The 70,381-nt window shown below is 45.2% G+C and overlaps 2 protein-coding genes across 5 annotated transcripts; one reads left to right on the forward strand and one right to left on the reverse strand.

The window, feature by feature from the left end:
* Positions 1 to 27,556: 27,556 nt before the first annotated feature.
* Positions 27,557 to 44,867, reverse strand: LOC135555702 (histone-lysine N-methyltransferase EZH1-like). Of its 3 annotated transcripts, XM_064988380.1 has the most exons (20): positions 44,588 to 44,866; positions 43,286 to 43,460; positions 43,091 to 43,216; positions 41,678 to 41,800; positions 40,792 to 40,909; positions 40,318 to 40,530; positions 39,464 to 39,566; positions 38,644 to 38,807; positions 36,544 to 36,635; positions 36,230 to 36,392; positions 33,312 to 33,493; positions 32,158 to 32,249; positions 31,918 to 31,946; positions 31,668 to 31,793; positions 30,200 to 30,378; positions 29,904 to 29,999; positions 29,656 to 29,737; positions 29,461 to 29,541; positions 29,285 to 29,369; positions 27,557 to 29,129 (listed from the first exon to the last, which is right to left on the reverse strand). In XM_064988380.1, exons 2-20 carry the CDS (start codon positions 43,454 to 43,456, stop codon positions 29,069 to 29,071), a joined length of 2,286 nt encoding a protein of 761 aa, XP_064844452.1. In that variant the 5' UTR covers positions 43,457 to 43,460; positions 44,588 to 44,866; the 3' UTR covers positions 27,557 to 29,068. The 3 variants fall into 3 exon arrangements, with proteins under 3 accessions (XP_064844452.1, XP_064844450.1, XP_064844451.1); XM_064988378.1 differs by having other exon boundaries at positions 43,091 to 43,460; positions 44,588 to 44,867; XM_064988379.1 differs by having other exon boundaries at positions 29,238 to 29,369; positions 43,091 to 43,460; positions 44,588 to 44,867.
* A 4,673-nt stretch (positions 44,868 to 49,540) lies between these two features.
* Positions 49,541 to 55,982, forward strand: LOC135555703 (receptor activity-modifying protein 1-like). 2 transcript variants are annotated; one of them, XM_064988381.1, is made up of 6 exons: positions 49,541 to 49,891; positions 50,746 to 50,808; positions 51,170 to 51,220; positions 53,356 to 53,394; positions 53,644 to 53,815; positions 54,078 to 55,982. In XM_064988381.1, the coding sequence occupies exons 1-6, from the start codon at positions 49,822 to 49,824 to the stop codon at positions 54,325 to 54,327; spliced, it is 645 nt and encodes a 214-aa protein (XP_064844453.1). In that variant the 5' UTR covers positions 49,541 to 49,821; the 3' UTR covers positions 54,328 to 55,982. The 2 variants fall into 2 exon arrangements, with proteins under 2 accessions (XP_064844453.1, XP_064844454.1); XM_064988382.1 differs by lacking the exons at positions 49,541 to 49,891; positions 50,746 to 50,808; positions 51,170 to 51,220 and adding an exon at positions 51,243 to 53,033.
* The last annotated feature ends 14,399 nt before the right edge of the window (positions 55,983 to 70,381 follow it).

Raw genomic sequence — 70,381 nt, forward strand, 5'->3', positions numbered from 1 at the left:
CAAGAAGCTAGGGTTAGGGTTGAGGATTAGTGTTGAACCGGGATGTGGACAAGAAGCTAGGGTTAGGTTGAGGATTAGTGTTGAACCGGGATGTGGACAAGAAGCTAGGGTTAGGGTTGAGGATTAGTGTTGAACCGGATGTGGACAAGAAGCTAGGGTTAGGGTTGAGGATTAGTGTTGAACCGGAACAAGAAGCTAGGGTTAGGGTTGAGGATTAGTGTTGAACATGTGGACAAGAAGCTAGGGTTAGGGTTGAGGATTAGTGTTGAACCGGGATGTGGACAAGAAGCTAGGGTTAGGGTTGAGGATTAGTGTTGAACCGGGATGTGGACAAGAAGCTAGGGTTAGGGTTGAGGATTAGTGTTGAACCGGGATGTGGACAAGAAGCTAGGGTTAGGGTTGAGGATTAGTGTTGAACCGGGATGTGGACAAGAAGCTAGGGTTAGGGTTGAGGATTAGTGTTGAACCGGGATGTGGACAAGAAGCTAGGGTTAGGGTTGAGGATTAGTGTTGAACCGGGATGTGGACAAGAAGCTAGGGTTAGGGTTGAGGATTAGTGTTGAACCGGGATGTGGACAAGAAGCTAGGGTTAGGGTTGAGGATTAGTGTTGAACCGGGATGTGGACAAGAAGCTAGGGTTAGGGTTGAGGATTAGTGTTGAACCGGGATGTGGACAAGAAGCTAGGGTTAGGGTTGAGGATTAGTGTTGAACCGGGATGTAGACAAGAAGCTAGGGTTAGGGTTGAGGATTAGTGTTGAACCGGGATGTGGACAAGAAGCTAGGGTTAGGGTTGAGGATTAGTGTTGAACCGGGATGTAGACAAGAAGCTAGGGTTAGGGTTGAGGATTAGTGTTGAACCGGGATGTGGACAAGAAGCTAGGGTTAGGGTTGAGGATTAGTGTTGAACCGGGATGTGGACAAGAAGCTAGGGTTAGGGTTGAGGATTAGTGTTGAACCAAGGGATGTGGACAATGAAGCTAGGGTTAGGGTTGAGGATTAGTGTTGAACCGGGATGTGGACAAGAAGCTAGGGTTAGGGTTGAGGATTAGTGTTGAACCGGGATGTGGACAAGAAGCTAGGGTTAGGGTTGAGGATTAGTGTTGAACCGGGATGTAGACAAGAAGCTAGGGTTAGGGTTGAGGATTAGTGTTGAACCGGATGTGGACAAGAAGCTAGGGTTAGGGTTGAGGATTAGTGTTGAACCGGGATGTGGACAAGAAGCTAGGGTTAGGGTTGAGGATTAGTGTTGAACCGGGATGTGGACAAGAAGCTAGGGTTAGGTTGAGGATTAGTGTTGAACCGGAATGTGGACAAGAAGCTAGGGTTAGGGTTGAGGATTAGTGTTGAACCGGGATGTGGACAAGAAGCTAGGGTTAGGGTTGAGGATTAGTGTTGAACCGGGATGTGGACAAGAAGCTAGGGTTAGGAGGATTAGTGTTGAACCGGGATGTGGACAAGAAGCTAGGGTTAGGGTTGAGGATTAGTGTTGAACCGGGATGTGGACAAGAAGCTAGGGTTAGGGTTGAGGATTAGTGTTGAACCTGGATGTGGACAAGAAGCTAGGGTTAGGGTTGAGGATAAGTGTTGAACTGGGATAGGGACAAGAAGCTAGGGTTAGGGTTGAGGATTAGTGTTGAACCGGGATGTGGACAAGAAGCTAGGGTTAGGGTTGAGGATTAGTGTTGAACCGGGATGTGGACAAGAAGCTAGGGTTAGAGTTGAGGATTAGTGTTGAACCGGATGTGGACAAGAAGCTAGGGTTAGAGTTGAGGATTAGTGTTGAACCGGGATGTGGACAAGAAGCTAGGGTTAGGGTTGAGGATTAGTGTTGAACCGGGATGTGGACAAGAAGCTAGGGTTAGGGTTGAGGATTAGTGTTGAACCGGGATGTGGACAAGAAGCTAGGGTTAGGGTTGAGGATTAGTGTTGAACCGGGATGTGGACAAGAAGCTAGGGTTAGGGTTGAGGATTAGTGTTGAACCGGGATGTGGACAACAAGAAGCTAGGGTTAGGGTTGAGGATTAGTGTTGAACCGGGATGTGGACAGTAGACAGCTAGGGTTAGGGTTGAGGATTAGTGTTGAACTGGGATGTGGACAAGAAGCTAGGGTTAGGGTTGAGGATTAGTGTTGAACCGGGATGTAGACAAGAAGCTAGGGTTAGGGTTGAGGATTAGTGTTGAACCGGGATGTGGACAAGAAGCTAGGGTTAGGGTTGAGGATTAGTGTTGAACCGGGATGTGGACAAGAAGCTAGGGTTAGGGTTGAGGATTAGTGTTGAACCGGGATGTGGACAAGAAGCTAGGGTTAGGGTTGAGGATTAGTGTTGAACCGGGATGTGGACAAGAAGCTAGGGTTAAGCTAGGTTGAGGATTAGTGTTGAACCGGGATGTGGACAAGAAGCTAGGGTTAGGGTTGAGGATTAGTGTTGAACCAAGAAGGATGTTAGTGAACAAGAAGCTAGGGTTAGGGTTGAGGATTAGTGTTGAACCGGGATGTGGACAAGAAGCTAGGGTTAGGGTTGAGGATTAGTGTTGAACCGGGATGTGGACAAGAAGCTAGGGTTAGGGTTGAGGATTAGTGTTGAACCGGGATGTGGACAAGAAGCTAGGGTTAGGGTTGAGGATTAGTGTTGAACCGGGATGTGGACAAGAAGCTAGGGTTAGGGTTGAGGATTAGTGTTGAACCGGGATGTGGACAAGAAGCTAGGGTTAGGGTTGAGGATTAGTGTTGAACCGGGATGTAGACAAGAAGCTAGGGTTAGGGTTGAGGATTAGTGTTGAACCGGGATGTGGACAAGAAGCTAGGGTTAGGGTTGAGGATTAGTGTTGAACCGGGATGTGGACAAGAAGCTAGGGTTAGGGTTGAGGATTAGTGTTGAACCGGGAAGTGGACAAGAAGCTAGGGTTAGGGTTGAGGATTAGTGTTGAACCGGGATGTGGACAAGAAGCTAGGGTTAGGGTTGAGGATTAGTGTTGAACCGGGATGTGGACAAGAAGCTAGGGTTAGGGTTGAGGATTAGTGTTGAACCGGGATGTGGAGTAGACAAGAAGCTAGGGTTAGGGTTGAGGATTAGTGTTGAACCGGGAAGTAGACAAGAAGCTAGGGTTAGGGTTGAGGATTAGTGTTGAACCGGGAAGTAGACAAGAAGCTAGGGTTAGGGTTGAGGATTAGTGTTGAACTGGGATGTGGACAAGAAGCTAGGGTTAGGGTTGAGGATTAGTGTTGAACCGGGAAGTGGACAAGAAGCTAGGGTTAGGACAACCGGGAAGTAGACAAGAAGCTTTAGGGTTGAGGATTAGTGTTGAACCGGGATGTGGACAAGAAGCTAGGGTTAGGGTTGAGGATTAGTGTTGAACCGGGATGTGGACAAGAAGCTAGGGTTAGGGTTGAGGATTAGTGTTGAACCGGGATGTGGACGAGAAGCTAGGGTTAGGGTTGAGGATTAGTGTTGAACCGGATGTAGACAAGAAGCTAGGGTTAGGTTGAGGATTAGTGTTGAACCGGGATGTAGACAAGAAGCTAGGGTTAGGGTTGAGGATTAGTGTTGAACTGGGATGTGGACAAGAAGCTAGGGTTAGGGTTGAGGATTAGTGTTGAACCGGGAAGTAGACAAGAAGCTAGGGTTAGGGTTGAGGATTAGTTTTGAACCGGGATGTGGACAAGAAGCTAGGGTTACGGTTGAGGATTAGTGTTGAACCGGGAAGTAGACAAGAAGCTAGGGTTAGGGTTGAGGATTAGTGTTGAACTGGGATGTGGACAAGAAGCTAGGGTTAGGGTTGAGGATTAGTGTTGAACCGGGATGTAGACAAGAAGCTAGGGTTAGGGTTGAGGATTAGTGTTGAACCGGGATGTGGACAAGAAGCTAGGGTTAGGGTTGAGGATTAGTGTTGAACCGGGATGTGGACAAGAAGCTAGGGTTAGGTTGAGGATTAGTGTTGAACCGGGATGTAGACAAGAAGCTAGGGTTAGGGTTGAGGATTAGTGTTGAACTGGGATGTGGACAAGAAGCTAGGGTTAGGGTTGAGGATTAGTGTTGAACCGGGATGTGGACAAGAAGCTAGGGTTAGGGTTGAGGATTAGTGTTGAACCGGGATGTGGACAAGAAGCTAGGGTTAGGGTTGAGGATTAGTGTTGAACCGGGAAGTGGACAAGAAGCTAGGGTTAGGGTTGAGGATTAGTGTTGAACCGGGATGTGGACAAGAAGCTAGGGTTAGGGTTGAGGATTAGTGTTGAACCGGGATGTGGACAAGAAGCTAGGGTTAGGGTTGAGGATTAGTGTTGAACCGGGATGTGGACAAGAAGCTAGGGTTAGGGTTGAGGATTAGTGTTGAACCGGGATGTGGACAAGAAGCTAGGGTTAGGGTTGAGGATTAGTGTTGAACCGGGATGTGGACAAGAAGCTAGGGTTAGGGTTGAGGATTAGTGTTGAACCGGGATGTGGACAAGAAGCTAGGGTTAGGGTTGAGGATTAGTGTTGAACTGGGATGTGGACAAGAAGCTAGGGTTAGGGTTGAGGATTAGTGTTGAACCGGGATGTGGACAAGAAGCTAGGGTTAGGGTTGAGGATTAGTGTTGAACCGGGATGTGGAGGGTTAGGGTTGAAGAAGCTAGGGTTAGGGTTGAGGATTAGTGTTGAACCGGGATGTGGACAAGAAGCTAGGGTTAGGGTTGAGGATTAGTGTTGAACCGGGATGTGGACAAGAAGCTAGGGTTAGGGTTGAGGATTAGTGTTGAACCGGGATGTGGACAAGAAGCTAGGGTTAGGGTTGAGGATTAGTGTTGAACCGGGATGTAGACAAGAAGCTAGGGTTAGGGTTGAGGATTAGTGTTGAACCGGGATGTAGACAAGAAGCTAGGGTTAGGGTTGAGGATTAGTGTTGAACCGGGATGTGGACAAGAAGCTAGGGTTAGGGTTGAGGATTAGTGTTGAACCGGGATGTGGACAAGAAGCTAGGGTTAGGGTTGAGGATTAGTGTTGAACCGGGACAAGTAGGACAAGAAGTGTTGAACTAGGGTTAGGGTTGAGGATTAGTGTTGAACCGGGAAGTAGACAAGAAGCTAGGGTTAGGGTTGAGGATTAGTGTTGAACTGGGATGTGGACAAGAAGCTAGGGTTAGGGTTGAGGATTAGTGTTGAACCGGGATGTGGACAAGAAGCTAGGGTTAGGGTTGAGGATTAGTGTTGAACCGGGATGTGGACAAGAAGCTAGGGTTAGGGTTGAGGATTAGTGTTGAACCGGGAAGTAGACAAGAAGCTAGGGTTAGGGTTGAGGATTAGTGTTGAACCGGGATGTGGACAAGAAGCTAGGGTTAGGGTTGAGGATTAGTGTTGAACCGGGATGTAGACAAGAAGCTAGGGTTAGGGTTGAGGATTAGTGTTGAACCGGGATGTGGACAAGAAGCTAGGGTTAGTGGACAAGAAGCTTTAGAGGATTAGTGTTGAACCGGGATGTGGACAAGAAGCTAGGGTTAGGGTTGAGGATTAGTGTTGAACCGGGATGTGGACAAGAAGCTAGGGTTAGGGTTGAGGATTAGTGTTGAACCGGGATGTGGACAAGAAGCTAGGGTTAGGGTTGAGGATTAGTGTTGAACCGGGATGTGGACAAGAAGCTAGGGTTAGGGTTGAGGATTAGTGTTGAACCGGGATGTGGACAAGAAGCTAGGGTTAGGGTTGAGGATTAGTGTTGAACCGGGATGTGGACAAGAAGCTAGGGTTAGGGTTGAGGATTAGTGTTGAACCGGGATGTGGACAAGAAGCTAGGGTTAGGGTTGAGGATTAGTGTTGAACCGGGATGTGGACAAGAAGCTAGGGTTAGGGTTGAGGATTAGTGTTGAACCGGGAAGAGACAAGCTAGGGTTAGGGTTGAGGATTAGTGTTGAACCGGGATGTGGACAAGAAGCTAGGGTTAGGGTTGAGGATTAGTGTTGAACCGGGATGTGGACAAGAAGCTAGGGTTAGGGTTGAGGATTAGTGTTGAACCGGGATGTGGACAAGAAGCTAGGGTTAGGGTTGAGGATTAGTGTTGAACCGGGAAGTAGACAAGAAGCTAGGGTTAGGGTTGAGGATTAGTGTTGAACTGGGATGTGGACAAGAAGCTAGGGTTAGGGTTGAGGATTAGTGTTGAACCGGTATGTGGACAAGAAGCTAGGGTTAGGGTTGAGGATTAGTGTTGAACCGGGAAGTAGACAAGAAGCTAGGGTTAGGGTTGAGGATTAGTGTTGAACCGGGATGTGGACAAGAAGCTAGGGTTAGGGTTGAGGATTAGTGTTGAACCGGGATGTGGACAAGAAGCTAGGGTTAGAGTTGAGGATTAGCGTTGAAACGGAAGTAGACAATAAGCTAGGGTTAGAGTTGAGGATTAGTGTTGAACAAGTAGACAAGCTAGGGTTAGGGTTGAGGATTAGTGTTGAACCGGGATGTGACAAGAAGCTAGGGTTAGGGTTGAGGATTAGTGTTGAACTGATGTGGACAAGAAGCTAGGGATGTGTGAACAAGACAAGAAGCTAGGGTTAGGGTTGAGGATTAGTGTTGAACCGGGAAGTGGACAAGAAGCTAGGGTTAGGGTTGAGGATTAGTGTTGAACCGGGATGTGGACAAGAAGCTAGGGTTAGGTTGAGGATTAGTGTTGAACCGGGATGTGGACAAGAAGCTAGGGTTAGGGTTGAGGATTAGTGTTGAACCGGGATGTGGACAAGAAGCTAGGGTTAGGGTTGAGGATTAGTGTTGAACCGGGATGACAAGAAGCTAGGGTTAGGGTTGAGGATTAGTGTTGAACCGGGATGTGGACAAGAAGCTAGGGTTAGGGTTGAGGATTAGTGTTGAACCGGGATGTGGACAAGAAGCTAGGGTTAGGGTTGAGGATTAGTGTTGAACTGGGATGTGGACAAGAAGCTAGGGTTATGGTTGAGGATTAGTGTTGAACCGGGATGTGGACAAGAAGCTAGGGTTAGGGTTGAGGATTAGTGTTGAACCGGGATGTGGACAAGAAGCTAGGGTTAGGGTTGAGGATTAGTGTTGAACCGGGAAGTAGACAAGAAGCTAGGGTTAGGGTTGAGGATTAGTGTTGAACTGGGATGTGGACAAGAAGCTAGGGTTAGGGTTGAGGATTAGTGTTGAACCGGGATGTGGACAAGAAGCTAGGGTTAGGGTTGAGGATTAGTGTTGAACCGGGAAGTGGACAAGAAGCTAGGGTTAGGGTTGAGGATTAGTGTTGAACCGGGATGTGGACAAGAAGCTAGGGTTAGGGTTGAGGATTAGTGTTGAACCGGGATGTGGACAAGAAGCTAGGGTTAGGGTTGAGGATTAGTGTTGAACCGGGATGTGGACAAGAAGCTAGGGTTAGGGTTGAGGATTAGTGTTGAACCGGGAAGTAGACAAGAAGCTAGGGTTAGGGTTGAGGATTAGTGTTGAACCGGGATGTGGACAAGAAGCTAGGGTTAGGGTTGAGGATTAGTGTTGAACCGGGATGTGGACAAGAAGCTAGGGTTAGGTTGAGGATTAGTGTTGAACCGGATGTTAGGGTTAGGGTTGAGGATTAGTGTTGAACCGGGATGTGGACAAGAAGCTAGGGTTAGGGTTGAGGATTAGTGTTGAACCGGGAAGTAGACAAGAAGCTAGGGTTAGGGTTGAGGATTAGTTTTGAACCGGGATGTGGACAAGAAGCTAGGGTTAGGGTTGAGGATTAGTGTTGAACCGGGATGTAGACAAGAAGCTAGGGTTAGGGTTGAGGATTAGTGTTGAACTGGGATGTGGACAAGAAGCTAGGGTTAGGGTTGAGGATTAGTGTTGAACCGGGAAGTAGACAAGAAGCTAGGGTTAGGGTTGAGGATTAGTGTTGAACCGGGATGTGGACAAGAAGCTAGGGTTAGGGTTGAGGATTAGTGTTGAACCGGGATGTGGACAAGAAGCTAGGGTTAGGGTTGAGGATTAGTGTTGAACCGGGAAGTGGACAAGAAGCTAGGGTTAGGGTTGAGGATTAGTGTTGAACTGGGATGTGGACAAGAAGCTAGGGTTAGGGTTGAGGATTAGTGTTGAACCGGGATGTGGACAAGAAGCTAGGGTTAGGGTTGAGGATTAGTGTTGAACCGGGAAGTAGACAAGAAGCTAGGGTTAGGGTTGAGGATTAGTGTTGAACCGGGAAGTAGACAAGAAGCTAGGGTTAGGGTTGAGGATTAGTGTTGAACTGGGATGTGGACAAGAAGCTAGGGTTAGGGTTGAGGATTAGTGTTGAACCGGGATGTGGACAAGAAGCTAGGGTTAGGGTTGAGGATTAGTGTTGAACCGGGAAGTAGACAAGAAGCTAGGGTTAGGGTTGAGGATTAGTGTTGAACCGGGATGTGGACAAGAAGCTAGGGTTAGGGTTGAGGATTAGTGTTGAACCGGGATGTGGACAAGAAGCTAGGGTTAAGAAGGGTTGAGGATTAGTGTTGAACCGGGATGTAGACAAGAAGCTAGGGTTAGGGTTGAGGATTAGTGTTGAACCGGGAAGTAGACAAGAAGCTAGGGTTAGGGTTGAGGATTAGTGTTGAACCGGGATGTGGACAAGAAGCTAGGGTTAGGGTTGAGGATTAGTGTTGAACCGGGATGTGGACAAGAAGCTAGGGTTAGGGTTGAGGATTAGTGTTGAACCGGGAAGTGGACAAGCTAGGGTTAGGGTTGAGGATTAGTGTTGAACCGGGATGTGGACAAGAAGCTAGGGTTAGGGTTGAGGATTAGTGTTGAACTGGGATGTGGACAAGAAGCTAGGGTTAGGGTTGAGGATTAGTGTTGAACCGGGATGTGGACAAGGAAGCTAGGGTTAGGGTTGAGGATTAGTGTTGAACCGGGATGTGGACAAGAAGCTAGGGTTAGGGTTGAGGATTAGTGTTGAACCGGGATGTGGACAAGAAGCTAGGGTTAGGGTTGAGGATTAGTGTTGAACCGGGATGTGGACAAGAAGCTAGGGTTAGGGTTGAGGATTAGTGTTGAACCGGGATGTGGACAAGAAGCTAGGGTTAGGGTTGAGGGTTGGATTAGTGTTGAACCGGGATGTGGACAAGAAGCTAGGGTTAGGGTTGAGGATTAGTGTTGAACCGGGAAGTGGACAAGAAGCTAGGGTTAGGGTTGAGGATTAGTGTTGAACCGGGATGTGGACAAGAAGCTAGGGTTAGGGTTGAGGATTAGTGTTGAACCGGGATGTGGACAAGAAGCTAGGGTTAGGGTTGAGGATTAGTGTTGAACTGGGATGTGGACAAGAAGCTAGGGTTAGGGTTGAGGATTAGTGTTGAACCGGGAAGTAGACAAGAAGCTAGGGTTAGGGTTGAGGATTAGTGTTGAACATGTGGACAAGAAGCTAAGCTAGGGTTAGGGTTGAGGATTAGTGTTGAACCGGGATGTGGACAAGAAGCTAGGGTTAGGGTTGAGGATTAGTGTTGAACCGGGATGTGGACAAGAAGCTAGGGTTAGGGTTGAGGATTAGTGTTGAACCGGGATGTGGACAAGAAGCTAGGGTTAGAGTTGAGGATTAGTGTTGAACCGGGAAGTAGACAAGAAGCTAGGGTTAGGGTTGAGGATTAGTGTTGAACTGGGATGTGGACAAGAAGCTAGGGTTAGGGTTGAGGATTAGTGTTGAACCGGGATGTGGACAAGAAGCTAGGGTTAGGGTTGAGGATTAGTGTTGAACCGGGATGTGGACAAGAAGCTAGGGTTAGGGTTGAGGATTAGTGTTGAACCGGGATGTAGACAAGAAGCTAGGGTTAGGGTTGAGGATTAGTGTTGAACTGGGATGTGGACAAGAAGCTAGGGTTAGGGTTGAGGATTAGTGTTGAACCGGGATGTGGACAAGAAGCTAGGGTTAGGGTTGAGGATTAGTGTTGAACCGGGAAGTAGACAAGAAGCTAGGGTTAGGGTTGAGGATTAGTGTTGAACCGGGATGTGGACAAGAAGCTAGGGTTAGGGTTGAGGATTAGTGTTGAACCGGGATGTGGACAAGAAGCTAGGGTTAGAGTTGAGGATTAGCGTTGAAACGGAAGTAGACAATAAGCTAGGGTTAGAGTTGAGGATTAGTGTTGAACCGGGAAGTAGACAAGAAGCTAGGGTTAGGGTTGAGGATTAGTGTTGAACCGGGATGTGGACAAGAAGCTAGGGTTAGGGTTGAGGATTAGTGTTGAACTGGGATGTGGACAAGAAGCTAGGGTTAGGGTTGAGGATTAGTGTTGAACCGGGAAGTAGACAAGAAGCTAGGGTTAGGGTTGAGGATTAGTGTTGAACCGGGATGTGGACAAGAAGCTAGGGTTAGGGTTGAGGATTAGTGTTGAACCGGGATGTGGACAAGAAGCTAGGGTTAGGGTTGAGGATTAGTGTTGAACCGGGAAGTAGACAAGAAGCTAGGGTTAGGGTTGAGGATTAGTGTTGAACTGGGATGTGGACAAGAAGCTAGGGTTAGGGTTGAGGATTAGTGTTGAACCGGGATGTGGACAAGAAGCTAGGGTTAGGTTGAGGATTAGTGTTGAACCGGATGTGGACAAGAAGCTAGGGTTAGGGTTGAGGATTAGTGTTGAACCGGGAAGTAGACAAGAAGCTAGGGTTAGGGTTGAGGATTAGTGTTGAACTGGGATGTGGACAAGAAGCTAGGGTTAGGGTTGAGGATTAGTGTTGAACCGGGATGTGGACAAGAAGCTAGGGTTAGGGTTGAGGATTAGTGTTGAACCGGGAAGGACAAGAAGCTAGGGTTAGGGTTGAGAGTGTTGAACCGGGATGTGGACAAGAAGCTAGGGTTAGGGTTGAGGATTAGTGTTGAACCGGGATGTGGACAAGAAGCTAGGGTTAGGTTGAGGATTAGTGTTGAACCGGGATGTGACAAGAAGCTAGGGTTAGGGTTGAGGATTAGTGTTGAACCGGGATGTGGACAAGAAGCTAGGGTTAGGGTTGAGGATTAGTGTTGAACCGGGATGTAGACAAGAAGCTAGGGTTAGGGTTGAGGATTAGTGTTGAACTGGGATGTGGACAAGAAGCTAGGGTTAGGGGATTAGTGTTGAACCGGAATGTGGACAAGAAGCTAGGGTTAGGGTTGAGGATTAGTGTTGAACCGGGAAGTAGACAAGAAGCTAGGGTTAGGGTTGAGGATTAGTGTTGAACCGGGATGTAGACAAGAAGCTAGGGTTAGGGTTGAGGATTAGTGTTGAACCGGGATGTGGACAAGAAGCTAGGGTTAGGGTTGAGGATTAGTGTTGAACCGGGATGTGGACAAGAAGCTAGGGTTAGGGTTGAGGATTAGTGTTGAACCGGGATGTAGACAAGAAGCTAGGGTTAGGGTTGAGGATTAGTGTTGAACCGGGATGTGGACAAGAAGCTAGGGTTAGGGTTGAGGATTAGTGTTGAACCGGGAAGTAGACAAGAAGCTAGGGTTAGGGTTGAGGATTAGTGTTGAACCGGGATGTGGACAAGAAGCTAGGGTTAGGGTTGAGGATTAGTGTTGAACCGGGATGTGGACAAGAAGCTAGGGTTAGGGTTGAGGATTAGTTTGAACCGGGATGTGGACAAGAAGCTAGGGTTAGGGTTGAGGATTAGTGTTGAACCGGGATGTGGACAAGAAGCTAGGGTTAGGGTTGAGGATTAGTGTTGAACCGGGATGTGGACAAGAAGCTAGGGTTAGGGTTGAGGATTAGTGTTGAACCGGGATGTGGACAAGAAGCTAGGGTTAGGGTTGAGGATTAGTGTTGAACCGGGATGTGGACAAGAAGCTAGGGTTAGGGTTGAGGATTAGTGTTGAACCGGGATGTGGACAAGAAGCTAGGGTTAGGGTTGAGGATTAGTGTTGAACCGGGATGTGGACAAGAAGCTAGGGTTAGGGTTGAGGATTAGTGTTGAACCGGGATGTGGACAAGAAGCTAGGGTTAGGGTTGAGGATTAGTGTTGAACCGGGATGTGGACAAGAAGCTAGGGTTAGGGTTGAGGATTAGTGTTGAACCGGGATGTGGACAAGAAGCTAGGGTTAGGGTTGAGGATTAGTGTTGAACCGGGAAGTAGACAAGAAGCTAGGGTTAGGGTTGAGGATTAGTGTTGAACCGGGATGTGGACAAGAAGCTAGGGTTAGGGTTGAGGATTAGTGTTGAACCGGGATGTGGACAAGAAGCTAGGGTTAGGGTTGAGGATTAGTGTTGAACCGGGATGTGGACAAGAAGCTAGGGTTAGGGTTGAGGATTAGTGTTGAACCGGGATGTGGACAAGAAGCTAGGGTTAGGGTTGAGGATTAGTGTTGAACCGGGATGTGGACAAGAAGCTAGGGTTAGGGTTGAGGATTAGTGTTGAACCGGGATGTGGACAAGAAGCTAGGGTTAGGGTTGAGGATTAGTGTTGAACCGGGATGTGGACAAGAAGCTAGGGTTAGGGTTGAGGATTAGTGTTGAACCGGGATGTGGACAAGAAGCTAGGGTTAGGGTTGAGGATTAGTGTTGAACCGGGAAGTAGACAAGAAGCTAGGGTTAGGGTTGAGGATTAGTGTTGAACCGGGATGTGGACAAGAAGCTAGGGTTAGGGTTGAGGATTAGTGTTGAACTGGGATGTGGACAAGAAGCTAGGGTTAGGGTTGAGGATTAGTGTTGAACCGGGATGTGGACAAGAAGCTAGGGTTAGGGTTGAGGATTAGTGTTGAACCGGGAAGTGGACAAGAAGCTAGGGTTAGGGTTGAGGATTAGTGTTGAACCGGGATGTGGACAAGAAGCTAGGGTTAGGGTTGAGGATTAGTGTTGAACCGGGATGTGGACAAGAAGCTAGGGTTAGGGTTGAGGATTAGTGTTGAACCGGGAGTAGACAAGAAGCTAGGGTTAGGGTTGAGGATTAGTGTTGAACCGGGAAGTAGACAAGAAGCTAGGGTTAGGGTTGAGGATTAGTGTTGAACCGGGAAGTAGACAAGAAGCTAGGGTTAGGGTTGAGGATTAGTGTTGAACCGGGATGTGGACAAGAAGCTAGGGTTAGGGTTGAGGATTAGTGTTGAACCGGGAAGTAGACAAGAAGCTAGGGTTAGGGTTGAGGATTAGTGTTGAACTGGGATGTGGACAAGAAGCTAGGGTTAGGGTTGAGGATTAGTGTTGAACCGGGAAGTAGACAAGAAGCTAGGGTTAGGGTTGAGGATTAGTGTTGAACCGGGATGTGGACAAGAAGCTAGGGTTAGGGTTGAGGATTAGTGTTGAACCGGGATGTGGACAAGAAGCTAGGGTTAGGGTTGAGGATTAGTGTTGAACCGGGAAGTGGACAAGAAGCTAGGGTTAGGGTTGAGGATTAGTGTTGAACTGGGATGTGGACAAGAAGCTTGGGTTAGGGTTGAGGATTAGTGTTGAACCGGGATGTGGACAAGAAGCTAGGGTTAGGGTTGAGGATTAGTGTTGAACCGGGATGTAGACAAGAAGCTAGGGTTAGGGTTGAGGATTAGTGTTGAACCGGGAAGTAGACAAGAAGCTAGGGTTAGGGTTGAGGATTAGTGTTGAACTGGGATGTGGACAAGAAGCTAGGGTTAGGGTTGAGGATTAGTGTTGAACCGGGATGTGGACAAGAAGCTAGGGTTAGGGTTGAGGATTAGTGTTGAACCGGGAAGTAGACAAGAAGCTAGGGTTAGGGTTGAGGATTAGTGTTGAACCGGGATGTGGACAAGAAGCTAGGGTTAGGGTTGAGGATTAGTGTTGAACCGGGATGTGGACAAGAAGCTAGGGTTAGAGTTGAGGATTAGTGTTGAACCGGGAAGTAGACAAGAAGCTAGGGTTAGAGTTGAGGATTAGTGTTGAACCGGGAAGTAGACAAGAAGCTAGGGTTAGGGTTGAGGATTAGTGTTGAACCGGGAAGTAGACAAGAAGCTAGGGTTATGGTTGAGGATTAGTGTTGAACTGGGATGTGGACAAGAAGCTAGGGTTACGGTTGAGGATTAGTGTTGAACCGGAATGTGGACAAGAAGCTAGGGTTAGGGTTGAGGATTAGTGTTGAACCGGGAAGTAGACAAGAAGCTAGGGTTAGGGTTGAGGATTAGCATTGAAACGGAAGTAGACAATAAGCTAGGGTTAGAGTTGAGGATTAGTGTTGAACCGGGAAGTAGACAAGAAGCTAGGGTTAGGGTTGAGGATTAGTGTTGAACCGGGATGTGGACAAGAAGCTAGGGTTAGGGTTGAGGATTAGTGTTGAACCGGGATGTGGACAAGAAGCTAGGGTTAGGGTTGAGGATTAGTGTTGAACCGGGATGTGGACAAGAAGCTAGGGTTAGGGTTGAGGATTAGTGTTGAACCGGGAAGTAGACAAGAAGCTAGGGTTAGGGTTGAGGATTAGTGTTGAACTGGGATGTGGACAAGAAGCTAGGGTTAGGGTTGAGGATTAGTGTTGAACCGGGATGTGGACAAGAAGCTAGGGTTAGGGTTGAGGATTAGTGTTGAACCGGGAAGTAGACAAGAAGCTAGGGTTAGGGTTGAGGATTAGTGTTGAACTGGGATGTGGACAAGAAGCTAGGGTTAGGGTTGAGGATTAGTGTTGAACCGGGATGTGGACAAGAAGCTAGGGTTAGGGTTGAGGATTAGTGTTGAACTGGGATGTGGACAAGAAGCTAGGGTTAGGGTTGAGGATTAGTGTTGAACCGGGATGTGGACAAGAAGCTAGGGTTAGGGTTGAGGATTAGTGTTGAACTGGGATGTGGACAAGAAGCTAGGGTTAGGTTGAGGATTAGTGTTGAACCGGGATGTGGACAAGAAGCTAGGGTTAGGGTTGAGGATTAGTGTTGAACCGGGAAGTAGACAAGAAGCTAGGGGGTTAGGATTAGTTGAACTGGATTAGTGTTGAACCGGGAAGTAGACAAGAAGCTAGGGTTAGGGTTGAGGATTAGTGTTGAACCGGGATGTGGACAAGAAGCTAGGGTTAGGGTTGAGGATTAGTGTTGAACCGGGATGTAGACAAGAAGCTAGGGTTAGGGTTGAGGATTAGTGTTGAACTGGGATGTGGACAAGAAGCTAGGGTTAGGTTGAGGATTAGTGTTGAACCGGGATGTAGACAAGAAGCTAGGGTTAGGGTTGAGGATTAGTGTTGAACCGGGATGTGGACAAGAAGCTAGGGTTAGGGTTGAGGATTAGTGTTGAACCGGGATGTGGACAAGAAGCTAGGGTTAGGGTTGAGGATTAGTGTTGAACTGGGATGTGGACAAGAAGCTAGGGTTAGGGTTGAGGATTAGTGTTGAACCGGGATGTGGACAAGAAGCTAGGGTTAGGGTTGAGGATTAGTGTTGAACCGGGAAGTAGACAAGAAGCTAGGGTTAGGGTTGAGGATTAGTGTTGAACCGGGAAGTAGACAAGAAGCTAGGGTTAGGGTTGAGGATTAGTGTTGAACCGGGATGTGGACAAGAAGCTAGGGTTAGGGTTGAGGATTAGTGTTGAACCGGGATGTGGACAAGAAGCTAGGGTTAGGGTTGAGGATTAGTGTTGAACCGGGATGTGGACAAGAAGCTAGGGTTAGGGTTGAGGATTAGTGTTGAACCGGGATGTGGACAAGAAGCTAGGGTTAGGGTTGAGGATTAGTGTTGAACCGGGATGTGGACAAGAAGCTAGGGTTAGGGTTGAGGATTAGTGTTGAACCGGGAAGTAGACAAGAAGCTAGGGTTAGGGTTGAGGATTAGTGTTGAACCGGGATGTGGACAAGAAGCTAGGGTTAGGGTTGAGGATTAGTGTTGAACCGGGATGTGGACAAGAAGCTAGGGTTAGGGTTGAGGATTAGTGTTGAACCGGGATGTGGACAAGAAGCTAGGGTTAGGGTTGAGGATTAGTGTTGAACCGGGATGTGGACAAGAAGCTAGGGTTAGGGTTGAGGATTAGTGTTGAACCGGGATGTGGACAAGAAGCTAGGGTTAGGGTTGAGGATTAGTGTTGAACCGGGAAGTAGACAAGAAGCTAGGGTTAGGGTTGAGGATTAGTGTTGAACCGGGATGTGGACAAGAAGCTAGGGTTAGGATTGAGGATTAGTGTTGAACCGGGAAGTAGACAAGAAGCTAGGGTTAGGGTTGAGGATTAGTGTTGAACCGGGATGTGGACAAGAAGCTAGGGTTAGGGTTGAGGATTAATGTTGAACCGGGAAGTTAGTTAGTTGAACCGGGATGTGGACAAGAAGCTAGGGTTAGGGTTGAGGATTAGTGTTGAACCGGGATGTGGACAAGAAGCTAGGGTTAGGGTTGAGGATTAGTGTTGAACCGGGATGTGGACAAGAAGCTAGGGGTTAGGGTTGAGGATTAGTGTTGAACTGGGATGTGGACAAGAAGCTAGGTTAGGGTTGAGGATTAGTGTTGAACCGGGATGTGGACAAGAAGCTAGGGTTAGGTTGAGGATTAGTGTTGAACCGGGATGTAGACAAGAAGCTAGGGTTAGGGTTGAGGATTAGTGTTGAACTGGGATGTGGACAAGAAGCTAGGGTTAGGGTTGAGGATTAGTGTTGAACCGGGATGTGGACAAGAAGCTAGGGTTAGGGTTGAGGATTAGTGTTGAACCGGGATGTGGACAAGAAGCTAGGGTTAGGGTTGAGGATTAGTGTTGAACCGGGATGTGGACGAGAAGCTAGGGTTAGGGTTGAGGATTAGTGTTGAACCGGGATGTGGACAAGAAGCTAGGGTTAGGGTTGAGGATTAGTGTTGAACCGGGATGTGGACAAGAAGCTAGGGTTAGGGTTGAGGATTAGTGTTGAAGCGGGAAGTAGACAAGAAGCTAGGGTTAGGATTGAGGATTAGTGTTGAACAAGTGGACAAGAAGCTAGGGTTAGGGTTGAGGATTAGTGTTGAACCGGATGTGGACAAGAAGCTAGGGTTAGAGTTGAGGATTAGTGTTGAACCGGGATGTGGACAAGAAGCTAGGGTTAGGGTTGAGGATTAGTGTTGAACCGGGATGTGGACAAGAAGCTAGGGTTAGGGTTGAGGATTAGTGTTGAACCGGGATGTGGACAAGAAGCTAGGGTTAGGGTTGAGGATTAGTGTTGAACCGGGATGTGGACAAGAAGCTAGGGTTAGGGTTGAGGATTAGTGTTGAACCGGGAAGTGGACAAGAAGCTAGGGTTAGGGTTGAGGATTAGTGTTGAACCGGGATGTGGACAAGAAGCTAGGGTTAGGGTTGAGGATTAGTGTTGAACCGGGATGTGGACAAGAAGCTAGGGTTAGGGTTGAGGATTAGTGTTGAACCGGGATGTGGACAAGAAGCTAGGGTTAGGGTTGAGGATTAGTGTTGAACCGGGATGTAGACAAGAAGCTAGGGTTAGGGTTGAGGATTAGTGTTGAACCGGGATGTGGACAAGAAGCTAGGGTTAGGGTTGAGGATTAGTGTTGAACCGGGATGTGGACAAGAAGCTAGGGTTAGGGTTGAGGATTAGTGTTGAACCGGGAAGTAGACAAGAAGCTAGGGTTAGGGTTGAGGATTAGTGTTGAACCGGGATGTGGACAAGAAGCTAGGGTTAGGGTTGAGGATTAGTGTTGAACCGGGATGTGGACGAGAAGCTAGGGTTAGGGTTGAGGATTAGTGTTGAACCGGGATGTGGACAAGAAGCTAGGGTTAGGGTTGAGGATTAGTGTTGAACCGGGAAGTAGACAAGAAGCTAGGGTTAGGGTTGAGGATTAGTGTTGAACCGGGATGTGGACGAGAAGCTAGGGTTAGGGTTGAGGATTAGTGTTGAACCGGGATGTGGACGAGAATCTAGGGTTAGGGTTGAGGATTAGTGTTGAACAGGGATGTGGACGAGAAGCTAGGGTTAGGGTTGAGGATTAGTGTTGAACCGGGATGTGGACAAGAAGCTAGGGTTAGGGTTGAGGATTAGTGTTGAACCGGGAAGTAGACAAGAAGCTAGGGTTAGGGTTGAGGATTAGTGTTGAACCGGGATGTAGACAAGAAGCTAGGGTTAGGGTTGAGGATTAGTGTTGAACCGGGAAGTAGACAAGAAGCTAGGGTTAGGGTTGAGGATTAGTGTTGAACTGGGATGTGGACAAGAAGCTAGGGTTAGGGTTGAGGATTAGTGTTGAACCGGGAAGTAGACAAGAAGCTAGGGTTAGGGTTGAGGATTAGTGTTGAACTGGGATGTGGACAAGAAGCTAGGGTTAGGGTTGAGGATTAGTGTTGAACCGGGAAGTAGACAAGAAGCTAGGGTTAGGGTTGAGGATTAGTGTTGAACCGGGATGTGGACAAGAAGCTAGGGTTAGGTTGAGGATTAGTGTTGAACCGGGAAGTAGACAAGAAGCTAGGGTTAGGGTTGAGGATTAGTGTTGAACTGGGATGTGGACAAGAAGCTAGGGTTAGGGTTGAGGATTAGTGTTGAACCGGGATGTGGACAAGAAGCTAGGGTTAGGGTTGAGGATTAGTGTTGAACCGGGAAGTAGACAAGAAGCTAGGGTTAGGGTTGAGGATTAGTGTTGAACCGGGAAGTAGACAAGAAGCTAGGGTTAGGGTTGAGGATTAGTGTTGAACTGGGATGTGGACAAGAAGTTAGGGTTGAGGATTAGTGTTGAACCGGTATGTGGACAAGAAGCTAGGGTTAGGGTTGAGGATTAGTGTTGAACCGGGAAGTAGACAAGAAGCTAGGGTTAGGGTTGAGGATTAGTGTTGAACCGGGATGTGGACAAGAAGCTAGGGTTAGGGTTGAGGATTAGTGTTGAACCGGGATGTGGACAAGAAGCTAGGGTTAGAGTTGAGGATTGAGGATTAGTGTTGAACCGGGATGTGGACAAGAAGCTAGGGTTAGGGTTGAGGATTAGTGTTGAACCGGGATGTGGACAAGAAGCTAGGGTTAGGGTTGAGGATTAGTGTTGAACTGGGATGTGGACAAGAAGCTAGGGTTAGGGTTGAGGATTAGTGTTGAACCGGGAATGTGGACAAGAAGCTAGGGTTAGGGTTGAGGATTAGTGTTGAACCGGGATGTGGACAAGAAGCTAGGGTTAGGGTTGAGGATTAGTGTTGAACCGGGATGTGGACAAGAAGCTAGGGTTAGGGTTGAGGATTAGTGTTGAACCGGGAAGTAGACAAGAAGCTAGGGTTAGGGTTGAGGATTAGTGTTGAACTGGGATGTGGACAAGAAGCTAGGGTTAGGTGTTGAGGATTAGTGTTGAACCGGATGTGGACAAGAAGCTAGGGTTAGGGTTGAGGATTAGTGTTGAACCGGGATGTAGACAAGAAGCTAGGGTTAGGGTTGAGGATTAGTGTTGAACTGGGATGTGGACAAGAAGCTAGGGTTAGGGTTGAGGATTAGTGTTGAACCGGGAAGTAGACAAGAAGCTAGGGTTAGGGTTGAGGATTAGTGTTGAACCGGGATGTGGACAAGAAGCTAGGGTTAGGGTTGAGGATTAGTGTTGAACCGGGATGTGGACAAGAAGCTAGGGTTAGGGTTGAGGATTAGTGTTGAACCGGGATGTGGACAAGAAGCTAGGGTTAGGGTTGAGGATTAGTGTTGAACTGGGATGTGGACAAGAAGCTAGGGATAGGGTTGAGGATTAGTGTTGAACCGGGATGTGGACAAGAAGCTAGGGTTAGGGTTGAGGATTAGTGTTGAACCGGGATGACAAGAAGCTAGGGTTAGGGTTGAGGATTAGTGTTGAACCGGGAAGTAGACAAGAAGCTAGGGTTAGGGTTGAGGATTAGTGTTGAACTGGGATGTGGACAAGAAGCTAGGGTTAGGGTTGAGGATTAGTGTTGAACTAGGGTTATGAGGATTAGGACAAGAAGCTAGGGTTAGGGTTGAGGATTAGTGTTGAACCGGGATGTGGACAAGAAGCTAGGGTTAGGGTTGAGGATTAGTGTTGAACCGGGATGTGGACAAGAAGCTAGGGTTAGAGTTGAGGATTAGTGTTGAACCGGGAGTAGACAATAAGCTAGGGTTAGAGTTGAGGATTAGTGTTGAACCGGGAAGTAGACAAGAAGCTAGGGTTAGGTTGAGGATTAGTGTTGAACCGGGAAGTAGACAAGAAGCTAGGGTTATGGTTGAGGATTAGTGTTGAACTGGGATGTGGACAAGAAGCTAGGGTTAGGGTTGAGGATTAGTGTTGAACCGGGATGTGGACAAGAAGCTAGGGTTAGGGTTGAGGATTAGTGTTGAACCGGGATGTAGACAAGAAGCTAGGGTTAGGGTTGAGGATTAGTGTTGAACCGGATGTGGACAAGAAGCTAGGGTTAGGGTTGAGGATTAGTGTTGAACCGGGAAGTAGACAAGAAGCTAGGGTTAGGGTTGAGGATTAGTGTTGAACCGGGATGTGGACAAGAAGCTAGGGTTAGGGTTGAGGATTAGTGTTGAACCGGGAAGTAGACAAGAAGCTAGGGTTAGGGTTGAGGATTAGTGTTGAACTGGGATGTGGACAAGAAGCTAGGGTTAGGGTTGAGGATTAGTGTTGAACCGGGAAGTAGACAAGAAGCTAGGGTTAGGGTTGAGGATTAGTGTTGAACCGGGATGTGGACAAGAAGCTAGGGTTAGGGTTGAGGATTAGTGTTGAACTGGGATGTGGACAAGAAGCTAGGGTTAGGGTTGAGGATTAGTGTTGAACCGGGAAGTAGACAAGAAGCTAGGGTTAGGGTTGAGGATTAGTGTTGAACTGGGATGTGGACAAGAAGCTAGGGTTAGGGTTGAGGATTAGTGTTGAACCGGGAAGTAGACAAGAAGCTAGGGTTAGGTTGAGGATTAGTGTTGAACTGGGATGTGGACAAGAAGCTAGGGTTAGGGTTGAGGATTAGTGTTGAACCGGGATGTGGACAAGAAGCTAGGGTTAGGGTTGAGGATTAGTGTTGAACCGGGAAGTAGACAAGAAGCTAGGGTTAGGGTTGAGGATTAGTGTTGAACTGGGATGTGGACAAGAAGCTAGGGTTAGGGTTGAGGATTAGTGTTGAACCGGGAAGTAGACAAGAAGCTAGGGTTAGGGTTGAGGATTAGTTTTGAACCGGGATGTGGACAAGAAGCTAGGGTTACGGTTGAGGATTAGTGTTGAACCGGGAAGTAGACAAGAAGCTAGGGTTAGGGTTGAGGATTAGTGTTGAACCGGGATGTGGACAAGAAGCTAGGGTTAGGGTTGAGGATTAGTGTTGAACCGGGAAGTAGACAAGAAGCTAGGGTTAGGGTTGAGGATTAGTGTTGAACCGGGATGTGGACAAGAAGCTAGGGTTAGAGTTGAGGATTAGTGTTGAACCGGGATGTGGACAAGAAGCTAGGGTTAGGGTTGAGGATTAGTGTTGAACCGGGATGTGGACAAGAAGCTAGGGTTAGGGTTGAGGATTAGTGTTGAACCGGGATGTGGACAAGAAGCTAGGGTTAGGGTTGAGGATTAGTGTTGAACTGGGATGTGGACAAGAAGCTAGGGATAGGGTTGAGGATTAGTGTTGAACCGGATGTAGACAAGAAGCTAGGGTTAGGGTTGAGGATTAGTGTTGAACCGGGATGTGGACAAGAAGCTAGGGTTAGGGTTGAGGATTAGTGTTGAACCGGGAAGTAGACAAGAAGCTAGGGTTAGGGTTGAGGATTAGTGTTGAACCGGGATGTGGACAAGAAGCTAGGGTTAGGGTTGAGGATTAGTGTTGAACCGGGAAGTAGACAAGAAGCTAGGGTTAGGGTTGAGGATTAGTGTTGAACCGGGAGTGGACAAGAAGCTAGGGTTAGAGTTGAGGATTAGTGTTGAACCGGGATGTGGACAAGAAGCTAGGGTTAGGGTTGAGGATTAGTGTTGAACCGGGATGTGGACAAGAAGCTAGGGTTAGGGTTGAGGATTAGTGTTGAACCGGGATGTGGACAAGAAGCTAGGGTTAGGGTTGAGGATTAGTGTTGAACCGGGATGTGGACAAGAAGCTAGGGTTAGGGTTGAGGATTAGTGTTGAACCGGGAAGTAGACAAGAAGCTAGGGTTAGGGTTGAGGATTAGTGTTGAACTGGGATGTGGACAAGAAGCTAGGGTTAGGGTTGAGGATTAGTGTTGAACCGGGATGTGGACAAGAAGCTAGGGTTAGGGTTGAGGATTAGTGTTGAACCGGGAAGTAGACAAGAAGCTAGGGTTAGGGTTGAGGATTAGTGTTGAACCGGGATGTGGACAAGAAGCTAGGGTTAGGGTTGAGGATTAGTGTTGAACCGGGATGTGGACAAGAAGCTAGGGTTAGGGTTGAGGATTAGTGTTGAACCGGGATGTGGACAAGAAGCTAGGGTTAGGGTTGAGGATTAGTGTTGAACCGGGATGTGGACAAGAAGCTAGGGTTAGGGTTGAGGATTAGTGTTGAACTGGGATGTGGACAAGTGGGTTGAATTAGTGTTGAACCGGGAAGTAGACAAGAAGCTAGGGTTAGGGTTGAGGATTAGTGTTGAACTGGGATGTGGACAAGAAGCTAGGGTTAGGGTTGAGGATTAGTGTTGAACCGGGAAGTAGACAAGAAGCTAGGGTTAGGGTTGAGGATTAGTGTTGAACCGGGATGTGGACAAGAAGCTAGGGTTACGGTTGAGGATTAGTGTTGAACCGGGAAGTAGACAAGAAGCTAGGGTTAGGGTTGAGGATTAGTGTTGAACCGGGATGTGGACAAGAAGCTAGGGTTAGGGTTGAGGATTAGTGTTGAACCGGGATGTGGACAAGAAGCTAGGGTTAGGGTTGAGGATTAGTGTTGAACCGGGAAGTAGACAAGAAGCTAGGGTTAGGGTTGAGGATTAGTGTTGAACCGGGAAGTAGACAAGAAGCTAGGGTTAGGTTTGAGGATTAGTGTTGAACCGGGATGTGGACAAGAAGCTAGGGTTAGGGTAGGGTTAGTGTTGATGGATTAGTGTGTTGAACCGGGATGTGGACAAGAAGCTAGGGTTAGGGTTGAGGATTAGTGTTGAACCGGGATGTGGACAAGAAGCTAGGGTTAGGGTTGAGGATTAGTGTTGAACCGGATGTGGACAAGAAGCTAGGGTTAGAGTTGAGGATTAGTGTTGAACCGGAAGTAGACAATAAGCTAGGGTTAGAGTTGAGGATTAGTGTTGAACCGGGAAGTAGACAAGAAGCTAGGGTTAGGGTTGAGGATTAGTGTTGAACCGGGAAGTAGACAAGAAGCTAGGGTTAGGGTTGAGGATTAGTGTTGAACTGGGATGTGGACAAGAAGCTAGGGTTAGGGTTGAGGATTAGTGTTGAACCGGGAAGTAGACAAGAAGCTAGGGTTAGGGTTGAGGATTAGTGTTGAACTGGGATGTGGACAAGAAGCTAGGGTTAGGGTTGAGGATTAGTGTTGAACCGGGAAGTAGACAAGAAGCTAGGGTTAGGGTTGAGGATTAGTGTTGAACTGGGATGTGGACAAGAAGCTAGCTAGGGTTAGTGTTGAACCCGGATTAGTGAGGATTGAACCGGGAAGTAGACAAGAAGCTAGGGTTAGGGTTGAGGATTAGTGTTGAACCGGGATGTGGACAAGAAGCTAGGGTTAGGGTTGAGGATTAGTGTTGAACCGGGAAGTAGACAAGAAGCTAGGGTTAGGGTTGAGGATTAGTTTTGAACCGGGATGTGGACAAGAAGCTAGGGTTACGGTTGAGGATTAGTGTTGAACCGGGAAGTAGACAAGAAGCTAGGGTTAGGGTTGAGGATTAGTGTTGAACTGGGATGTGGACAAGAAGCTAGGGTTAGGGTTGAGGATTAGTGTTGAACCGGGAAGTAGACAAGAAGCTAGGGTTAGGGTTGAGGATTAGTGTTGAACCGGGATGTGGACAAGAAGCTAGGGTTAGAGTTGAGGATTAGTGTTGAACCGGGAAGTAGACAAGAAGCTAGGGTTAGGGTTGAGGATTAGTGTTGAACTGGGATGTGGACAAGAAGCTAGGGTTAGGGTTGAGGATTAGTGTTGAACCGGGATGTGGACAAGAAGCTAGGGTTAGGGTTGAGGATTAGTGTTGAACCGGGAAGTAGACAAGAAGCTAGGGTTAGGGTTGAGGATTAGTGTTGAACCGGGATGTGGACAAGAAGCTAGGGTTAGGGTTGAGGATTAGTGTTGAACCGGGATGTGGACAAGAAGCTAGGGTTAGGGTTGAGGATTAGTGTTGAACCGGGATGTGGACAAGAAGCTAGGGTTAGGGTTGAGGATTAGTGTTGAACCGGGAAGTAGACAAGAAGCTAGGGTTAGGGTTGAGGATTAGTGTTGAACCGGGATGTGGACAAGAAGCTAGGGTTAGGGTTGAGGATTAGTGTTGAACCGGATGTGGACAAGAAGTTAGGGTTAGGGTTAGGATTTAGAGTTGAGTTGAACCGGGAAGTAGACAAGAAGCTAGGGTTAGGTTGAGGATTAGTGTTGAACCGGGAAGTAGACAAGAAGCTAGGGTTAGGGTTGAGGATTAGTGTTGAACCGGGATGTGGACAAGAAGCTAGGGTTAGGGTTGAGGATTAGTGTTGAACCGGGATGTGGACAAGAAGCTAGGGTTAGGGTTGAGGATTAGTGTTGAACCGGGATGTGGACAAGAAGCTAGGGTTAGGGTTGAGGATTAGTGTTGAACCGGGAAGTAGACAAGAAGCTAGGGTTAGGGTTGAGGATTAGTGTTGAACCGGGATGTGGACAAGAAGCTAGGGTTAGGGTTGAGGATTAGTGTTGAACCGGGATGTGGACAAGAAGCTAGGGTTAGAGTTGAGGATTAGTGTTGAACCGGGAAGTAGACAAGAAGCTAGGGTTAGGGTTGAGGATTAGTGTTGAACTGGGATGTGGACAAGAAGCTAGGGTTAGGGTTGAGGATTAGTGTTGAACCGGGATGTGGACAAGAAGCTAGGGTTAGGGTTGAGGATTAGTGTTGAACCGGGAAGTAGACAAGAAGCTAGGGTTAGGGTTGAGGATTAGTGTTGAACCGGGAAGTAGACAAGAAGCTAGGGTTAGGGTTGAGGATTAGTGTTGAACTGGGATGTGGACAAGAAGCTAGGGTTAGGGTTGAGGATTAGTGTTGAACCGGGATGTGGACAAGAAGCTAGGGTTAGGGTTGAGGATTAGTGTTGAACCGGGAAGTAGACAAGAAGCTAGGGTTAGGGTTGAGGATTAGTGTTGAACCGGGATGTGGACAAGAAGCTAGGGTTAGGGTTGAGGATTAGTGTTGAACCGGGATGTGGACAAGAAGCTAGGGTTAGAGTTGAGGATTAGCGTTGAAACGGAAGTAGACAATAAGCTAGGGTTAGAGTTGAGGATTAGTGTTGAACCGGGAAGTAGACAAGAAGCTAGGGTTAGGGTTGAGGATTAGTGTTGAACCGGGAAGTAGACAAGAAGCTAGGGTTAGGGTTGAGGATTAGTGTTGAACTGGGATGTGGACAAGAAGCTAGGGTTACGGTTGAGGATTAGTGTTGAACCGGAATGTGGACAAGAAGCTAGGGTTAGGGTTGAGGATTAGTGTTGAACCGGGAAGTAGACAAGAAGCTAGGGTTAGGGTTGAGGATTAGCATTGAAACGGAAGTAGACAATAAGCTAGGGTTAGAGTTGAGGATTAGTGTTGAACCGGGAAGTAGACAAGAAGCTAGGGTTAGGGTTGAGGATTAGTGTTGAACCGGGATGTGGACAAGAAGCTAGGGTTAGGGTTGAGGATTAGTGTTGAACTGGGATGTGGACAAGAAGCTAGGGTTAGAGTTGAGGATTAGTGTTGAACCGGGATGTGGACAAGAAGCTAGGGTTAGGGTTGAGGATTAGTGTTGAACCGGGAAGTAGACAAGAAGCTAGGGTTAGGGTTGAGGATTAGTGTTGAACTGGGATGTGGACAAGAAGCTAGGGATAGGGTTGAGGATTAGTGTTGAACCGGGAAGTAGACAAGAAGCTAGGGTTAGGGTTGAGGATTAGTGTTGAACCGGGAAGTAGACAAGAAGCTAGGGTTAGGGTTGAGGATTAGTGTTGAACTGGGATGTGGACAAGAAGCTAGGGTTAGGGTTGAGGATTAGTGTTGAACCGGGAAGTAGACAAGAAGCTAGGGTTAGGGTTGAGGATTAGTGTTGAACTGGGATGTGGACAAGAAGCTAGGGTTAGGGTTGAGGATTAGTGTTGAACCGGGAAGTAGACAAGAAGCTAGGGTTAGGGTTGAGGATTAGTGTTGAACTGGGATGTGGACAAGAAGCTAGGGTTACGGTTGAGGATTAGTGTTGAACCCGGGAAGTAGACAAGAAGCTAGGGTTAGGGTTGAGGATTAGTGTTGAACCGGGAAGTAGACAAGAAGCTAGGGTTAGGGTTGAGGATTAGTGTTGAACTGGGATGTGGACAAGAAGCTAGGGTTAGGGTTGAGGATTAGTGTTGAACCGGGAAGTAGACAAGAAGCTAGGGTTAGGGTTGAGGATTAGTTTTGAACCGGGATGTGGACAAGAAGCTAGGGTTACGGTTGAGGATTAGTGTTGAACCGGGAAGTAGACAAGAAGCTAGGGTTAGGGTTGAGGATTAGTGTTGAACTGGGATGTGGACAAGAAGCTAGGGTTAGGGTTGAGGATTAGTGTTGAACCGGGAAGTAGACAAGAAGCTAGGGTTAGGGTTGAGGATTAGTGTTGAACCGGGATGTGGATAAGAAGCAGAGTGTAGGATTAGTGTTGAACTAGACAAGAAGTTAGGGTTGAGGATTAGTGTTGAACCGGGATGTGGACAAGAAGCTAGGGTTAGAGTTGAGGATTAGCGTTGAAACGGAAGTAGACAATAAGCTAGGGTTAGAGTTGAGGATTAGTGTTGAACCGGGAAGTAGACAAGAAGCTAGGGTTAGGGTTGAGGATTAGTGTTGAACCGGGAAGTAGACAAGAAGCTAGGGTTATGGTTGAGGATTAGTGTTGAACTGGGATGTGGACAAGAAGCTAGGGTTACGGTTGAGGATTAGTGTTGAACCGGAATGTGGACAAGAAGCTAGGGTTAGGGTTGAGGATTAGTGTTGAACCGGGAAGTAGACAAGAAGCTAGGGTTAGGGTTGAGGATTAGTGTTGAACCGGGAAGTAGACAAGAAGCTAGGGTTAGGGTTGAAGATTAGTGTTGAACCGGGAAGTAGACAAGAAGCTAGGGTTAGGGTTGAGGATTAGTGTTGAACTGGGATGTGGACAAGAAGCTAGGGTTACGGTTGAGGATTAGTGTTGAACCCGGGAAGTAGACAAGAAGCTAGGGTTAGGGTTGAGGATTAGTGTTGAACCGGGATGTGGACAAGAAATTAGGGTTAGGGTTGAGGATTAGTGTTGAACCCGGGAAGTAGACAAGAAGCTAGGGTTAGGGTTGAGGATTAGTGTTGAACTGGGATGTGGACAAGAAGCTAGGGTTAGGGTTGAGGATTAGTGTTGAACCGGGAAGTAGACAAGAAGCTAGGGTTAGGGTTGAGGATTAGTGTTGAACCGGGATGTGGACAAGAAGCTAGGGTTAGGGTTGAGGATTAGTGTTGAACCGGGATGTGGACAAGAAGCTAGGGTTAGGGTTGAGAATTAGTGTTGAACCGGGATGTGGACAAGAAGCTAGGGTTAGGGCAGTGGTTGAGGCTAAATTTAGGGTTGTGGTTGAGGCTAGGGTATGTTCAACCCTGACTCATCCTAGCCCCCCACCCCCCAAATAGCACTCCCCCACTTCCACATTTAAACACTGGAGGAATCCAGAAATATCTCTTGACTGACAATGGTACTCAATGACAAGATGCATATTGTAATAATGTATAAAGTTAAAAGTTTTATTTTCATAGGCATAAGTTGTACATAACAATAAATTCCACATAGTTTCAGTCACCTCCGTGCAGAAAGATCTCATCTTCTCATGGGTGTTAATGTTTTGGACTTAAGGATAAAATCCTGGGTGAATATCAGACCTGGATGTCAGTTCCACAATTCACTTTTATATAGTGTGACAACATGATCAGATGGATGGTTGTAAGTACACAACATCCAAGTGGGGCACTTGAAAATTGAAATTGTCAAAAAATGTTATTTTTCCTATCTTATTTTCCCGTGACGAGTAGAACCGTAAAATGTTTACCTGTAACACAGTCCTGTCCATTATATACAGTACAAACATCATAATGACAACCCTCCTCTTTCAGTTTAGATTCATTTGGCACTTACAGCTTTTTCAGGGGAGACTATAGTGTTCATGGTTCTTATACACGGATATAGTCTTTTGGAGTTAGAAGAGCTGACGCTCATGTAAACTGAATGGCAAATGCTTCATTAAGTACACGTATCACTGAGTACCAATGGCACAGGTGACTAGTTGTCAAACTAAAGGAGGAATGAGATCTCCCGTCAACCACCACTTCAGAGTTCACATTCAGTTAGTCGGTTTCTCGTACGGTACGGCATATTTTTTTTGAAGAACATTGATATAAATGCACAGTAAGTTATTTCACTATGTATGAAGGGGGTGGTGTTGATGCTATAAACACAGAGACAGGTCAGATACAGAGCTTTAGCATTATCATGAGTTCAGCATTGCCTCCAAAAGCTACCGGGAAGAGGCTTCTTCTGAGTAACAGGAAAGTTAGCATGACAGGATACTGAGTTCCTACATAGAGCTGCATTTGAAAATAAAAGCTCATTTATCTTGCTAATGTGCTTAGAGTTTTAAACCAAAAGACAACACGTGCGCTGTCTTGCACTGTTAATAGATACACTGTAGGCTAAAAGCTAGCGTTGCTCATTGAGAGGACAAGCAATAGTTAATAGATGTGAGTACAGTAACAAAAATACAGAGAGAATAACACACAGCATGTGTTCATGTTGAAAATAACAACAATGCCGTGAGGCTGATGGTACAGTATAAGCGATACAATGAATATATACTGTAGATAGTAGGTTTTTGTTGCCATTCTAATTGCTTGTTTCGTTCCAGATGCTTCACGTACACAGTTTTCGCTAGGTGAGTGATAAAGCAATGGGGAAGTGCTTCATACAGAGAGGAAGTGATTTCACTGATGTGGTAGCAGGAGGAAATTGTCACCAAGGGAGAAGAAAACCGCTCAGCACCGTTGTCAATGGGGGACTAGTCAGTAACATAGATCAGGGATTTTAATTCTCCTCCATTACGGTGAATGTTTCACAGAGGCCAATAGAGCTTCTGTTTGTTGTGGCAATGTGGGGAGGAGCAGAAGCATTACCAGGTGGTGGGGGGAGGGGGGGGTCAGTCAGCAAGGGGTCAGTGCAGGGGGCTGAAATGCAGCAGGTTAATGCTAGGCCATGTCGACTTCTCTCTCTATGCCCACATACTTCAGGGCATCATCCTGGCTGTACCTGTAAGGGGCAGGAGAGAGAGAGTCAGGACAGTGTGAAGCATCAGTGTAAAAAAAAATGCATGTCATCCCACAAATATCAGAGACAACCAAAGAAGGACTGCGATACCGTATTGTATCGAAGACTCCAGTGTTCCCATGGCCACAAGGCTCTACCTATAGTCGAAGAAGAGCTCCTCCCCCTGTAGGATAGCCCGTTTGGCAAAGATCCCGATGCGGTGGTCTCCATTCACCATGACCACTGCAACAACAGCCATCACATCATTGATTTGTGCACGTCACCAAACCAAATCATTCCACAAAACAGGCTTTGTATTTGTCTGTGATCCTACCCTTAGCGTAGCAGTTTGGGTTCACCGAGTGATTCGCAAATCTGATTTTATTCCCTTTTCTTGTGGCGTCCACGACAAAGTCTGTTGAGACATTTACAGGAACAGTGTCAGCTCAGCGATCACAGAACACAGCGACGGTGATGTCCTTTAAAGGGTTAACTGTGCATCATCAGTGTGTTGAGGAGTCATTATTACCATTGTTCAGGTTGAAGAGGAAGCTGGACATGTATTTGTCGTAGATCCTCCCCCGTCGGTCCGCCTCATCCTGCGAGATTAGCTGCAGACACAGACAGTTTCAGAGTGTGATGGTCAGACTAAATGTTTTATACATTAACACAAAGGCATTCATACAAACGCATACTGATACCGTGTAAACCCCACACCCAACTATACCCCATTACATGATAAAGAAAGCTACGTTCAACAGTTTTATGTAGCCTCACCTCTCCACAGTACTCTGAGATGAACTCATTCTTCTGAACGGACTCTTTGATGAAGGTGCCCCACCCTGCCACGTTTGAGGGGGCAAGCAGGAGGTGCTGGGAGAGGTCAGAGGTTAAAGTTGGCTGACATTTAGGCAAAATGACAAGACAACACCAGAATAATACAACTGTGCCTTTTATTACTCAACAAGTCATAAGCATGTTAATATGGGTTCTGACTCCGACCTGAATTCAGATACAGCTCATCATCGGCTATTTTCTATTCCTTTGGACTGGAACATGACCCACTGGCCTACCTTCTTGAGCCCCCTTTGGATGCTGCAGTTCTTGCAGGAGACGACCTTGCTGTCCCAGTGGTCCGCGGCTCCACAGGTCATACACAGATCTGGGTCACATTCCCTCACCGCCAGGTAGCAGGGACATTGCTTGGTGTTGCACTGGGTCTTACAGCGGCAGCCCGGGAAACGGTTCTGGCCTGGAGAACAATGTAAAACCCCAGGGTAGTGTTCAGAGTCAGACAGGGGAACGTTCAGCGGAGAGGTTTATAGTCACTTTTAGAAACAGCATAGAAACATACTGCGGTAACAGAGAGTCCGTATGAGTTACACGCCTCAGTGGACTAGGGAACTACTTTGTAACAGAATTCTCTGTGGCTGCGTGGCGAACGGCAACTGCATTTTCATTAATGAACGCTGCCTCAACGGTAAAAAAGCTGCTGCTCTGTAATGTAACTCATCAATCACTGACCTCTGCTGGCAGCTATGCTGAAATACAGCTGTGCTGAGAGTAATGGAAAGCCTTCCGGGCAGAGGAAGAAGGAAAACGAGCAGCAGACAACTTAAAATGTCCCTCTCCTCTCCAACAGGTTTAGCTGGAGGACAATACTCCATAAGTAGAGCAGTAACATTAGTCTTGTCTCTCCTCCTTCCTAAGTCTTCTTCCCTACAGTTTGTGTGGCTGTGTGGCTGTGTGTGTGTGTGCGCATCACCGAGCAGTGTTCAGTCGTAGCGGTCGGTCTCGTATAAATGTAGGGATGGATGTTGTAGCTCAGGCACTGTGCCTGTCACATCTCTTTGATTCCTCTCCAGGGCTGTGGAGCTCACACATTAAACCCTCCATACGCTGCTTCCTGTCAAAACCAGGGAAGGGGAGGGAGAACTGTATTTCTATTAGAACACAAAATGAGCCAAAGCTGTGGATTGAGAGCCAAGCTCTCTCTCTCTCTCTCAACATTCCTTCCTTCCGCCCTGTGGCCATTTGTGGAAGTGCGTGGGCACAGCGGTTCAGGCTCATTTCTCCTGGGATGAATGTGTCAGAGCATTGTGAACACGGCCCCATGCTGAACAGATGCCCATGCAGCTAACCAAACCCTGCCTGCCAGAGGACAGCTTATCCTGCGAACACACAGTGAGGAGGAGGATCGTCTTACACACTGTTCCACTGTCTATTCTGGCCTGTCAAAAGGGCCTTTTCATCCACCGAGTGAAAGAGAGCTAGTCTTCAGCAGAATTGTCCTGTGAACACATTCCTATTCCCATTACAGAGTTGAGCTGTGAAACCTCTCGCTGTCAGTACAGGTAATTGTAGCACACATTTACCCCAGTCAGTTGAGTGGAAGGAATGTTCAGTATGTGTTGAAATATGTCTGTTTTCACACTGATATGTTTTGGACTTCTGCAAATGGTCTCTCCGGGTTGGGAAGTGGTGTGTGTGTTAGGACATGGTGGTAGCAGTGGATGTGTGTTTGGGTAAGGTGACACTCACACTCGTGCTCACACTGGCAGAACTTCTCACAGAAATTCTGGGTCATCACACAGGGACAGGAGCTGTCACATGGGTGGTCCGGGTGGTCACATGGCTGGTAGTTGTACACCTGATTGGATGAGTTATCTAGAGAGGACAAAGGTTTTAATTATACAATGAGCAGACACATCATTCTGAATTAGTGTATAAGAAATGCATTTGACAACGTTAATTTGACTATTTCAATACTTCAGTCAAGTGAAGAACTCACCTTTCTTGAGCTGTATCTTTGCCCATAACCTACAGAATCAAATGAAAAACACTATCAATAATCATGTCTATTTCTGTACAAAGGTATTTGAAAAAGAGCAGTTCTTTTCATTTTCTGCACGGTTTAATCTTTTTCTCCCACTGATCTGTGTATCAGGGTCCATTCTCACTCCATTCCTATGAGGTCATGCTGCAACAGGGACGGGGAGGGAGTGAGTGTAAAAGTCGGCGGCCATCTTGCCTGTGCTTCCTCTTCTTCTTCTGAGGGGAGTTGCCACCATCCTCCAACGGAACACGATGGATCAGGACCTCTTTCACAGCAAACTCATACACCTGAAGAAGAGAGGGAACACACACATGCAGGCATATTTGTCCGCGCATACACGACACGATATGAGGCAACTATCCACAACGGTGCAGAATGTTGTGTGGTTCTGGAATTGGTCCCATTGTGTAGTTGAGTGCCTCTCAAATTAAGCTGGGAAGCGCATCGCTGCATGTGATTACTCCATAAAACACACGGCCCTCTCCTCCCCTATCAGAACCCACCACCATCTCAGCGTAATGCACACACACACACACACCTCCCCGCCATCCCACTCCCCACTCCCCACACACACCCGCAAAGCCCCAAACCACTTCTGCCTGCCAAAAAAACAGATTTGGCTTCCTCCCTAAAACAGACAGACACACATTACGCAGAGGGAGGGACTGGGAAGCTCGTAGCAGCGGTGTTTCCATCCAGCCAAACCACAGGCTCTCTGAGGGATAACAGGGCCATGCTATAGAGTCACACTGGCGTTGTGTTGGGGGCCGGGATGCTGCTGCAGGGGGCAAAGCTACTTTGTAACGTCTGTGGCGGATCTCTGTCGTCGCGCTTCGCTCTCTTTGTTTCTCGGTCTTTGTCTCTCTGTTTTGGTTTTGGAGGATTGGAACGTGTCTCTCAATAGCTTTGCAAATCTGATTAGAAGGCCTAATATGTTCCCCATACAATACTCCCATAACTCCCCCATATTAGAGACACATAACATCCCCACAATACCTCAGCTCAGAAGGGATCCGTTCGCTATAAGCCGTCTGAGCCCGGAGACCGTGACAGCGTCTCAGAGAATAACAAAGCTGTCATGTACATGTCGTAAAAGTCCTAATTTATGACTCCGCATGTTGTTTACATTCCATTTGTAATCATCCCAATTTTCCACACAGTATTATGTGTTACGACACTTGTATCAATGCCAACACACTACAACACAGTCACAGCACCACTTCGTTATCTTGTCGGTCTGTACTAGTCTGTAATGTGTTTTGGTCATTAGCGTGTTGGCCAGGAGACTTGCTTTAATTGGTGTATCAATAGAGTATATGAACATCTGGTGGGTGTTCTTGGTGGTTCACCTGTTTGCAGGTCTTGGTGCTGATGAGGCGAGCGATGGAGCAGAAGTTGTTGTAGTAGGTTCCGTGCAGCACTCTGAACAGAGACTCCTCAGCCCCACTCCACTGGACAGGAGGTTCCACCTGCTCCCCGTGCTCCTCCCCCGGGGACAGCTTGGTGGGGGTCTGACAGCGAGAGTTGCTCTCTGACCGTACCCAAAAACACACACATGCGCACGCACACAGACAAACACACAGGGGAGGGGGGGGGGGCATTTGAGACTAATGCACATACACCCACTGCCATGCACATACACCCACTGCCAAAGGCAGAGAGCAACATGTTGCTTGGCAACAGGTTCAAGGCTGTGTTATTGTGACCACATGCTATGACTGGGGAATGCTTATTAGTCCGCTCATCAATCTGTTTTTACACATGATTTGAGCTAGAGGGGACGGCCGCTGGGCCACCAGCTTAAGTCAGTAGTCTATCTTCAAAATGAAGAGCTGCAGTGACATCACAGTACAGATATTAGTTCCTTCCAAGCTGAATGCAAGAGAGAGACAGTAGAGAGACTGAGTGAATGATTAAGACAGAGAAAACGAGAGCCTGAGTAGATTGCTCTTTCTCTCTCCCACTGTTCTCCACATGAGTCTGTCAACAGAAAGAGGAAACCCAGGGGGAGAGGCTGAGTGAAGAATCTATTGGTTTTGGAACTGAAACCCATGGTTGGATTCTTGTGTTTGGAGAGCGAGTGAGAGTGAATGGGTTTTAAAAAAAAATCTTCTTCAGCCAATGTTCTCTTTTCTGATGAACTGCATTCAGCACACGAACCATTCTGTCAGATGAGCGTTATGGGGAACTTAGTCGAACCATTCTGTCATTAATACACTGAGGTATGACAGATATACTGTGGTACCGTAGCAGCTGAGGAATTAGTGTTCTCCTACCTTAGAAGATAGGAAGCTGGCAGTCTCCTATTCATGGGTTGCATGTTTCGTCACAATATTGTTTTGAACGTTCGTTTTGGACTGATCGATGTATTGTCAATGAGCGCTGACGAAAATATAATCAAAAGTGCCCCAGCTAGCACAGTGGTTCTGGGCCGATTCCGGCTGAGAGTCCGCCTTCGGCAGTATTGCATATGGCTAGGATGCGGGGATTGAGCTCGGGCCGATTCCGGTGTGAGTTATCTGGCCCAAATGTTTACTTGGGGCTCAGGCTGATTCTGGTGAGAGTTATCTGGCCCAAATGTATTACTTGGAGCTCAGGCCGATTCCGGTGAGAGTTATCTGGCCCAAATGTATTACTTGGGGCTCAGGCCGATTCCGGTGTGAGTTATCTGGCCCAAATGTATTACTTGGGGCTCAGGCCGATTCCAGTGTGAGTTATCTGGCCCAAATGTATTACTTGGGGCTCAGGCCGATTCCGGTGTGAGGTATCTGGCCCAAATGTATTACTTGGGGCTCAGGCCGATTCCGGTGTGAGTTATCTGGCCCAAATGTATTACTTGGAGCTCAGGCCGATTCCGGTGAGAGTTATCTGGCCCAAATGTATTACTTGGGGCTCAGGCCGATTCCGGTGTGAGTTATCTGGCCCAAATGTATTACTTGGAGCTCAGGCCGATTCCGGTGTGAGTTATCTGGCCCAAATGTATTACTTGGGGCTCAGGCCAATTCCGGTGAGAGTTATCTGGCCCAAATGTATTACTTGGGGCTCAGGACGATTCCGGTGTGAGTTATCTGGCTCAAATGTATTACTTGGGGCTCAGGCCGATTCCGGTGTGAGTTATCTGGCCCAAATGTATTACTTGGAGCTCAGGCCGATTCCGGTGTGAGTTATCTGGCCCAAATGTATTACTTGGGGCTCAGGCCAATTCCGGTGAGAGTTATCTGGCCCAAATGTATTACTTGGGGCTCAGGACGATTCCGGTGTGAGTTATCTGGCTCAAATGTATTACTTGGGGCTCAGGACGATTGAGGTTACTCTCAGGCAAAACATTTCATTATTTTCTCATTGTTTCTGTGATCAAAAAATACAATTAACATTTAAATTAAATTATTTAAGAGCCCGTTGTAGTATTTTGATACTTTGTGCAAGGCAATTGATAAACATTAAAAACTTTGTGGATGGAGCTTCCTGAGTGGCGCAGCGGTCTAAGACACTGCATCGTAATGAAAACCTCGTTACTACAGGCCGCGACCGGGAGACCCATGAGGCGACGCATAATTGGCCCAGCATCTTCAAAGTTAGGGAGGGTTTGGCTGTCCGGGATGTCCTTGTGTAGTGACCTCCGTGGCAGACCAGGCACATGCACGCTGACACGGGCACCAGGTGTATGGTAAGGTATGGTAAGGTGCCGGCAAAGTCAGCTGAATTCTGGTAGATGGAAAAGACCTGATGTACTTGGGCCGATTCTGGGCAGTCATTCATTTTGATTCTGGGCCGAGTCCGACACCCGATTCCGGGCCAATTCAATCAGTTCCGGACGCCCGGAAGAGGACCGCTCTGGGCAGATTCCTCACTGCTAGCTGGGGAATTACAGTGGCTTAGAAATACAATGCAACTAAAAAAGAAGGCAAATAAATCCAAACCTTGTCATCATTTTGATGTCGCCAGATTGACTTTAGATGCATGACACGACCGAGTGACGCAGGTGAAACCTATGAGTAGTACTTTAGAAGCTTGTCTTTCCCATAATTGTCTCTTAAAGTACTTACGGACCAGACAGACTAACATGAACGTCGGCCATGCGCAGTGGGTGGGCGTCCTATCGCCTCTGACCACAGAACATCGGTCGCCATTTTCTGTTCATTTCCCAACGATTCTACATGTTGAACCGCCCCTGTTTGTCGACACCCAGCAGCTGCTCTACTGCGCACCCCTGACGTTTGTGTTGGTCTGTCTTGTCCCTTATAATGCTTGTGTTTCCCCAAGCTACCTGAGGAGCTGGTGGTCTCGTGGTCACTATCCACCTCCTTGGCCTCCTCAGTGGTGCCTGACGGACCAGGGCAGCTGGAGCTGGGAGGGCGTGGCTGTCTCCGCCGCCGCCGGGACCTCTGGGAGCGCAGCATCTCCTGATCCGCAAACTCTTTGGCCCCTTTCTTTAGAGGAGGGAGAGAGGAAAAGAGGGACAGAAATGAAGAGATAGAAGAGTGTTAAAGAAGGGATGAATGGATCGGAGCGCCATCATTGGCTTGTCTGTCTGTTGTCGGGCAGTTAAAGACAGAGGACATGTAGAGGATCTGAGCACACCTGTAGCAGAAAGCAGTCCAGACCACAGGGCTCTGTCTCCATGCGAATCTCCTTGCTCTTCCTCTTGTAAACATTGGGCGTAGCGTGAAAAGCTGGAAAGACACATACTATTAGTATACTGATGGTAACAATATACTGTATGTTAGAAGTACAGTAATAGTAGGGACGTAAAACATTTTGCCTGCTGCACAGACCCTATGAACACTAGTCTAGAGCGCCTGGTTAAATTGAGTTTAGGAGCATATAAATTCTCTCCATGGTTAAAGTAGGAAGAAATATGTGTCATTGTTGTAACAATGTGTGAGTCTGCTACATTTACTATTATCATATATTAAAATATTGAATTACTTTGACATATTTAATTAGGTTACATTATGCTAATTTCCAATGGTGGACAGAATGTGTTACTACATCACACATAGTAACGTTTTTACCACACAAGAATTGCAGGAAATACACATCCTTTTTTATCTCAGATGGGTGATAGTAGTATTACAGTTTATAGTCATCATGATCTCATAAAATCGATTGCTTAAAACAGATCAATACCCATACTTGTTCTAAATAGTAGCCATTTTGGGTATGCAAAAATAGAACGTTTTATAGTATTTTAAATGTTGAAAATGTTGTATGCTTTAAATGCCAGGATGTCATACTAATTTGGGGTTTTCATCTATTATTCCACTATTGAGGAAGAGAATCATTTTGAGACCGACGTGTGTTTGACAACAGCTGATAATCAGATATTTTGGACACTGCCACTGTTTTTATACACACTAGTCCTTTGTGGGCATTAGAACGCAGCTGTCATTTTCAGACCACGGTGGCTAGAAAAGAATTGGGCGCTCTGGCATTACATGAATGAATGGATTTGAGGGTTAAGCTATCATTCAAATGAAAACCAACCCCTGTTGCTATTAGAAACTGATGATGAGGTGGTGATTTGATGAAATTATCCAGACCCAAAAAATGTTTCCTTTTCCGTATTGGTCATCTACCAAAATCATTTTCTCACAGAGAAATAAGTTGATAAATGGCTACGACAGGTTGTCATCATTCGACATATATATGTTGTATACCCAGGTTCATTGAGGTTTGTCTGGTAGAAGAGTGCTAATGGTACATATCGCCATGGTAATTGTCCCAGTTCTATTGATTTCAATATGATATCGATGTGAGTGATTAATATGCGTGCGCTTATTGATTACAGTAGTACAAGCTCATCAATTCCATTCTTGAGTGACCGCTCTGTAAATATTAGTATGTGTGCAGTTTGTAAGGTGCTAATTTAGGGAAAGGGGGATACCTAGTCAGTTGTCCAACTGAATGCATTCAACTGAAATGTGTCTTCCACATTTAACCCAACCCCTCTGAATCACAGAGGTGCGGGGGGCTGCCTTGATCGACATCCTTCAGTGCCTGGGGAACAGTTGGTTAACTGCCTTGCTCAGGGGCAGAATGACAGATTTTTACCTTGTCAGCTCGGGGATTCGATCCAGCAACCTTTCGGTTACTGGCCCAACACACTAACCTTTTAGCAAAATACAAGTATCCTGAACATGTGTGACACGTGTGTAACTTTTATGTACTGGTCTTCAAAATATCACAAGTATTTCAGCATATTGATTATGAATTTGGATATTTAAAACCGGTGTTTTAACACTCGGCCATAAATCAAAAAGCCATGACAACAAGAAGCAGCAACAAGTGTCATTTTCAATCTTTTTTTTAGGGAATACAAACGGTACTTTGAAAATGATTTTTAAACTGAATTCTACTTTATCGGGTAAAAACTACTGAATGAGCCCAAAAACGTGCTACGATTCATTGATTTTGATGATATTAGTGAAATCGTGAAAATATGTTTGTCCTGGCTAGTAATAATGCATGTATTATAACACTAGAGATGTGTTGATTCCAAGAGAGTCTGAGTGAGACAGATAGAAAAAATAAAAACAGAAATCCAGAGGAAAAGCCACATGTTGACAGATGTCAATAGGTTAAAAACACAGAGTTAGAGAGAGAGAGAGAGTTAGAGAGAGAGAGAGAGAGAGAGATACAGAAAGTGAGAGAAAAGAGTAAACCCATAGGACACATTACGGTGGAGGAAGCAGTCGTATTTGAAGCAGCGCCTGCAGAACAGCGTATGGAAGGAGTGTAGGGACTGCTCCCGCTGGACAGACTTGGCGAACGGCCCGTCTATGTTAGGGGTGCAGAGGGGGGGCAGCTTTACCGGGCTGGGGGGCTCCAGGAGGTCCTTGTACCTAGGGTGGTGCCATTTGGGGAAGGGGATAAAACAAAACATAGCCTTACCATGCATAACATAACTTTGTATTAGGATTGTATTTTGTATGAGCATGGTATATGGCATGATATACAGTAGAAGTGGGAAACTACAGTAAGTAGCTGTATTCTGACTCAAGTAGGCCTATGCCAGGAGTAGGCAACTAGATTCTGCCGCTGGACAATGTTTGTCAGAGCGGATGGTTGGGGGGCCGGAACAATTTCATACCTTACATTGAGAGATGATCAAGTCAAAAACATTTTTTTTTTTGGTGGAAATACTTGGGAACAAATTTCCTAAATTAAACAAATATTTTGCTGAATTCCTGGTAATTTTACAGTCCTTCTCTTTTTTACGAAAAACAAAACATCATTCTTTGTTTTACTAAAAACTTTGTGGGTCCTGTTGCCGACCCCTGGCATATGCTCATTTGCAGGTGGATTTGGATGAGAGTGTTTAGTTTGCTGTATTTTATAAGAAAAAGCCCTTTCAGACGGGGGTGCAACAACTTTCCTTTGAGTGTGAGGAGAGAGGGCAGAGAGCATTATTAGCATCTCCCTGAGAGCTCCCATCTCCATGGTGAACACTAAGCAACGCTCGGCTAAGCACAGCACAGTTGTTGGGCACTTTTCTTACTTTTCCTTCAGCTCCTCCGTCGTACCCTTGTAGGGGAACATCGAGGCGATGGCCGTGAATATCTTATCATGCGGGATCTTCTTTTTGGCAGCCAAATCCCTCACTAAGGAAGGTAGTGAGAAGAAAAGCAAAGAGCAGATAATTAGCAACTCAACCACCCCTTTTCTAGTTCCAATTTCCCATTGAGACGTAATTGTATTTGCACTTTTTTGCCATGTAAGCAATCATATTGGAACGATAGAAAAGTCCCGAGCCTATTGAGAAGGACTGTTTGTCCATGTGCTCTGTGTATTGAGAGAGTACCAATGAGTGTTTGTCATACTGATATGTTCTGACACTGAGTGACAGTGTCTGATGCCACAGTATCTCTCAATGTGAGTGTCACCCCCCCCCCACCACCACCAGTTCCCATAATCCCTGGTGCTCTCTATGTGCAAGAGGTCAAAGGGCCTTGTAACCAGAACCTGGTCGTATTGTATTGGTGTTATGACCAAACATGTTCCCCCCTCCATGTTCCCCCCTGGGACTGGGACAGTCTCTATGTAAACAATGCCAGGCAGTGCCACCGTGCTGGGACAGAGCAACCTGCTGGCTCCTGTACAACATGGGGTCACAGTCACAGTGATCACCTGACCTGTACCCGCTCTTCTCTCATGCCACTGATAAGAGTAAGAGGACAAGTCTATAGCAAATACAAATAAGATAGTCCAGCATAGTAACACCAGTGACTCTCATATAGAAAACAACACGTATTGCCTTTTGTTAGATAAGCATCCAATCACATCTAGGAGACATGAACAACTGTGTTAGATGTGGTTACATCTTTCAGTCAAAAGACTCTGGAGGACACTCACCCTCTATGACACTCCTCCTCTTCCTCCTGAAGAAGGCTGTGGGCCCCACCTTTGCCTCTTCAGTCCCTTCCCCAGCGCTCTTCCTCACCCCTTTCTCCTCCTCCTCTTTCCCCCCTTTCTCCTCCGCCTCCTCCTCTTCCTCCTCCTGGTCTGAGTACTGGCTCAAGGCCTCCACCAACTCTTTAAAGATCTCGTCGTTGATGAACCCTCCCTCTGGGAGACAAACCACACAGGCAAACATGTCAGCACCTACTGATGACATCATGCAATATACGTCAGCACATATCCCCTAAACAATTAAGATTTCCCCAGCAGCACACAGCAACGCACGTACTGTACCGATGACCTCCTGGAGCCCGCCTAACCCCCACGTCTCCAATAATATCACTCTGTGATAGATCAGACTGACAGTGTGCGTAATGAAAACAGGACAGAAAGGATGATATCCCTAGTCTAGGTAGGTAGGCAGGTCACCTCTGTCTCCATGGACACCGTCATAGTTGTCGATGAGCTCCTCCAGGAAGGCCTCGTCCTGCTCCAACACCTCGTCTCCCATGTAGGGGATGTTATGGAGGAACGTCTCATCCTCCACCTAGGAAACCATTTTAAATTTTTTAAATTTTATTTAACTAGGCAAGTCAGTTAAGAACAAATTCTTATTTACAATGGCGGCCTACCCCGGCCAAACCCGGACAATGCTGGGCCAATCTTGCGCCACCCTATGGGACTCCAAATCACGGCTGGATGTGATGCAGGTTTTTCTGTATTTGCACTATTTTCTACATTGTAGAATAATAGTGAAGGCATCAAAACTATGAAATAACACATATGGAATAATATAGTATCCATAATATAGTATTCAACTGGACAATGACCTAACACACCTCCAGGCTGTGTAAGGACTATTTTACCAAGAAGGAGAGTGATGGAGTGCTGCATCAGATGACCTGGCCTCCACAATCACCGGACCTCAACCAAATTGAGATGGTTCGGGATGAGTCGGACCGCAGAGAGAAGGAAAAGCAGCCAACAAATGCTCAGCATATGTGGGAACTTCTTCAAGAGTGTTGGAAAAGCTTTCCAGTTTAAGCTGTTTGAGCGAATGCCAAGAGTGTGCAAAGCTGTCATCAAGGCAAAGGGTGGCTATTTGAAGAATATAAAATATATTTTGATTTGTTTAACACTTTTTTGGTTACAATATGATTCCATATCTGTTATTTCATCATTTTGATGCCTTCACTATTATTCTACAATGTAGAAAATAGTAAAAATAAAGAAAAACCCTTGAATGAGTAGGTGCTCTAAAACTTTTGACCGGTAGTGTATACTGAATGTGTGTGTTGTCGAGAAATCCCCATACCATAAAGTTCTGCTGCAGAGGGGACCAGGAGTACATGAAGGGGATTCCTGCCACGGTCGTCAGGGGCCGCATGGCAACCGCCTGAGCTTTAAACGCTGGGAAGCCAAACTCCACCATGCACAACTGTGATTGGGCCAGAGACAGATGGGGGAGTATGAGGACAGACCAACACTGGATTATAACCAACAAGTGGGCTACTATTACCCAAATGGATAAAGACAATGCTATATCCACTGACACTACTCTGAAATGAACTAGGAAACAAATACCAAGACAATAGAGAAGAGCATAGTGAGAATTTCAGGAACACAAGATGCTGCTCTGTCTGCCTCCAGGCTGTTTTCATCATAGGTTCTGAGAGAGTTTAGTTATTGGCCTCAGTAAGGCCGCCTCATGAACCCTTTTTGGCAGCTCAGCATCTCCCTGAAAAGGGATGAAACATCACAGTCCTCTGTCGTCCTGGTGGGAGAGCAGACCCTGGCCTGGTTAATGAGGCAGGAGTCAGAATGGGCTTTAAAGGGTTAGTTAATGGCCAAAATGTAGATTTCCCCTTAAATACACATACACAAAAGTAAATCTTCTTCATGAGATGGCCATAAATAATAACTGGTAGTGCTGCAAAAATGTTGAAAGGTCTAGAACTAACCTTATGAAGGTGTACTAAACTTATAAAGGTGTACAAACTCAAGTACATTGCACAAATATTATGAAAAATCTGATATGATTTTTTTCTTATTCAACAAAAGTGGCACAATAGGGCTTGAAATTACTGAAATACTTTCTAAATATAGTAACAATCAAATTAGAAACGACTTACTGTAAGATTTCACCTTTCTTATAACTGTAAAATAAATGTGATCATACAAACATTCTCTGGGCAATCCAGAGACACCATTCAAATGCGTGCAGACCAACAATGTCTACAACTGCTGGATTGCTGGTGCTATGTATTGGCCATTGAGAGGCTTCGAAGCCACCGGTCGGCCATATTGGCACTCTGCAGTAGGAGCAGTCCTCCATAGGAATGAAAGGAATTCTAAAGTATTTCAATTGAATGTTTCAAATACAAAATTACATGTATTTATGTATTTGGTGCAGACTCGTTACAACCTCATATTTAAGCACTAAGTGATTCTGTCCATCTGTGACTAAGAGAAAGTGGTCTTGTTTCAATTCTCCGAAATGATTTTGGATGTATTCCTGTTGAGAGCTATAAATCCATCTGAGGACATCAATGCGAGATGAATTTGTTGCTATTGTTGCATCTGCTAGACTCTCCCGTTTCATAAGAGCTATTGCAAGCGCAGCTACGAGGTTCACTGGCACAGGAAATCGTTGCTTTGTCTGGATAAGCCAGACAATGTGATGCGTCGCCTCCTACTGTATGTCTCTCTATCCTTTTGTCTCGCTCACCTTTTTGCCGGGTAGCGCTCCACCTGGGGTAGACAGGGGAACTGACTGGATCCTCAGCTTGGACCACTCCTCGTTCAGAAGGTTGGTACGTTCCTCTATCTTCTGCCGGTTGGACATGAACAAGGCCTGGAAATGACAGGAAATATGAGAAGAGTTTGTAATACCTATACACACGATCTCTCTCATTATCCTTACCTTGACCTCCTCTGCATTCTTAAAGCGTTTCAGCTGACGGAGGCGCATGTACTCAGACTTCACCCTCTTCCTCCACTCCAACAGGCTACGGGAGGGTATGTTGGAGGCAGGACAAGGTGTTGGGGTTGGGATCAGGGCCGGGACTGGGTCTGAGACAGGGGCCTCCTCCATGGTCCTGCACAATGATATAAATGAATGGAGTTACTGGCACTGACACAAATACAAAACACATGGAAGTGCCCTGGTCAGTCATGCTAAAGAACACTTTTCTATTTCACCAATTCTTCAGGGTCAGTTTTTGTGTTGTTAGAAGTAGTATTAAAAGGAGGATATCGCTGTTGGTGTGAGTGTGGTGTGTGAATTGGTTGTGCCTAACTCCAAAAACACGTTTTACTTGGATCTGGGATGTGATAACATCAATGGCAATTGGAAAAGTAATTTTCCAAGAGCTTCCCGTAAGAGAAGTGATTCAGCCCCCCCCCCCCACACACACACACACACACACACACACACACACACACACACACACACACACACACACACACACACACACACACACTCACACAGTCAAACGAAACGCATGACTCAAACTTCTGCATGCTTGTGCGTGAGCGAACCACCGCCCCCTTCTGTTAGCAAAAGCACCAAGGACTGCATTAAAAAAGGCTTAAAAAAACACCTTCCAGTGCATCCTGGTCAGCGCTATAATGTGCCATTCGTAATCTTATCATGTGGGACTAGAACAACGGAATCATAAAATAACGGGCCTATAATAAAGTGAAACCTCAAGCACGTCAAACTTGTCATATACCTAGACCAAATGGCAGTCTGAAAAACACGTTCTCCCTTACACATACAACATTCGTAAAAGTGGGCGTTTCTCTTCTGAAAACCAATATGAAAACAGAGCAGCTAAGTGCGTAGTACACTTTTCTAGGATTTCATAACCTCTTCTGCAGAATTCTATAACCCTATCCCACAAAAATGTTGTGGGATTGGTGAGAAGCAAAATAAATGCCGCGCTGCGTAAAGGCTTTTCGTTTTCAGGGCAAACGAGTCGTATCAACCGTACCAGGCATTAGCCTTCCTTAGAATCCTACACCCTTAGAATCCTACACCAACAGTCGATAACAGAAGTCACAGACGTTGATGCATCGCCTATCCATTTCAATTATGTTCGTTTTACGCAATGGACAGCTTTCACGCCCAAACAATAACATTATAATGTGATATTTCTAATGCGCTTCTCTGGGATGCGCGCACACATGTTCAGTTTTGATACAGTGTCGCAGTTAGAAATACCTTTAAGGATCCTCGTGTCCTCTTATTTGTAGCGACTTGAGCTCGCCACTAAAGCGTTGAACTCCCCGTTTGAAATCCACCATAAAATACGGATTTCTTCGCTACGGACGCGGAGAAAATAATAGGGTCCGTGTATTTGGGTTCACACGCCGATGGGATCCGAAGATTCCTATGTCGTCCGCAAGCATGCTGAAATTGAAGTTGTACAGTTAAAAGCTGCGCACTTAACTGGCTCAGTTAGAGAGTGACGTCTTTATTATGATCACTCTGTGCTTGGTCGCTGGACTGGGGAAAAAAAGCGTGCGACTTTAAAGTATATGGACATTTGGATTAGCCCACATGTAAGGTCTACACGCCTGCTATAAGGCTACTACTAACGTTATTACTACTATCAGAATACTATTACTATTAGTCAACTAAACATAGGCGACTAAGCTACAATAGGCTACTAATAACTAGTGGATAATACTAAATTATGAAAATGGTACCGTTGATAGGTAGTCATAATGATGATGTTTAATATGTTTATTATTTCTTCATATAATGAGCTAGATTTTTTTTAAAGTTCAATAGAACAAATGCCTATACCTATATGGATGTAATGCATTTTAATATGAGTGTCAGGTGATGGTATTTGGGAAGGGTATAGTAACATCATTCGTTCATCACCAATAACCTTTGCTCTCATACTGTATATTGGTAAGGTACCTTGTTGTATTTTTCCATAATTCATGTATACATGTCATACACATTTATACAGGGGTAAGAGAAAACATATGTTATCAATGAGTATTGTTCCTCAGTCATTCATGGAAGAGGAAGCCTCCAGCCTCTAGTCTATCGCATGTTGTTTTCCTTCTCTCCGGGGGCGGGTGTGCGGTGCGAGCTGGGGCTGTGGCAACACTACTCATAGTCACGTGATTCTCAGAGGAAGGAGAACTCGCCTGATCCAGTAACACAGACAACCCAGCGGCCCGGCCAGGCCAATGTTAGCTGTGTTCAACAGTCAGTGCTTATTGAACAGTCCTGCCTGTCCTACCATTAGAGACGTACTGCTTTTTATGATACACTATGTCTGTTTATATTAAATGGCCAATAACTGTCTGGAGGAGAGACAGAAAAGACTCTATGCATAATCTATTATAGAGTGTTCATAAATACCATAGAAACAGTTAATAGATACATATTACATCATGATGCTTTATAAATTAAGTACTGTGGAGGTAGGAGTGAAAACTAACAAAACTGCTGGTAAATGTGAACCCTGCTCTTTTTATTCCCATACACAAGATGGCACTGTAGGGCTACTTTTATTAAAGTTCTCCATTATATTAGTTGTACCAATATCACTCCATTAGGCCTACATTTCTTCCAGGGTGTAGAATGACAAGTTTACGGCTAGTTTATGATCAGGCCATTGGGTGATAGTGTAAGTGATAAAACAGGGGTGGGCCGAATGACAAGCAACAGGATGGAGAAAGGATAACATAATCCACTTCAAAACACCAGGCCCAACCAGAATAAAAGAGTGATTAAGTAATGAAATCATCTTCAAAACACCAGGCAAATCAGAATAAAAGAGTGATTAAGTAATGAAATCATCTTCAAAACACCAGGCAAATCAGAATAAAAGAGTGATTAAGTAATGAAATCATCTTCAAAACACCAGGCAAATCAGAATAAAAGAGTGATTAAGTAATGAAATCATCTTCAAAACACCAGGCAAATCAGAATAAAAGAGTGATTAAGTAATGAAATAATCTTCAAAACGCGTCTAGTTGCTGTCTTTTGACGTAAACCATATGCTCGGTCTTTACTGTGTATCATCGGGCATAATTGATCCTTTATTGATCATTGATTCACATTTAGCACAGTATGTCCAGGCCACCTACAATGGAATAATATGTGTGTACAATTAGTTCTGATTCTCACTCATAGTTACTGGTGGTGTATTCCTGGGGCCATTAAGCATCTCAGAGTAGGAGCGCTGACTTGCCTTTTAGATCCTAGATCAGCACTCCTACTCTGAGATGCTTGATACATACAGCCCCTGATCCGTAACTCTGACACTGCAGACAGTAAGGCTGTTTCAGTGTGTCACCTACATTGCTCTTCTTTACGGTGCATTTTTCTTTGCCCGTTCTCTCGCTTTCCTGGCACATCCACATTGGTGCTTGATCTGGGCCGTGGCGAGTCAATCGTAAACAATAGCCAACATGAGAAAGCAGGAAGATATGCTTGAGAGCGAGGCCCTTATCAGCGGAAAGTTCTTAATTGTGCTCTATGTAAACGGTGTGTGTAACTCTTGGCACCTGGAAAGAGGGTTTTCTATGGTCAGATGTGCGAGTGGAGATGGATCAGTTCAGAGGCCTATCGGTGCAGATGGCGAAATACACTACACGGTTATTAATCATCTCAAATAATTCTCTGATTGAGGTGCTGAGCTAAGCGTTTTTCGACATTCCTCAAAATATGCTTGTGTCTTGTAGCCCATTGAACATTGATTTGAGCCTCCCAATGGAATCGTTTGGTGGAAGCTGATCAGCTAGAGAGAGAGGAAGTGTATCTGAGTTTATGGTGGAAATTCTATGATAGCACCAATAGTACAGATGATATGTGTTGCATTATCCCTTGATGGCTCTGTGCAGATTCAGATTAGCTAATGTACTCAAGTCCTTAAACGTTGGAGGTTTATTCAATCAGATGTAAAGAGAAAAACAAATCATTGATCGGTGTTGAAATGTGGAAGTCATTTTGGCCCAGAGTCCTAGCAAGCTCAGTCCCAGCTGAGGCAGACAGTACATCAGTGACGTGGATGAATGCATCATGAATGCGTCATTCTTTGTGTGTACTGGAGGGCCCAGAAGTGTCTCAATGTACTACTGCAGCTCTGTGGATATGCCAATGACAGCCTTGCAGGGGGTGAGACATTCCACAGAACTACTGCTGGGGGGAGAGATTTGTCATCAGCCATGACTTCACATAATAAATACAGAAAGACGAAAACATATTTCCTCTCATCACCAGCTGGGACCTCACCCACACACCTTGTGCTGACAGTGACAGAAAACCCAAACCATATTTGACTTATGTACACTTCACTGTTAGTGTTAAGTTAATAAACGTTTCCCTACAAACAAAGTGAAGTTGATATAAGTTTCCTTACAAACTTGATTCAGCTCCGTCTGTTTCTCACAAGGAGCTCTAGCCTTGAGACATAACAGAATAGCATCAAAAAAATATATTGACAGTTTGTGTTGTCAAAGAACATGTTGAAGCTATCCATTTCAGCCTTTGAAAAGTTTATAGTTTTCCACTTCAAGCAAGCTACACTGAGTGTACAAAACATTAGGAACACCTTCCTAATAATGAGTTGCACCCCCTTTTGCCCTCACAACAGCCTCAATTTGTTGAGGCATGGACTCTGCAAGTTGTTGAAAGTGTTCCACAGGGATGCTGGCCCATGTTGACTCCAATGCTTCCCACAGTTGTGTGAAGTTGGCTGGATGTTCTTCTTTGGGGGACCGTTCTTGATGCACACAGGAAACTATTGAGCATGAAAAACCCAGCAGCGTTGCAGTTCTTGACACACTCAAACTGGTGCACCTGGCACATACCACCATACCCCACTCATAACCCATTCATCTACACTGATTGAAGTGGATTTAATAAGTGACATCAATAAGAGATCATTGCTTTCACCTGGATTCACCTGGTCAGTCTAAGTCATGGAAAGAGCAGGTGTTCCTAATGTTTTGTACACTCAGTGTATATCCAGTCTATATTCATAGACACCCACACCTTTTTGACAGCTGAAGTCTAGCAGGCTGTATTTTTGTGTTTCAAAGAAAGATATTTGTGTAAAGAATGCAACTCAGAAAAATGTCCCTGGAGCGTACATATCCATTCTGTCTGGACTTGGAATTGGTAAATTGTTGAGCTGACATGATACTACTCTAACCCAAGGATTTTAGGTCAATGTCAGATGAATTTGAGGGACCAGTTTACAACTCTAAACCATTGACTTCAGAGGCTGAAATATGATGCTTTAAACCACATATAGCAAAAAAAAGTTAGTCAATTTGCTCAAACTATTATTGAAAATATTTTGCCTGTTTATCTGGTCTGTGGTGATTTAAAATAATCCACTGACTGGCCCATTAATTGAAACATGACTGAAACTGGAAAGGAGTCAAAGGGGACTCTATATCATTAACATACTTTACTCAACCAAAACAAGAAATATAACTGCCATCTGTCAATAACAAAACCCTTTTCCATAGTTTAACAATCATCTATATTATAGTTCACCCAACTTCGAATATCTTGGTGTAACTGCTAAGGGGTTGGTTTGACAGTTGTTGGACCAGGGTTGTGTCCTGGTCGGTGCTATGCCTGAATTTGCTACACTGGTTCAGCTTAAATAGTGCAGCTGCAATGTGATTTCTAGTTTGCTCAAAATTTGGACATATTATTGTAGCTGAACCTAAATTAATTCTCAAGTTGAATTGTATGTTCCCTCAACCTAAAATTTAAAGTTGAGTGAACATACAATTCAACTTGAGAATTTATGTTGGTTTGGCTAATATGTAAAAATAAAGAAAGTCACACACTCTAATTATGCTCCAACCGACATTTCAACGTCGTCGATAATATGCCCAAATGTTGAGCAAACTGGAAATTGTATTGCAACTGGTTGCTGTGAGAATTGTAAGTTGAATCAACACATATAGAATAAAAATGGTTTTACAGTGTATTGGAACACATATTAGTCTGAAAATCAGTTTACTCACAGGATTTGAGCAAGTGAGAAAGGCTACAGGGTCATCAGCTAGTCAGCAGTCTATTTTCAAAACGAAGACCTTCTGTGCCTTCCAAACTGAACGTCTAATAGAGTGTGAGGAAGCATTGAAGTAGAGAGACAGAGAGAGAGAAACTAGGAAAAGGAGTGTGAGGGAGAGGGAGAGAGCGAGAGAAAGAAAGAAAGAGAGAGAGCAGTTGAGTGAGAAGGAGAGAAAGAGAATAGGAGAGAGATGGATTGTATTGTAAGTGGTAGTGGGCTACAGTAGCTCTCCCCTTGTCTGGGGCTGTCTGTCCCATTGTGGGAACCCGCCCAAGCCGCCCATCCTAGGAAACGAGAGCTTCCTGTTGTTTTATAGAGCTTTCCTGCAGAAAGGTTGAGATATGTAATCTGGGTCCACCAGGGAACAGGAACAGAGCAGTGTCAGGCAGAAATGAAAGCCCCTAATCCGTCTCCCATGTCTTCTTCTTCTTCTTTCTCCTTTCTGCCTCTTCTTCTCTGGGGTAAGTAGATGATTTACAGAGTACTATATGTATGTAAAGACGGTCAGAGGTATGGAGAAGTATGTTGAACTACTGAGAAAAAAAGTATGTAAAATATTGCCCTAGATTTCACCTCTTACAGTAAGTGGAATGCTTAGAAGCTCACGGCGAAGTAAGGGATTGTAGTAAGAGCTTTGCAGATCTAATATTAGATTCTTGTTTTAAGTTGCCTAAAGTAAGTGATTTTGATTTGTTAAAAATATTTTCATGCTCCAATGTTGAAGAAGCAGAGGTTAAATATAGATATGATGATGTTATGGATCTTGTGTCTTTCTTGAAGATTTTAAGCAGATTGTTGTTCTAATTTATATGATCTGTTTTTTTTACCAACAAATACACAAGATATGTGATTGAGATAATCACGGTCTTCACAGAACACAATGTCACAATAACAGTTTAATAAGGAACACCTCAGCTTTAGAGTCAATTTCCCAGACCAGATCACTCTACAAAAAAACAACAACAAACAATGATTCAAAGACTAAATTAAATAGTTTGTGTTTGAGGAAATGGCTGAACTGTTTCAGACTTTATTCAGAGAACAAAGGGAGGATACACTCCTTGCCACTGACCAGCTCTCTCTCTTCATTTGTATCTCTTACCCACTCCTCTTTTTCTGTCTCTTCTATATGTTCATCAGTCTTCTATATGTAAAAAAAAACAACACACATCTGTCTACTAATTTCTGTATTTCTACTTGCTTGTGTTTGTCTTTGTTTATTTCGCTGACTGTGCACGTGTGAGAATGTGAGTGCACACTTTTCTGTCAAGAACTCTCCGGTGACATTGTCCCTGTTTCGTGTCTGTCCCTGTAGCACTGAGCTCTACAGCAGCTGGCCTGATAGGACATTACGAAGCGCCACAAGCTACCACACCAGGTAACTAACTGTTGTCCTCTTCTCGTGGTCTCTACGTCAACTAACACAACTCATCTATGTCAACTAGTGTTCAATACCAAGGGAACAACAACAAATGTTTTTTGTTAGACTGTCTTCACTTCGATGGGGGTCCCATTGGGGTCCCGTGTGGCTCAGTTTGTAGAACATGGCTCTTACAACGCCAGGCTTGTTGGTTTTATTCCAACAGGGGACCAGTACAAAAGAGTATGAAAATGTATGCACTCACTACTGTACGTCGCTCTGGAGAAGAGTGTCTGCTATATGACTATAATGTAAATGTACTGATCAATACATTTACATCAATACTTTGATTAAACAGTATGTTATTCTCATCAATTAGGTTTCACTTCACGACATGACTCAACAACATATGCAAACTACCAACACCGCGGTAAGTTACCAGATTAATTGAACACTTTTTAGGCAACAATTTAACACCTATTTCACAATATTGGTATTACACAACATAATGATCACAGATGGATTATGTTGGAAATGTTTGTAATGGTGTAGCACCCCATTAACGTTCGAAACAAACATTACCATCGAGGTTTGTCCTTCGTCATCTCTATCGCGCAGCGCTTTGATGTGAAATTCTATTTGAATCCATGGGGGACAAGCACTGTAAACACATGGGTTCAGAACAGAACTGGCCAACCTCTTCAAAAAAATAAAAAAAGACAACTGAGATGCAACTCTCTGCCAAGAGTCCCAGGCTTCTAGCATACCGTGAAGCCAAGACAAACCTGTGGGGAGGTCCCCACCGTTGTGGGGTTAGCAGCAGCTGACACAAGGCCCGTAATTGTCTGGGGTCAAAGGTTAACTGAAGCCTAGTTACAGGCAGCCCCCCCACCTGGTCTGCACTTCCTGTATTTGTTAACAATTCGCCCCATGTGATGGCTGTGTTATAAACAAGAACTCTAGAGTTGTGAAACAACTGGAACTTTGGAGCAGCTAGTCCCCCTTCACTGTTCCTCACCCTATGATTTCCCTTTTCTCTCTTTCCGCTCCCCTCCAACTCACCCAACTCTGAGCTCCTCCTCTGCTGAAAAGACACATTTCCTGATGTCATTACTAAATCAAAACCGTTGCTCAGCGAACAGATGGTGTTCAGGGGCCCAACCACATTGTGTAGCATAGATTGTCCTGAGAATACATCTTCTAAATCTTTTTAAAGTCACATTAAATGTTATTATTTCATCCCATTAATCGACAAAGACTTATTTTGAAAAACATCCTTTTTGATAAGGAGCTTGAGATATGAATAATCGTTTTAGTGATGATGAAGAAGTGGTCTAATGCGTTGTCTTTGAAGAGCAGGATGAAACAGAGACAGTAGTCTGCTGAGGTAACAGTCATGCAGCTCCACATGGCTCAAGGTACTAAATAAAGATCCAGGAGGAGTCCACCCATATTCCCAGGCTTATCCTATTGTGTGAACGCTGAAAGTCCTATTGAGTTCGAGATTTGCATTACTTGCCTGTGGCTGTGGGGCAGATAGAGAGTAGGTCTTTGCAAACAGCTGGCTGACTCTAATAACGTCTTCCAGATACATTCACATTAACCCAGATATGAATCCACAGCCGTCTGCACAGCACACCGTGCGTAGTCATGATTACATCCACCCTAAACGCCCTGGTCCTAAATGTTTACTTATGTTTCCGATTTGGCAGAGGCAACCCTCAAGGCAAATAAATCACAAGCTGCAAGTCAGCCAGGCCTTTGACTGTGAGAAATGGAGACTAAAAAGCCCAACTAGAGTTAAAGAGTAAAGGGTTTTCAGATGTGAGTCCAGCCCAACTTGGGTGTGCTCCCTTTTATTTGAGAGAGAGAGAGAGAGAGAGAGAGAGGACAGTCTTTTGAGCCTCCACCCCTTTAAAAGGCAAGACAGTCCTAAAGAAATGCACTGGAGAGGGTAAGAGCTTGCTGCCAAAGGCGCAGGGCAGACAGACAGATCCCCGAGGAACATCTGGTAACCTAACCGCGGGTAACACCGATCTGACATCTGGTAACCGAGGGTAATGCCGTGTCTAGCTGCTTCCACCCCTATCTAGTTTCCTGTTATGCCTTGCAGGGCTCGGTGTTAGAAGTTCAGGCTCAGTCTAGATGGTCGTCAGTCAGTAGGGGAAACTCTCCTATGTTCACTTTCTCTGACATGAAGGGAGCGCTTGTTTTCTTTGCGGTGCTCCTCTCTGTTCTTTCTGGTGAGTGTGTGGGCTCGGCCCGGGCGGCAGCGAACGCACGTCTCGCGTTGCTGGACAGTCAGAATGAGTTGCTGACACGATGTGCGGCAGTAAAGATAACATTCATTGCATGCTTCGTTTTGATTGGGATCTTAAATGTTACATTGGTCATTTGAAAAACTTTTCTAGAAGATTTGATCATTCTTTACAAAAAAAAGATTTTGAATGACACAGCTGTTCAGTCTGTCTGTTTGAGAGACCGTTTTTAACATACATTTCTGTTGTGATTACAACCATTGATCAGTCAAATGTCTACAAATGTATTGTCCTTTTCTCTTCTCAGGCGTTAGCCTCGAAGATAGAGGATTCTCCAGTGGATTAGGTGGGCCATTATTACCTTTCTGACTCTACATGTAGGCTATTTAATAGTGTTGAATCAGAGGTGACACTGCTGTTTCTGCTTGCTGTTAAATCAACATAAGGTCAGACTGGGACTTGTTAGTAATAATGTGTAACCATGAATCTTTTCGACATTCTTCTAATCCCTCATTTTAAGGATTCATTTTTGACGATTGCATAATTTTAAAGAACTGATTTTCTAACTTACAGTATTCTCTCTCTAACTGTACAGGTTGTGGGAATAAGTATGTTAATTGTGAAGACTACTGTGGCATTTGTGTGTATTTTCACACAAGGACCGAGTGCTACGCGACCTTATTTAAGGAAACCTGCTACAGTCCTTTTGTAGGTGGCATGGAGTTGTTAAACAACACAGACTGGTGCAACTGGAACAATGTGAAGAGGTAGGCCTAAATGCTTATTTTAATCCACTTATTGTTCTGTTTAATTTGTTTCTGATCCTACTTATCATGCCATTGGTCTTGCATTATCACATGCTTAGTTAAAACAGTAGTTTTGAGAAACCCAACACACAGTCAAGTGAAATCAGAGTTAACTCACTCATTAATGATCAATCCATACCATGAAACTCTTAATAATGTCTTTCAGAGCACATAATGTTGCCCTCTCTTGTACTAATAGTACCCCTCCTATCCCTCCCTGTAGGATGTATAACACCTTCACCATGTGCACGGAGGAGATAGCAGAGTGTCTGCTGATCCCCTGGCCCAACAGGATGGTGGAGAATGAGTTTGTAAACATCCACTCCAGGTTCTTCCCGGACTGTCCCAACGAGGCACTGAGCGACCCCCCGCCCAGCATCGTGTTTGCCCTGGTGATGACCCCCATCTGCCTCATCCCCATCATGGTGGTCCTGGTGGTGCTCAAGACCAAGAACGGAGATGGCAGCTCCTGATAGGACGTCCTGGATCCGTCCTCATCCACCCTGCCTCACCTCCATGTTCAGACTCACTCTCTCCATCCCCTGAGGGGTAAAGACTGGGACCATTGACTCAACTATTTTACAGAGAACTGCTTAGCATCTTCCACCCACTGATGATTGGCTTAGCTCTGTGGAGTCCTACCAAAACAATCTCACAGCCCAAACACCTGACACATGACCTTTTTGGATGCACTGATACAGAATGAGTTGTACCACATGAGCATCGTCCAAGGATACAGGGGTTCAAGAAAGGGTCCATCAGTGTTGTGTAGAGTGTCAGGTCAACATGCTCAGGGTTGCTTCTTGAAAACTCATCTTCTCCTCATTCCTCGATGCTACTCTAACCAAAAGTGGCGACAGCCATGTAAATGTTTCGACTTCCTACACACCTTAGGAAAGTATTTAAGATGGTAGGGTTCACGGACTTATGTCATTCTTGACAATCCATTCCATGACCATCTCCATCTTGTCCCAGATGTGAACCCTAACACTGACTATGGTAAAATAGTTACATTCTTTACAATATTTTGATATTATATAGTGGAATTCCTGCCCTCTGGCTGGGAAAACGTGAGTCTCACATTGCTGGACATTCCAATTGAGTTGATAACCAATGACAAAGGCTTTCTGTTTGAGGAATCCCCACTCTCCATTTACTGTACACTCTGAAGAAAAGGTGCTAACTAGAACCTAAAAGGGTTCTTCGGCTGTCCTCATAGAACCCATTGAAGAACCTTTTCTGGTTCCAGGTAGAATCCTTTTCATATATCCCCTTTGGGTTCAAAGTAGAACCCTTTCCACAGAGGGCTCTACATGGAACCCAAAAGAGTTGTGCCTAGAACCAAAACGTTTTTTTCTTAGAGTGTAGTTATCCATATAGGATCTCCATCATGTTTATTTCTGTATGTAACTACAGAACAAAACGTGATGTACCCTCTCACCTGATAGCTTTCCTGTCCTTGAATGTGTTTTGTGTATACTGGAGAGCCCTCTTTGCCCCCGAGTGTAGGGTTAAGAATGTATGCGTTATGGGGTGGGTGTAGGAAGGCCATGATGAAGGGGGTTGGTCAAGCATCAGTCCGTGTTGGGGTCAGGAACTAGACACAATGGGTGGGTAGCCTACGCCCAACATGTAGTCTATGAGATCTGTTTCCAGGAATTGTCTATTTCCCAGCATTAAGGGCCCAGCGCCTCAACCTCTCTCTCTCTCTCCCTCTTGACAATGACGGCCCCCACTGTCGCCCATGATGAGCCAGTCGACGCATGCCTGAGAGTTGAATCAAGCATTAGATCAAAAGACGACAAACATTTAGTCTCCCCGCCCCCGGCTCAGTGTAGCAGTGAGCACTGACTGTCTATCTCTCCTCTACTTAAACGGTGTAAGAACTGTTTGTTTCATTTTTTATTATGTTGTCGTGAATGACACTGAAAGCATTGAGTTGCATTCAGTTTCAGAAACAAAGAAATATGTTTATGTATAGTATTTCTGCTCTTACTCTGGACATAGGACGTCCTAGACTTTGTACTGTCTGTGAGAGGGGTGTGGGTCTTAGTCAAAGCATAGCCTCTTTCCTTACACAATGTACTGTATATAATTTTATTTTGCAATTAAATATATTAAAGCCAAAGGCCTAATCACTTGACTTTGTTTTGAACGCTACGGAAATGGATTGTAGAAATAGATATTGTATTTTTGTGAAGTCTCCTAACTGGATCTAATTGGTTTAAACCCCCTGCCTTAATGGAATGCACAGCTGATAACACCATGGATGATCCATCAAGTTTTTACTCATTTAGACCCAGTGCAGAGATGGGTGTTATTGTGAAATCTAAATAGACCCTTTGCCCTTCACCATATAGGGCACTCCTGTAGATAAAATAAATAAAAAGTATTTACCCTGTCTTGTGACTGCATGGGTGGTATTTTCACCATTCTTTATTGCAGTCCTACAAGAGTTCATTGAAGCTGTTTTACTCACATAACATAGCTGGTGTGTTTCGGTGTGAGGTCTCCTCTCTAAGCAAGAAGTGACAGCAGCTGTGTAATCCCCACCCTTATCTGGCATAGACAAGTCAGGCTGGGTGGGGTGGGAAAGTGTGTTTGATGGCCCTCTTCCTCTCTAGAAGTCAGGTCATCCTCACCCCAGCCCTCCTAGTGACCTCACCCACCTCCAGTGTCACTCTTCAGGTCCCAGTGGGTTCGAATCATAGAATTTGAATTCTTAGAATGGACACTCCCATGGTCAGAGGGCATACTGTATGTCCATTCTGTGAACTATATGCGTATGGTCATAGCACACCTTACCATGCAGGACCAGCCAGTTAGAGCTTCCCATGTTTCTGCAAGGACCCAATATGCGGAGATCTCATAATACATGCAGATATATACTTCAGCGGCTGGCTTCCCACCTCTCCTCCTTTTGCCTTGGCTCAGGTTTTTGCTCCAACACCAAGCCATTGTGAGGTGTGTGGTTGTGTCAGTGGTTGTAGGGGTCATTAAAGAGACACGAGCTTCAGCTTTGGAGAACGATTGCGCTCATAGCCTAGAAGCTCTACAAGCCACCCTCACAGCAGCTGTGAGAGAATACAGCAGAATGGGGCTGTCTGTTAACATCCCAAAGACAGGGGTCCATTGTCAGGTCATCTGATCCTCCACCTGAAACACCCACATTCTCCATCTCAGACTCCTCACTTGCCATCGTACCACACTTTAAATACCTTGGAAGCCGTTTTTAACAACAGCAACCTGCACCTAGACACCGATGTTGCAGTCTACCAGGCAGTGTGTGTATCTACAGTCCTTTATGGATGTGAAACACGGACAGTCTTCAGTCAACATTTAAAACAACTGGAGTCCTTTCACATAAAATGCCTCCAAAGCGTTTGACCTGGCAGGACCGGAGCAGGAGCATTGAGGCGTCCATCACCCACCAGCAGCTAAGATAATTCGGCCTCGCCATCCGGATGCTAGAGGACCGCCCTCCGGGAAAGATGCTGCACAGACAGCGACAACTGGGCCGCCGCACCAGGCAGAAAAAGCACTCTAAAGGATCCCTTGAAGACCGCACTAAATAAGTGTGGGGTAAACCCTGCCTTCCTCGAGACTGTTGCCACGGACCATTCCATATGGCGTGGGCTCTGCCAACAAGATGTGCAGTTGGCTGTGGAAAAAAAGGACTGAATGGGCCATTGTGTGCTCTGACTGTGGCAGACAGTGTATGCACTACATCAGATTATACAGTCATCAGCAAACCCACAAGCAGTCAGTAGTAGATGTCATCATCAAATGCGATGGACTACCTTAAGCAATGTAAGTAAGGAGTCATTTAAGAGGCTTGCTTGGCTAGACGACTCGGAAAAAGTGATTTCTTTCTTCTTGCAAAACATTGCCCTCTAGAGGTGAGTCTCTCAAATAACATTTCAAAGTAATTCCATCCAGATGTTCAACATGATTGAGACATATTGACACTTACATTCATCTGATTTAGTTTTAATTTGCACATTTCTTAAAAAATAAATCAGGTAAAAAAATAAGTTACAAATGTCATTTAACATCAAAGACTGAAACCCTTTGAAACGCATTAACCCCTAATGTGGATGCTGCCACAAGCATGGGGGAGATATTCTGGATGGCCCCTATCGCTGCACTTCCAGCAGCCCCGAAACCCAAATACATTTTACCTGCTCCATTATGGCGTCACAGATCAATCAATAACAACACTCCAAAATAACTAATCCAAATCGCCGAGTTGTCAGCACTCCAGTGAAGATGCCTTATATCATAACAGTGCTTGCATTTATGGATTCTAGAGACTCTGGGAGCAACTCATCTGGGAGTCAGGACAACATTTTCCAAAACCTTTTGTTTCTTTATTCTTCAATACCACATAATCAAACCAACTGTACCTTCAACACAGTGCTCTTCATATAGATATCTTGTTGTGTATATTTTGATCATATAACAGCAAAAACACTTGAAATGAGATGAATCTACATGCATAAACAATAACAGCATGATGTTAAAGGGCAATTCCTCCTCTTTTCAACATAACTTTCATCATCTCCAGCACTGAACCGGTGTCTACATACACTACATGACCAAATGTATGTGGACACCTGCTTGTCGAACACCTCCTTCCAAAATCATGGGCATGAATATAGAGTTGTCCTCCCTTTGCTGCTAGAACAGCAAAGGGGGAAGACTTTCCACTAGATGTTGAAACATTGCTGCGAGGACTTGCTTCCGCCACAAGAGCATTAGTGAGGTCGGACACTGATGTTGGACGTTTAGGCCTGACTCGCAGCCGGCTGTACAATTCATCCCAAAGGTGTTCGATGGGTTTGAGGTCAGGACTCTGTGCAAACCAGTCAAGTTCTTCCACACCGATCTCGAAAAAAAACATTTCTGGACCTCGCTTTGTGCACAGGGGCATTGTCATGCTGAAATAGGAAATGGCCTTCCCCAAACTGTTGCCACAAAGTTGGAAGCACAGAATCATCTAGAATGTTATTGTATGCTTCACTGGAACTAAGGAGCCTAGCCTGAACCATGAAAAACAGTCCCAGACCATTGTTCCTCCTCCACCAAACTTTACAGTTGGCGCTATGCATTTAGGCAGGTAGTGTTGTCCTGGTATCCGTAAAACTCAGATTCGTCCGTCAGACTGTCAGATGGTGAAGTGTGATTAATCACTCCAGAGAACGCATTTCCACTGCTCCAGAGTCCAATGGGGGCGAGTATTGCACCACTCCAGCCACCGCTTGGCATTGAGCATGGTGATCTTAGGCTTGTGTGCGGCTGCTTGGCCATGGAAACCCATTTAATGTGCTGATGTTGCTTCCGGAGGCAGTTTGGAACTTGGTAGTGAGTGTTGCAACAGAGGACAGACAGCATTCGGCGGTCCCGATGTGGCCTACCACTTCGCGATAAACCACAGGAAGCTTCATGAAGTAGTCACCTGGAATGCATTTCAATTCACAGGTGTGCCTTGTTAAAAGTTAATTTGTGGAATTTCTTTCCGTCTTAATGTGTTTGAGCCAATCAGTTGTGTTATGACAAGATATGGATGAAACAGAGAAGATAGCACAATTTGGCTAAAGACCAAGTCCATATTATTGCAAGAACAGCTCAAATAAACATAGAGAAATTACAGTCCATCATTACTTTAAGACATGAAGGTCAGTCAATCCGGAACATTTCTGGAAAACCTCAGATTGCAGCCCAAATAAATGCTTCACAGAGTTCAAGTAACAGACACATCTCAACATCAACTGTTCAGAGGAGACGATGTGAATCATGCCTTCATGTTCAAATTACTGCAAAGAAACCACTACTAAAGGACACCAATAATAAGAAGAGACTTGCTTGGTCCATGAAACACAAGCAATGGACATTAGACCGGTGGAAATCTGTCCATTGGTCTGATGATTCCAAATCTGAGATTTTTGTTTCCAACCTCTGTGTCATCAGCAGATGATCTCTGCATGTGTGGTTCCCATCGTGAAGCATGGAGGAGGAGGTGTGACAGTGTGGGGTTGCTTTGCTGATGACACTGTCTGTGATTTATTTAGAATTCAAGGCACACTTACAGTGGGGCAAAAAAGTATTTAGTCAGCCACCAATTGTGCAAGTTCTCCACTTAAAAGAGATGAGAGAGACCTGTAATTTTCATCATAAGTATACTTCAACTATGACAGACAAAATGAGAAAAAAATCCAGAAAATCGCATTGTAGGATTTTTTTAGGAATTTATTTGCAAATTATGGTGGAAAATAAGTATTTGGTCACCTACAAACAAGCAAGATTTCTGGCTCTCACAGATCTGTAACTTCTTCTTTAAGAGGCTCTTCTGTCCTCCACTCGTTACCTGTATTAATGGCACCTGTTTGAACTTGTTATCAGTATAAAAGACACCTGTCCACAACCTCAAACAGTCACACTCCAAACTCCACTATGGCCAAGACCAAAGATCTGTCAAAGGACACCTGAAACAAAATTGTAGACCTGCACCAGGCTGGGAAGACTGAATCTGCAATAGGTAAGCAGCTTGTTTTGAAGAAATCAACTGTGGGAGCAATTATTAGGAAATGGAAGACATACAAGACCACTGATAATCTCCCTCGATCTGGGGCTCCACGCAAGATCCCACCCCGTGGGGTCAAAATGATCACAAGAACGGTGAGCAAAAATCCCAGAACCACACGGGGGGACCTAGTGAATGACCTGCAGAGAGCTGGGACCAAAGTAACAAAGCCTACCATCAGTAACACACTACGCTGCCAGGGACTCAAATCCTGCAGTGCCAGACGTGTCCCCCTGCTTAAGCCAGGACATGTCCAGGCCCGTCTGAAGTTTGCTAGAGAGCATTTGGATTAACCCGGAAGAAGATTGGGAGAATGTCATATGGTCAGATGAAACCAAAATATAACTTTTTGGTAAAAACTCAACTCGTCGTGTTTGGAGGACAAAGAATGCCGAGTTGCATCCAAAGAACACCATACCTACTGTGAAGCATGGGGGTGGAAACATCATGCTTTGGGGCTGTTTTTCTGCAAAGGGACCAGGACGACTGATCCGTGTAAAGGAAAGAATGAATGGGGCCATGTATCTTGAGATTTTGAGTGAAAACAGCAAGGGCATTGAAGATGAAATGTGGCTGGGTCTTTCAGCATGACAATGATCCCAAACACACCGCCCGGGCAACGAAGGAGAGGCTTCGTAAGAAGCATTTCAAGGTCCTGGAGTGGCCTAGCCAGTCTCCAGATCTCAACACCATAGAAAATCTTTGGAGGGAGTTGAAAGTCCGTGTTGCCCAGCAACAGCCCGAAAACATCACTGCTCTAGAGGAGATCTGCATGGAGGAATGGGCCAAAATACCAGCAACAGTGTGTGAAAACCTTGTGAAGACTTACAGAAAACGTTTGACCTCTGTCATTGCCATCAAAGGGTATATAACAAAGTATTGAGATAAGCTTTTGTTATTGAACAAATACTTATTTTCCACCATAATTTGCAAATAAATTCATAAAAAATCCTACAATGTGATTTTCAGGATGTTTTTTTCTCATTTTGTCTGTCATAGTTGAAGTGTACCTATGATGAAAATTACAGGCCTCTCTCATCTTTTTAAGTGGGAGAACTTGCACAATTGGTGGCTGACTAAATACTTTTTTGCCCCACTGTATATACCTTTTTTGGTAGGGGACCCCTAGTGGTCCTGACAGGCCAAACAAAACATTGTCACGGGCTGGCCCATGGGCCCCAGTTTGGTCTGCCATGATATACATCTATACCTTCAGTCTCCCATCCAGTTTTTTCACCAAGCCCAACCCTTCTAAGCTTTGATATTTGCCACTGACTATTACCGTTGTAGTATCTTGAGAATGATTCTTGAGAGATCTCCACTTTAAAGACTAAATATATTCACCGTTGCCATTGAAGTCATTCCAAAGGGTAGGTTTAACATAGCAAATAAAATGTGACCATACTTTATCACTCATAACATATCGCATTTGCGAAGTCATCAACTGATATAGTTTCAATTCAATACGCGGTTCTAAAAACATACACTTTAAATAGATGGTTTCAATCACATTTGATCTACAACTTAATCATGCAAGTGTTGGATTCACGTCTCCATCTCCACCAAAAATCTAACAAGACCAAATCAAATCAAACTTTATTTAAAGTGCATTTCGAGTCTGCTTTAACTGCGTCTTTTGGGGGTTGAGATGGAGACGTGAATCCAATCGATCAATTCTTCATTTGTAGACAAGAGGGAATTAAAGCCCGGCTAAGTCAACGGCACAGATGGAACTATCCAAGCAGAAGATACATTTCTATGTTGATATTTGGTTGTGTCGACAACCAACCACAATTCAATATCAGTTTTGCAATATAGTAAATAGCCTAAAGTTAAGGCTAGCTTACAGACTAATGTGACGATATTTATTCAACCTTAAAATGAGTAACACAGCCATAGACACATTTTGAGCGACTTCAACTATAAAGTGTCTTCTAATGTAATCACAGCTAAACCAAAAACCAGACATGGTTTTTCAATTGGAATTCGGTTATGCTTCGTGATAACACATTGGGAATTCAACAAGCTTTTCGCTGGCTTTTTGAGTTCACAAAAATGGATCGCTCACAGACAGTGAGTCAAGTGGCCATGGCTAGCTACAGTATATAAAGCAGGCAGACAGGCTGAGGCATTTAGTTTGATTGAATGTTATAATGGGAAAAACGAGTGACCTAGACGACTTTGAGCGTGGTATGATGTCCGTGCCAGGTGCGCCGGATCCAGTATGTCAGAAACGGTCGCCCTCCTGGGCTTTTCACGCACGACAGTGTCAAGGATTTACTGAGAATGGTGCAACAAACAAAAGACATGTAACGGTCGTCGGTGGAAGAAGGTGAGGACCAAAGCTCAGTCAGGTGCAACCCACACTAAACAGACAATAATCACCCACAACTCAAGGGTGAAAACAGGCTGCCTAAGTACGGTTCTCAATCAGGGACAACGATTGACAGCTGCCTCTGATTGAGAACCATACCAGGACAAACACAGAACTACCAAATCATAGAAAAAAGAACATAGACTACCCACCCAACTCACGCCCTGACCATACTAAAACAAAGACATAACAAAAGAACTAAGGTCAGAACGTGACAAAACATCTAGTCAGTGGCAGTCCTGTGGCTCAAAACAACTCGCTGATGAGTGAGTTTGAAGGAGAATGGCAATAATCATACAAGCTAACAGGCCACAAACAGACAAATAAGGGGGCAGTACAACAGAACAGTGGTGTGCAGAACGGCATCTCAGAACATACAACTGGACAATCCTTGTCCCGGATGGGCTATTGCAGCAGATGATCACACCGAGTTCCACACCTATCAGCTAAAAACAAGAAGAAGCAACTTGAGTGGGCAGGCGATCACATACACTGGACAAATGGAAGTGGAAAAACGTCGCCTGGTCTGATGAATCCCGGTTCCTGTTGCGTCCTTCTGATGGCAGAGTCAGGATTTGGCGTTAGCAACATGAGTCCATGGACTCATCCTGCCTGCTGGCGGTGGTGTACTGGTGTGGGGAATGTTTTCCTGGCACACATTAGGTCCCTTGATTCCTATTTAGCAACAAATGTTTCCGACACATTGTAGAATCTATGCCCCGAAGAATTCAGGCTGTTCTGGAGGCGAAGTGGTGAGTGTAGGTTGTAATGTCATTGATCAACGTCTGAATCAAATATTACCCAATTGTCCGCTTTGAAATTAATTGGTGTGCCCAGTCAGTGGGTCACCACTAATTACATTGCCCTTATTTCAATTGGGGATAGTTTTCCTGCTTGGTGATGGAAAGTCTACAAACCTGTCAACAGACTAGCCTACGTATTCAATACATGGAATTAGATTCTGATGATACCAATGAATTAATCCATGCACACAATGTGCTAATTTCCTTTTTGATCAGAAACAATATTTGATTTGATGTGCATTAAATTGTTTGGTGAAATAGGCATAAAGGAGAGTAGTTGCACCTTTTAATAGTTGTTTTTCCTATTTTGATCATCATGATGTGTCTGCATTGAAGATCTGTTGATACATCGGATGCAGACTGACTTTCTGTTTCTTTCAGCTTGACCCAAGAGGCATGGTTGTGTTATTCTTTTTGCAGGCAGTCATGTTGTTTTGATAATGTATTATCATTACAGTTTTGATGAATGTATTATGCTGTTTTGAGAAACCATCTACATTTTGAAAATACATTTGCTGTTATGCAAAAGACCACAAAGTTCTGTGCCTTGGGTACATTGTTTTGAAGATCGACAACATTGTTCAAATAATGTTCGTGAGACGTCTCAACATGCAGATTAAAAAGTGAAGTGATTCAAGTAAAGTGATATAGAAGAGACTTCTCCCGGCCTCATCGTTTCCTAGATCTACTGCTGACATAGGCTGACACTTCACTGGCGGCTGTTCTCGTCTCTTCTCCCTGCTTCCCTCCCTGGGAAAGGACCAGAGCGTTATGCTACAAAGCAGGATCAATAAGTTCCCCCGCTGACTTTGATAAACAACCCAAAACAACGAAAGATTTGATGTGTCATTAAGAAAGCTCAACTCAGAAATGTATATTTTAATTGTTGATTCAATGAGACCATGCCCATTCAAAGCGCATCTTTCTGAAATACATACGAAGTTACTTACAAATATTTTGACAAGCTAGCTGGCTTGTCATTAGTCTTCTCATCCATATGGTGGACACACCTCTCTGTGGACCCTTTCACTTACGTAACACCAGTCATTTCTGATATATACTTGGATTCATTTATGCTTTTCAAATCCTTTCATTTCACATTGGTGGGATAACCTAAAGGCAGAAGAAGCTTAGTCTGTAAACATATCCAAACAGATCCAACAATGTGCCTTGATGCAATATGCAAGTGATGAAATTAAGGTTTCCAATTGCATTAGGGATCTAAATCTGTGACTAAATAGGTAGGTACAAGATCACAAACGATGTATACATTATCTGGGTATTTGCATTTCAATGCGAGTTCAGCCATACTTGGTCTGTGGGATTGTGCCCTGTTTATTCTGTTAGCAACTGGATCACTGGCTGTCTCATGGTGTGTGTGAGTCATGATCGGGATGGCCTGAACTCGATAGAATGGGGAAACTTCAAGTAACTGCAGTCAAAACACATTGGAACAAACCCAGAGTGCAGTAACTTCACTTAGTAACTGCCTTGGTTTTTACTTTACTACTTATTTTGTAGTTACTGTAAATTTGACACTCCATAGTATTTTCTCTGAAACTAAAGATAATTGGGGGACACAAGATAAAACAGATACTACAAAACCTGATTTCGGTCTTAACTCAATTTTGACCAAATGTGCAGTTCCTGCAGTTTGCAGTTGTACAGTAGTGTCACTGGAGGCTGCTGAGGGGAGGACGGCTCATAATTATGGCTGGAATGGTGTCAATGGAATGGTACCAAACACATTAACAATGTGGTTTCCATGTGGTTGATTCTATTCCATTGACTCCACTCCAGCCATTATTATGAGCCGTCCTCCCCCCAGCAGCCTCCACTAAGTAGTGTAAACCTATGACCCTATCATTCTTGTTTGCACGTCTGGACATACAAGAGTTGGAGGAAGGGGTGAGAGAAGGGGATGGGGGGGCATGTTTGTGAGTGAAAGAGCTAGAGACATCCTGCAGATGGGCTGACTAGCTGACAGATAGGACTGAGTGGCAGATCATGCCCACTGGGCACAGACGTCAATTCAACATCTATTCCATGTTGGTTCAACGTAATTTCATTGAAATGACCTGGAAACAACATTGATTCAACCAGTGTGTGCCCAGTGGGTGGGTGAGGTCGGGGGGTTAAGAGAAGGAAAAGCCAATGCACAGAACAGAGATGTGATGGGCAGTGGTGTGTATTGGTCTGTCTTGCTGTCAGAGGATCAGTCCCAGACAGAGCGCTGGCATTCATTATTTAGCCAATGTGAGGATGAGAGGGCTATGGAAATACGAACCATTGAATATAACCTTTTTGCTTAGTTACATGCAGATCGTGTGCCAATGTTTAAATGTAATTCAGTAAATAGCCTACACAAGCCGACTAATTAGTAATTGTGAAATGTATTGTATTGGCCTTGCAATAAGGGAGGGCAGAGGAAAGCCAGAGAGAGAGAGAGAGAGATGTTATTCAATCCCAATATGACAAGTTAGCAGAACACATAGCAACCAAAGGGAAACAGATTTGTTTTAATTTCATAGATGGACTCTGGAAAAACAAAGATACTCCCAGCAGGGTCAGAGTGTATGTCTGAGAGAGAGAGAGAGAGAGAGTGTGTGTGTGTGTGTGTGTGTGTGTGTGTGTGTGTGTGTGTGTGTGTGTGTGTGTGTGTGTGTGTGTGTGTGTGTGTGTGTGTGTGAGAGAGAGAGAGAGAGAGAGAGAGAGAGAGAGAGAGAGAGACAGACCCTGTGATCGTGAACATGAAAATTGAGAGATGGCTCAAGGCAGACCCCAGTCAGCACATTCCACATGCCCATTAATAACAGTGTTTCACAGAGAGACCACAACTGCACCCCACTTGCAGTGCATCTCCCACCAGAGACCATGCTTCTTGCGCTCTCTGAAGTCATCATAGCCACATTCTCCATTCACGCCAATCTGTTGAGGCTGACATCGTGGGGGCTGAAGAGGATGCTGGGGGAGATGTCCTTGGCCAGGAGCAACCTGGAGATGCAGCTGGAGGACCTGAAGGAGACCCTGATCTGGGACCAGGTTAGCCTGGTCCCAGATCTGTCTGTGCTGTCTTGCCAATTCCTATGCTGATACCTCTGCAATGTTGTTGTTGATGTTGTTGTTGTTTCCTAGAAGACCATGTGGTTCCGTGCCCCGATGAGTGGACAGGTGCAGGTGGAGGTGGACGCGGCCCCGGTCTAGGGCTTGAACACTGTCATCACTGAGATCAGAACCAGGGCTTGGTGTCAAAGAGCCGTAGAGAGACCGGGGCCTGGTTCAAGAACAAGGCAAGGTGACAAACACACAGACATAGATTACATCCCAAATTGCACCCTATTCCTGTAGGGTGCACTACTTTTGACCAGGGACCAAAATGTAGTGCACGATGTAGGGAATAGTGTTCATTCGGGATGCTACCATTGTGTATGACTACAGGGACCTGAATACATAACATTTCAAGATGATTTTTTCTGTTCAAGAAATAACAGTATTGATGATTTTTATTATTACGTTTTCATATCATATATTTTATATATGTCTTACACTGATGAAATGTTTATTCATGAGTTAATGAATTTGACCTGTGTGTGTTGGTTCCCTCAGGCTGAAGTGGTGCAGCAGGAGGTGAGCTCCAGTACTGAGGTCCTGCAGACCCCGAGTGTAGAGCTGAAGAGCGGCCAGTCCACTGCCAGAGACCTGGAACTGGGGCTGCAGTAAAGTGGCATTCCCAACACAACCGATGTAGAGTTCCATGGTTTGGTGTCACACCCAGCACGGCAGACTTAGAACTTCTTGGATAGAAGCACTTTAGTTTCTCATTTACCTATCACATTATAAGACTCTCCGTTTGGACCCTATGATTTACTATTGCAACATGCATCATGATGCTCAGAACAAATAGGCCTAAAGAGTTTCAAAACAAGCCACGAATGATTTTTTTTACAGTTCCAAGGATCACTTCAGCTCAAGACATCACAACTCTTGCCTCTTACTCGTCTGCTGTAGGGATTGGACATACATCTATTTGGAAAATAAAATGCTAAATGACCTCCAGAAATAAAGTGTACAAGTCAGACTTAACCAAAAAGGATTGAAGATTCAGAGTTCAGCTCAGTTCTCACTGTGTGTCTGTGGCCCTGCCCTTGTAGAAGGCTCTATGGAGGGGAACCTTGCGGAGATGGAAGCTTGCTACGGAGCCATGATGATGAGCCTACAGGCGTCGGTGACAGGTCTGGAGAGCCGGCTGACCCAGATCAGGGCAGACACAGAGCGCAGCTCCCAGGAGTACCAGGCCCGGCTGGACATCAAGACCGCAGGCTGCTGAAGGGAGGAGACATTGGGTGAGCTGATCTCTCAACTCTAACCCCTTGACTCTCAGTACGACATCAGTCCTCCTCCTCTCTGATGAAGGCTGTCTGGGGGATATTGTGTCCTTTGAAATCTGTTATCATGAGATTTTGGTTCATTGTGCTGACATTTGGGATTTTTCAAAACGTTCTCCTCCTCTTTTCTCCTAATTTTTGTCCAATTGCAGCTAACCATCAAGTTAGATGTACCTCTATATGTTGTGCCCAGTATTAGTTAGATAAATGCTCCCTAACGTTCTGTTGTACAGTAGAGCAGTGTGAGTCATAACCTTGGACAGCCTCTAGGTGGCAGTCTTTGAAAGCAGATAAAGATGGCTCTCAGCACTTCACAGTAATACAGAGCACTGGGAAAACACAATAAATTGGTAACGTTAGATCAGACCATGGAATGTTTTAGCAGATGAAGGTGCATTATTATCTTACCAGCATTATGTTTAACACCAGACACAGGAGAATGTTCAGCTCTAATCAACTGCTTCTCTTCAAATCAAAGAGTAAAAGTACAGGAAATCAGCAGGAACTAGCTGACTACCAAGTGACTGCTGTGATACTGGCTTATGTGTATGTTGTTGTGCTTGGATGCTTTTTAGGAAATATACTAAATGCCAAGCTTACTATTGTCTGAGTCTATACACACGCATGCACGCACGCACACGCACACACGCACACACGCACGCACGCACGCACACGCACACACACACACACACACACACACACACACACACACACACACACACACACACACACACACACACACACACACACACACACACACACACACACACACACAAACGAACAGACTCACGAATGCAGTCACGCACACACACACACACGCACCCACACAAAACACAATCACATACAACACAATACATGAAAGCATGCTTAAGTATATGCAGGTGTATGAGTGAATACATGTGGGAGATTGAAAGAGGGAGAATGTGAAAGGAGTGAGGGAGTTTATCCCCTTTCAAAGATGTAACAGACAAAAAGCCCTGCTTTGCGCACGGTGTGGCCCCATCTGTTATAGGCGGCTGTGCCTGTCTCTGTTTCAATGCACCACTCAACAACGCTTTTGAGATTGAGACTAAATAGAGCTAGTTTATGCTTCTATATTATGTAAATGCTACAGCGGGAGGAGAAACCTTTGATCAGGGCCTCTTTGTGGCAGTAACCAGTTAACGCAGCTTAATCGAAATGAATCTACCGCGTGGGGGAAACAGAGTTAGAAATGCAGAGTTGGAATTGTAAATGGATTTGCTGTTAGAAACGCAATAACATCTGGCTGGGATGTGATTTAAGAGCTTCTGCAGCATTCTCTCCCAGCAGTACCCTCATTTTCACAAGGTTAATGATTGCATCCCTCCAATCGTAGCAGTACTATTAGCATAATAAGTGTGTACTCCATGTGTGTAAGTCACTCCCATTGTGGGACTGGAGCAGTATTGTTGATAGTCTGAAAAACCATGCCTCAGCCTATAGGGCTCGGGAATTAGAATTAGACAGTAAGCAGAAGTGATAAGGGTTTCTTCTCTGTGTTGGTATTTAGTGAATGATAGCTGTTAGGGGGAAGAGACTTCCTATTCACTGGCTGTCATCTCCTCCGTCAGGCCCTCGAAGCAGTCGGCAGGCCTACTGTTCCTCTGAAGAGCCTTTGAAATGCTACATATGCTTTCAATAGAGGTTTAATATTGACATGGTTGTGCTTCTCAAGGGTTACTATAATGCAAACTGTGCATTATGCCTTGACACATTTTAGGAAAACATTCTGTGGTGGAATAGGGTGTGCCTGGCATGGCCCTTGACTCACTACAACTCTGGGAGTCACTCATCTTGCTACAGATACACTATAGTTTAGCTGATCACAGGTACCCTCTACAGACTAAGCCCTGTTTAAGCAGGGGGGGGGGTTCTACTAAGCTACAGTATATGGAATTGTTTTAAGAAGGTCACACCAATGATAATTGCCTATTTGATACAGAATTTTAAGTCTCCTTGAAGTATGAAAAAAATATGTGAAAAAATGATTTGATGAAAATGTAATATGGCCTTACATACTGCACATAACCAGTGGTGCAAAGTAAAACATGTTTTAAAGTACTACTTATGTGGTTTTTTGGGGTATCTGTACTTTACTTTACTATTTATATTTTTGGCAACTTTTTCTTTTACTTCACTACATTCCTAAAGAAAATAATGTACTTTTTACCTGACACCAAAAAGTACTTGTTACATTTAGACAGACAAACATTTATGTGGCTTAACCAACAAGGCTCGCAACTTAACAATTGTATTTGTATATTTACAGATGGCATACAAGTTTGTTATTAAGGCACATAAAAGTTGACATGTTCCAGAAGGCATTTCTGCATACACACACCTAGTTTCCTGAATCGGGTC

This window comes from Oncorhynchus masou, chromosome 15 (assembly GCF_036934945.1).
Source record: "Oncorhynchus masou masou isolate Uvic2021 chromosome 15, UVic_Omas_1.1, whole genome shotgun sequence".
Taxonomy (NCBI): Eukaryota; Metazoa; Chordata; class Actinopteri; order Salmoniformes; family Salmonidae; genus Oncorhynchus; species Oncorhynchus masou.

Excerpts from the sequence above, each read along its gene's own strand:
- LOC135555702 (XM_064988378.1), bottom strand. The coding sequence starts at position 43,456 with ATGGAGGAGGCCCCTGTCTCAGACCCAGTCCCGGCCCTGATCCCAACC. Across the intron at positions 41,801-43,090 it reads GAGCGCTACCCGGCAAAAAG|TTGTGCATGGTGGAGTTTGG; the intron begins GTGAGCGAGACA and ends GCCCAATCACAG. Across the intron at positions 29,738-29,903 it reads TCTCAGAGTACTGTGGAGAG|CTAATCTCGCAGGATGAGGC; the intron begins GTGAGGCTACAT and ends CTGTGTCTGCAG.
- LOC135555703 (XM_064988381.1), top strand. The coding sequence starts at position 49,822 with ATGAAAGCCCCTAATCCGTCTCCCATGTCTTCTTCTTCTTCTTTCTCC. Across the intron at positions 49,892-50,745 it reads TCTGCCTCTTCTTCTCTGGG|CACTGAGCTCTACAGCAGCT; the intron begins GTAAGTAGATGA and ends CTGTCCCTGTAG. Across the intron at positions 50,809-51,169 it reads GCCACAAGCTACCACACCAG|GTTTCACTTCACGACATGAC; the intron begins GTAACTAACTGT and ends CTCATCAATTAG.